This window comes from Rhea americana, unplaced genomic scaffold (assembly GCF_003343005.1).
Source record: "Rhea americana isolate MKP2758 unplaced genomic scaffold, rheAme1 scaffold_54, whole genome shotgun sequence".
NCBI lineage: Eukaryota > Metazoa > Chordata > Aves > Rheiformes > Rheidae > Rhea > Rhea americana.
Window position 1 is genome coordinate 4,279,950 of NW_028186690.1, and position 72,089 is coordinate 4,352,038.

Consider the following 72,089-nt stretch of genomic DNA (forward strand, 5'->3'; position numbering starts at 1 on the left):
ATGCAAAGTTACACAGCGAAGCTACATACATGTAACGTTATCAGCTCTGGACCCAAGACCAGGCCCAGGACAATATCAGCTGTGAAAATATGAAAATATAATTTGATGAGTATATAAAACTAACCTTTGAATTGTCATGGAAGATCTAGTTAGTGAAACACTCGTGGATTAGGCTGTGTGTTTCCTTATGGGGCAGAGGCAGGGGTTGCCGGTGCTGCCCCATGGTGGGAGCAGCTTCTGCACCTCTTTCTTTTCAGGCCCAAGATTGCCYGACTGTGAAAAGATTATCAGGTTATTACATTTTCTATCATTGGTAATTTAGCAGCTAATACTTGTATAACTCCTGTTTTATGAGTGAGAAAGTGGGCTAGTGACTGTTAATGACTGGTTTATCAGTGCATCCGAACCCATACTGCTCTGCATGAAGAAGGTCAGAGTCCACCAAAACGACTGTTTCAAGGACATTCAATATAGATTGTCTACTTCAAAGGTAAAGCAGCAAAAGCATTTTGACATTAGGCTCAAATGCCAACAACAGCAAGCTTCAGATTTCAAATTTGTGATATGATTTATAAGGAGTGACAGAGAGGATGAAACAGGATCCTCTCCAATGAAAAAGAACGAAGTCTTCCATTTCCCAGGCCACAAACTGAGTCTCTCTCTCTCTCTCTGATCCACTACATGCAGGGTATACATATACAATATATAGGGTAGTTGGGTCACCCAAAATGTAAAAGACCAGGATCCTGATAATACACACATGCTTAACAAAAAAATAGTCCCATAGACTTCCATAGTTGCTTAGCATGTAATTTAAGATATTATCATCCCTAAACTGTAAGACACCACAGAGATGTTAATTTGAAATGTGATGGCCAGCTCCATGTGTGTGTTCCCAGAGGTCTGAAATGCAAAGAGAAATGAATTTCCTTAAACAGATTTACTTAAATCTCCCTGAAAGGGTTAGTCTGGGGAAAAAATGCTTTGGTCGCTGGGGAAACCTAGTAGGCCTGGTCCTGGGGCCTCAGCCAGTTATATATTGGAGTTTTACCTTGAAGATTATGTCCCATGCAGACAATCTGTGCCTAGATGTATGCTGGAAGCCAAAGGAAAGGACAACACTGTGGGATAACTTGAACAAACAGAACTAAAAATTATTTAAATGCAAGAATATTGGTTCAGACTCAGAAGCCTGATAAATGCTTAGCAGGGGAACTTTGCAAGCCTGTGCCAACATGTTAATAACTGAAGGTTCATCACCATAGGGAAATTTGTGATTATTCCCCAGATAGTTCATTCAGTATTTTTCAAGGAAATGCAACATATTCCTATACCTAATTATATGTTCAAGAAATCCAAGCCAAATACAGACAAATCATGAAGTTTTAGTAGAACATAATATTTCTGCAAGCAAATATATCTCAACATTCTAGGAAAGTCATAGATTATAGAAACTGTAATCTAACTCTGCTTTTCCAAAATATTAGAGTTTGGCACAACTGTCATGGTTCTGTACATTTAAAACCAGTGATAACCTTTGCACAAACCAAAATGTGCAGTGGATCAAGGTCTTTGTGCACTGACCTCATCCTACTGCCRATAAGACGTAGAGCCACCTTTGCATTTTATATCTGAAAGATGATAACCAAAATGAGGATTTTCAGGAGTATCAGTTTGACATTCTGCATCAGTGTYGTGTTAACCACAAATCTTGAGGCCAAAATAATGTACAAGAGACTTCTAATGTAAATAGAGACTTCCTTTCTTCCTGGTCCCCCACTGTACACACACTCCCACTCTTGCTTGGGTATGAAATTCCAGCAAATAGTCTGACAACACAAACACGAACCTTTTAAATGTTTAAAATATCCTGATTACAACAGTATTAAATCTGTGTCCCTTTGCTTGGGAACTCTGGTCTTGACAGGGACTGAAATGACTCTAAACCTCATCTCTTTTGCAGTCAGAATTTCATAGCTCCTGCTGTGTGGCATCTACCACTAATCTGACATGCCAGAACAAAGAGGAAACCATTGTAAATGTATTTATTTTCTAAATCTGCATAAAATGAGTATTTCAGGGATGCACTATTCAACCTCTGACTGCAAAGTTTTGTTACCCCTAATCAGTCTTAAGAGTAGAATATTATCACTAAATGCAGAAAGAAATAGTAGCATTTTATAACATTACTCCATATAAAGGTAATAAAGTGTGGGTCTGTCTGCACGGGGAAGTTACAATAAAGTAAGTCAGGGAATAAATTTCAAGCACAATAACTGCTGTGCTCTAAGTCCCTATGTAGATGCTCTTCAACACTAAGACTTCATTTTTTTTCCAGTTTAACTTAATCCATTTTCACAGTGGACTAAAAGGCACTTCTACGGAGGAATTAGTGTCCACACAGAGAACTACTTCTTAAAGATATTCTGAGATATTTTCCAACTAGACAAGCACTAACTGCTAATATATTTAAAAATACATATTTCCCCATAGTAATAAAATAACAAACCTGAGTACTTTTTCAGAGGAAATTAGAGTTCCTCAGAGACTAAATCACCCCCATCTGCTGTTTTGCAACCCATGTTGTATGGCAGCCTCTCCTACTTAGACATGCTAAAACAGTGCATGAACAAAGAGCAACTCTGGCACATGCATACATTTCCCAAATTTACATAAAATTAGAATTTCCAGAATGCATAATGTGCCAGCCATCTCAAAGTATTGTTAGTCTGACTTGTCTTTGAACTGGGCTGGTACAGTATCGATTATATATAAAAAAGAATGTTACTTTCCCTGTAATACATGCTGTATTTCAGAAAATGTCACTAAAATTTAAAAGAAATGACAGACTCTTCATATAAAGTGGCATGCAGAGACCAGGCTTTTTTGTTGTTGTTGTTATTTTGGAGGGTAGGGTTTTTGTGGGCTTTTTTTTTTTTTTTTTGCTTAAGAATGAATTTCTTCATCAAGATTTTGGCTTTCCATGCCTGGAAATTGTGGAATGTAAGAAGCCCGACATTTTCTGAAACAGGTAGCTCAGCAATCAGCAACCTGTTTCGCTGCCCAGATGGCTTATGTACCATCCATCAGGACAGAGATCAGCCAGGGATCAGAATCATATCAGTTAGTCTGGTTAGGATATTTTAGATATAAATATCATGATGCTGTTGTGAGTGTTACTTAGTGTCAGAATTTTAGATTACTTTCCAATATCTAGAAATGTAATCTACAGTATTAATTGCTCTAGGTTTGGTCTAATGTGTGTTACTGGCATATAGCATCTTTATTGTTATTAAGACAGGTATGTGAGAAGAGGGACTTCATACAGAAAGCATTTCCCTCCACTAAGAGTACAGTAAGCTAGCTTGAACTGTACCATCTATCCATCTATTGAGGATATAATGTGAGATTTATTGAGAAAGGTTTCTCTGTATTTCAAGTTTAAGCAACGTTATCAAAACACTTTACTAGAACTTACAATGRGGGATATCAAAATCTCAACACAGTGAGAATTGTTCAAAAATATGGCTATTTTACTCATACTATTAGTAAAATTAAAATTATATTTAGAGAAAATTTGTACCAGTTATATTAAAAAGGTACCCTGATATCTTTTTAGAAATTTTTAGAACAAAGAAATGTGGAACATAAGCAAGTCTCAAAAAATATGTTTCCAAAAAGAATTTCACTATTTAATAAATCTATCTTTACTCTTATTTGTACCACAAATGCTAAGCCAACTATCTGATATTCTAAATTTATTCTGTTAAAAACGTATGAAGTTTCCACATTTTACTGGCCTCCTTTAGCTCTTTTCACTGCATAAAAATATAATGGAATTGAAATTAAAAGAAAAAAAAAACAGAATTTCCCTTTTTTGATTTCTAAATGTTATCAATAAAGCCTAAATCTGGAAAACAAACAAACAAACAAACCTTCATATGTCAAGTGTTAATTAGATGAAAGTAGGCTAACGGAGTATCTCACAGGCTCTTGTTAGTTGTTGACCCATGTTTGTGGTATTTATGTGACTATACTCAGCAACCCCAATCCAGCAGTGTTTGAGATCTAAGAGATGTTTTCACAGCCTCCATCTCTTGCCAGCTATTTTTGTAGCTTTGACTTTTTCTTCAGTTCTAAGGTAGTAATAGATCTAGTAACTTAATTAGTTTTATTGAATGGAAAATATTTGCTAGCGCATATAAAATAGGATATTTCGCTTGTGTTATGCTACTGTAGATCCACTTCTTGGTCTTTCCGTCATAAATGTCTCATTGCAGTTGAAACCTCAATGCTGAAAAAACTTGCAGAAGCATTAGACTGCTGTGTTGCTTTTGTCCTTTGCTTTTGTCCTTTAGTTTGTGAAAGGAGGGATAGAGTAACAAGCGTCTCCTTTCTGGTGTTGCTGGAGTTTACTGATCAGATTGCTACAGTTTATATATGGTCAGCAAACAAGAAACAAGATTGAATGATCAGTAGCTGAATAGCAAGGGGATCACTCTATGCTTGCAGCTGTGCAATAAGGGAACAGAAGCAAAGATCTTGAAATTCACTGAAACTGCCAAAAAGATCCACATCTAATTGTGGATGAAACCTTTTCTAGATGCCCTAAGAATAAATAGGGTATGTAATGAGCAACCATTATACATGATTTCCTCATTCATGTGGAAACCTCCATAACTTACTAATGAGATTATCACTCGAGAGTTACTAAGGTCTTTCCTCGAAACTGGATTAATCATATTTTATGGCCAATTTTATGTCCACTCTATTCTGTGTATTACTATTTCATCTGTACATATTGTATTTTTATTTTATTGTGGAGTTTAATATTTTGCTGCATTATGAAATTAAATATTCTAGAGAGGTCTTTTTAAACAGAAAATATGTCATGATAAAGCTTTCACTAATATAATTAAGAAAGACATCTTGTTCAGTCTAAAGCAGCACAATTTTTATGCAAAAACACAGCACAAATGTAACTTTATATTGTGAAATTTTGATGGTGTTTCTGCATGTAAGATACCTATCATTTGGGAATTGTGACTTACTCACTTCAAGTAGTTTTATTTGTCTTTTGACCCACTATTATTTCACAGGAAGAAAATAAGTCTGAGCACAAATACTGCACATGAAGCTGTACTTTTCCTTATCTTGGGAACACTGATATACTTTCTCACCATATCTGAGTTTGTTTTACATGGTGCCATATTAGATTTCCTTTACAGAGAGTAATACAGTACTAAACTAAACATCTAACTTGATAATAACTGGAATTACCTTCAAAGTCACACCCCATGTGTTGTATTTCAATTTTAAAGTAGGCTTTTGAAGTCCATTCGTTCCTAGGATAAATGCTCCTGAATAGAAGTGAAACCTATGTTACAGAATCTTAGCCTATTTAAACGTATTATAAACACAGCATTACAAAAGTACYTTCCGAGGCTTGCAAAGTCCAACATTTCTGGCTGAGCAGGCATGCTAAGTAATGCTGACTGCGCTATCTAAAGACGCTGTGAAGTAAACAAAGGCAAATCCCAGTAGTGGAAGAGTGATGGCAAAAAGCATTTTGAAAGGTCTCAGAAACTCACATTCCTACAGAGGAAACACCTACATTTGCCTAGGTTAAGGCAAAAAGAGATACAAAACTATATCCTGCCTCGCAGATATGTCACCCGAAAACTAAAAAGCGTCAGACTAAGACAAACAGGCCATGCAGTTACCCTTGAAGTCCTTTGGGTATATCAGGAGACATGAGAGCCAACATGATAAATTGTGTTTGTGTATACATTTTTTGATGAGAATTGCATCCGTGATGATACTGTTTCGGCTATGGGTTGCCTCTGTTCTAAATGTGAACAGTTTAGGTGCAGCAGGTATATAGAAGCATCACTTCCCAGCCCTGGCTTCCTGAGCCAGGCAGAGTGAGGAAGAGTATGACTGCTTCCCATATGGATCTGAGATGAAAAGAAACCCAGCTGACTCCATGGAGAACAAACTCATGCAAATCTGCCAAGCATTTTCAGGCCTAGGAATACTTAGAAATGTCATAGCAACACCCAGCAGTTCTCCATCGCATCAATCTGGCTCCTGCCATATATGTGTGCTCTGGTCAGGTAGGACCTGAACTGATTCCATGCTGCTCCACTAATTCTCGTCCTGCTCCACAGTATTCTACATTTATCCTGCAAGGACACTTTTAATTTGGATCCAGTACTATCAGGGCATAGGAACCATCTCAGGACAGCAATTTGCCCAGCCTAGCAAATTTTCCAGATGTGCAGTTACAGCACAGAGCTGTTTCCCAGCTGTACATGAATCAGAGAAGGTCCAGAAACATGAACCAGAACTAGGAAGCCCAGCTGAACCCAGACTATCTCCTTGCACAGACAGCAGAGTGCCTACAGGTTCTTCAGCCATATTATCTGAGTTTTAGTACAACTCAGCTGCACTAGCTGCCCATTATTTCAGATGTTGAAAGCTGTTACTACTCTAATATGCCTTTGTGTTGAGTTAATACTACTGTGTCAGTATAAGGCTCACTGGTGACTGAAGTGCCCTGTAATAGCTTCAAKGAGAAAAGGATTCACGTGCAGAAATGCAGTCTGGTTTGCCTAGGTGATTGCAGTGAATTGGTAGCAGAAGCATTGGCCTGGAAGAAAAGAATTCATGGGATTTCACAAAATAAGAAGGCCAGYTGAAGCCTGAGATGCAGTGAAACGAGGCACTGTGGTCATGGCTGAACCTGCACGTACGTGTGGTATCCAAAGGAAATGCTGGTTTCTATTAATATTAGGAGAATGGCAGAATCAGATATCGGACACCACCACAGACTGCAGCTACCGGCTGCCTGYGGCAGCAGTGCTGGATCATCATTACCCCGTGATAACTCCTGACTGACTGCAAAATCAGTCAGTCTGTGAAGAGCTGGAAGTATGAATACTCACGGTGTCAAAACCCTCTTGAAGTCTGAGAGCTGCTCCTCTCACCCACCACAACTGACCCTTCCCTGCTATTTCAGCCCCTACAGGGCTTCAGCTTTAAAAGATTGATGTTCTCTAGCTAAGAAAAAAAATGCAGAATGCTTTCTACCTCTCCAGTGTGGGTGAAAATCTCTTCTTTTGTGTCAAGATGGGCAGGAGCTGGGTGTGTGGCATCTGCCCTCATTCCCAGTGTGGGCAGGGAACCTGGGTGCACTGCWGAGCACATGTGGGTCATGCCCCACATCTGGGCAGTCAGGGTAGGGAGGCCCYGGCCATGCCACTTACTGTTGATTTTAGGCATGGCTAGAGTCATTTGCTCAAAACCCACTGGATTAAACTAGCTCATTGCCATTATCATGTGTAAACATTTTTTACTCTTACTCTACAATAAATGTTAGAAGGGTAGTTGTAATCTTGACTTGAAATAAGGAGTCATCATCCTGAAAAGACTGAGGAACACTGGGCTAGAACACAAAGAGGTTATTAAGGCTTTTGAAAAATATACCACCTGAGCTTGAGTCAATAACCAAGGAAGGCAATTAATAAAGAGCAAGACTAACAATATATTTGTATTCTCTTTGTGTACAAAATGTAACTGAATAGACATAAAATCCATCCTGCCATTGTCTTTCTTTTCCTGTGGTTGCGACGGAAAGGAGATGAATGGATTTAAGAGTGGTTTCCTATACAGTGAAAGTCATGTACAGTATCCCATTAACATTACAGAATAGGGTTGGTACTGCAATGAATTATCTAGACAAAAAGCTCTATACATACTTCTCTCTCAATCATAYGGGGTATGTGAATAGATTTTCATACAAATTCACCAACTTTTCACAGAAATAAAATGTAACAGATGGCTACTCCTGTAAATTCTTCCTCTAGGAAATACAGAATTATGGAGGTTTTAAAAATATCTATTCTGCAGAAAGTAAAATAATTTCTCATTAAGGCCTTATACGCCTTTTTTCTTGAAGCCTTTGGTTTGTAATTTTACRTTACAAAAAATCTCTGATTTTATATCGGGTTGTTGGGACACAGGCTGAAGGTTGATTTTAGACCAAACTACTGCTGAAAAKGCAGCCTGCCTTTTCCCTGTACTGGAAGCTGCATGCTTCCTTCCTCTCCTTCACACTGGCACTTCCTTTTGTGCGGTGAGCTGGATTCAGTTAGCAATTTATTTATTTTTCTGGCATTGTAGGAAGACACTGATCTGAGTGACAATTTAGGTTATGTCTAAGCAGACAGGTGCAAACAAAATCAAGTTTGCTTTACTCATATTCCAAAGTAGGTTATTAGTTCAGGCATGTGTAGCTATCCTGTTTCCAAGCCAGAGGTGTATTCCAGCACAGATACAGATCTGTTTGTACATACCCTAAATGGTCCTGTCCCAAGGAAGTTTTGMAGTTATTTTAGAATAACACACAGTAGCTGTAGGGGTTTTGCCAAAACAAACACCAAATCAAACAGAACCTGGCTGATAGCTGGTCCGTACGGTGCTGTTCAAAGAGCTGGAGCTCTTGCTGCTCTGAGCCCGTGCGCTGACAGTCTGGCTGCGCAAGGACAAGCGCGTTGCAACTCGCACTTTGGCTACAGGTGACAGAGGAGAAGAGCGGCACAGTCACTCTGCACTATCACAGAGCATAACCTGAGTGCCCCCGATGGCCTCCTTACTGAACGGACAGCTAAAAGCAGATGTAAATCATGCAGCAAAAATGAAAAAAAACACAAATCAAAGGCGTTAGAAGCTGTCAAACAGTTCTAAGCAGCTTTTTATTTAATTTGTTCTGATGCATTGACAATTCCTTTTGTTTACGTTCCAAGTTTATTATTTAAAAAAATGTTGCCAAAATGCCATTAACACCCAAGGACATTTTTTTGTCAGTGAAGCAACACGTATCTTTTGCAATAACCTAAACGCAGAGAGAACTCAGGACCTAGAACAACAAAAACAACAAAAAAAAAAAATTAAAAAAAAAGAACTGCAAGTGGCCAAACTGCAGATTAAAAAAGTACCTGCTCAATGAATGCCAAGTTTTTGCCATGCAAATACTTGCTTAATCTTCCATCAAGTTCTTTTCTGTATTATTCTCACCTTCCATAAACTGCATTTTGCATGCTTTAAAGGTGATGACAAAGAAAAGAAAAATCATATTTCAGAATCTCTAGTAGGTAGGATTAATGAGTGGCTTAACCTCAGTTCCTTTGAATGGCCRTTTATTGATCCTGTCAATAACATAAAGAAGTGAATGATGGAGAATTCACTTACACACTTTGTCTGGGTCACTTCTCTGGAGTGGTGGCTAAAAAGGATTGAGACTAATAGTACCGAGACTGTGAAAGTAATATATGAAAGCTAAGAAACTTGTGTCATTTAAAATAACAGGCATTCTTAGTTTCTTCTTGTACTCTTACTTTGTACAGTGTGAAACCATAGGTGCACATATGCTGTTTTAAAATATGGAATTTGAATAAATTCACATGAGAAAATTGTAGACTCATTTTACAAGGTCAAAAACTTTTTTTTTTTCCCCACTAACAACTCAGCTTGGCTATGTTTGGACATTTGAAATTCAATTTGTGTTCTTTCTGCTAAATCTAGTACATAAGCATCCTCACTAATGATTTGGAAACCACATATCTGTACTGTTTTAGCTGTTATTTATAATGTGACCATAACTATAGTATCTAGGTGGAGTGCTGAGAGCCTTGTTAAAGATTCATGCAGTGCCTAGGACACAGCTCACTGTTCTGTAGCTACATCAGTGCTGCTGGGCTGACTAATATAACATTGTTTTTCTCACCACAGTGTGACTCACAAGCACACCTCCCAGTAGCAAGATAATACTTTTATAAAATAAGCTTCTGGGCAATTCAGGATGCAGTAATAGTTTGTGACATAAAAATAAAAATTAATGATAAATTAACATTTACGCTAATATTCATCTGTAACTCTCATTCTCATTTAGCTTGACTTACTATAGGCATAGTAGCAATTACAGTGTGTAAGATCAAACTAGTTTGAAAATAATTATACAAAATGTTCTACTTATGCTGCTGTTTTATGTTTTAGTGTAAACTGTAATAATTGAAGAATTGAATAATCACCATTCATTGCATGATCTTAATTGTAATGATTTTATACTAGTCGGCTTACTGACTTGAAATGCATCTTGATTTACACAGGTGTGAAAACATAAATGGGCTCTCCTGTGCAAACATTGCAGCTGCAAATTCTGTGCTATTTCATGACCTACAGTGTCCTGTTGACTACTGTGAGACTACATCATGTGTAAGACATCACAGCTAGTATTTCCAAAAGCAGCTTCTGTGCCCATGCAAAGATGCCTAGCTCATATTCTATTTCAACTGAGCACCCAAAATCACAAGGCACTTTCACAAATGTGCCAAATGTTATGCTTCTTTCTTGACATTTCACTTGTGAGCTCCCCTATCACTTATTCCCACTGGCTAGCTTAAAGTCACATCTCTGACTGACGGCTTGCTGGAAGGCTTTGCACTGCAGCTGGTCTAAGCTGCCACCAAGGCTGTTCAAATTCACTGAAGAAATAAACCCAGTTCAGCAGAGGCTTTGCTTCCCATGCTGCTGCTTCTCTACTACCGCCTGAGCAGCCAGCCAGGAAGGAGCAAGCAGTACAAACAATACTCGGCCTGACCTAGGGGTCCTATATGACCAGATTTGGTTTTGATCCAGAAAGGAAGATTCTGCTACATTCACAGAGTTCTGCTCTCTGCGGTGCTACAAACTTCCATTGCTCCCATTGCACATGGAGACCAAGGGAAATACACATAGACCTTTCACAAGAAATATATGCTAGGAAGATGTAATTAAGTATAAAGCTGGCTTTTGAAGAGCCATAACAGTAAACAGACTTGCCAAGGTTCATGCTTGTCCACCTCCTCATCCTGGCATCCCCATCTCTGGCACACTCTCCCAGAGCACCGAATTTCAGCATCTCCCCAGCCACAACTCTCTTGTAGAGGGACTTCCACTGCAGCAGGGTGCTGAGGACATAGTGCTGCTCCATGTGCTGTGCCCTGCCAGTGAGCACATCTCCATCATGGGGGCCCATGTGACTCCAGCCTTCTGCACGTTCCCAGCTGAGCCACCACCACCATCACCACCACCACACACAGTTGGTCTCTGCACCCRCTCCTGGCTCTTAATTAGTGCCCCTATGAACTGCTGCTTTCCAAAGTAACCGGCTGGAATATATAAGTCACGTTACACTGATATAAGACCCAGTGCTTAGATTTTGCGACCTCTGAAAATCTATCCCTTAACATACTCCTTCTCACTTCTCCTTCACCAGTTGTCCCACTTGGCAGACAAGGCGTTCTAGGCAGTTGCACAATGTATTCARCCCTCATAATGGAATTAGAGCCAGAGATCATTTTCTGCTGGCTTCCTAAGGCAAAAAGGCTTATGCAATCATATTATCTGTGTCTGTTCCACCTAATACTTTTTAACCTGTTGGCCCATTTCAACCAATTTTGAAATAGGGGCAGCGGTCACTAAGAGATTATGTTTCCATAGTATTTTGAAAAACATTGATTAAACAGAAGAGAAAAATTCAAATTATCACCTCAGCTGAAGGAAAACGGATGTGGGGAGAGCAGAACTCAGCCTTGCCTGTGTAATGCAAGAGGCAGCAGGAGTACATGGGCCCTGGCAGGCTGATTAACACGCTCGTCACCCCCGCGGAGCCTGGCCACATGGAGCCTCTGCCTCAGCGAAACAGGAACAAGGAAGAACCGGTGGCATTTGAGAAGRAAAGGGAGGTACACAAGGACCCAGCATGCTCAGGATGAGCAGGGTAGGGGCAAGGTGGCAAAGGTTTGACAGGTTTACTGTAGGAAAGTGAAAGGGAAGTGTGGGCTCAAGTCCAGGCGAAAGCAGGCTTCATCAGTGCTATCGGTCATGGTGTATTTGCTTTCAGTGTTATTAATTCGATTCCCTACAGTAGCCAAACGTGGTTACTAACCTCTCTTTCCAGTGGAGCTTCATACCCACCTGGTGCCTGCAACCACTTGGGGAGAATAAGGCTCCTGCAGCAAGAGAGAGAAAGCACAGGTCTGTTACCGGCACATGGGTTATACACGCAGGCGGGACCCCGAGCCCGCGGGGGAGAGCTTCATCTGTACTGCCACAAGTTATGTCCTCAAATACGTACGTGCGGCACATGTAAAGTGAGGAGGGGGTAAGTTTAAGGCCTAAAAATTGATTTGAGGCCCTAACCAATGGATGTGCCTTTGAAMTCCCCTGAAGATGCTCGTGCGGGGGCTGCGCTGTGCACCACGGCCACGGCAGGCCGGATGGGTGCCGCAGGGCGACCGGCTGGGTGACGAGCGCTCGTCCCACGCCGCGGGCGCCCGGGCCCTGCCGCCGCCAGACAGAACAGCTGTGCAACAGCAGCACGTGGGTTTTAACGTGTTAAAACTGTATTTTTCCCCCCCTTTTTATTTTTCGAAAAGCGAGGCTCACATTAACCCTGAGACTAACTTTATTTTGGGGCTGGTTCGGAAAGATTTATCTCATGCTTAGTATAGYCCCATTTTGAGTGGCAAAAGCTGTGTCCTTAGAAGAGTTAAGCTGGTAGTAAACTACTAACTAAGAGTATTTTCCCCAATTAAAATAAAACCTGTATTTCTTTTGTAGGAATAAGAATGTCTTACATTTTTCCTCCCTAATTGTACTTTTTAAATGCCAATTCTTTCAAAAAATCTTTATAAACGAGGTGGAAGAAGAGGCAAAAAAACTGTTTTATCATAATTATACAATTGCAAAGTTATAAGAAGAAAGTGTTTCAGAACTTCCATTTGTCTAAAGTGCCTTGTGGATTCCTCCATAGTCTTTTAACCTACCATGAAAAGTAAACGCTTGTTTGAAATTAGYGTATGGATCCAAATAAAGAAAAAAAATACATTTTTGACAGAATCATTAACCACTGCCACTGATAATCAAAGGATAACACATTTTCAATCATCTTCTTTAAATCAAGATGAGCCCCATTTTAAAACACACAGTCTTTCACCTGGGACTGTAATTTGAAATTCAGTGATCTGGGCTGGGCTGGAGTTCACAATGATGATGGTCACTTTTTGTCCGGATGGCTCCGAACCTTTTCCTGGGACACACATATACTGCATCCTCAGCCGCCATCGACCTGCAATCCCTCATCCGGGACAGCAAATGAAATAGTCAGCAAGTTTTAGAGATATTTGTCCCCATTTGGTCTGCCTCTCTCGCATTTGCCCTGCTATACCCTCCCATCTACCTTTAAAATCTCTTCCTTGTTAGAATAAAAATAAATTAGCAATTGCCCTGAAAACTTTTTACAAAAGAAAAGTTATCCCATTTTTAACTCAGATGTAAGAGCCCAGTTTAGAAGTGATTTAGCCATCTTTCTTTGATGTCATTGCCTTAATACCTTTWAAAAGGCAGCTGTTACTTCTTTGACTTTAGTATTTAGGTTTGTTGTGCCAAGTGTTGTTCAAACACTGAGTTAAATGCAGTCCTACGTGCTTGCTGCATAGCAGTGAGCCAGATTCCTCTCCCACACAGGCTTTTCCCCATTTCTGCTCTCAGCATTTCCCACCTCTYGCTGTGCTGGATGTGGGTGTGAGCTGGACCTGCCTCTCCCCGGGCACAGAAATAAGCAGAGCATCTAGCAGTCTGGTGCATGCCCACGTGCTCACTGAAGGGCAGAGGCAGCCGTAGGAGGATTTGTCACTCAGATCTGGCCTACCTGAGTCCCATTCTCCAGGCACTGTGTGGGGGATAGATCATAAGCAGAGGAACTATTGCTGGCCTAAGCAGTAGGTTTAAGTCAGATAAGGATTTCTGTTTGGAAATGCGCCCACGCACAAGGGGATTGTGCTGTGATGTCTTCTGTCCATCTTCCGTCTGTCCTGTGTTCTCCTTTCTTCTTATTTCATAGTTTGAATGAGATGTGTGCAGCTCCTGGGGCATAACGGTGTCCTTGTTGTATCTGGAATTTTATTCAGTGTTTTATTTATTAGACTTTCAGCCATCCTCAGTCAACAAAGACCTGCTCCACCAGGTGTCCTAGGCAAGTAGCTTTTAAATCAGTCTTTGTCAGTGCTGTTCGATGCTGGTTTTTATTGGAAATATTTTTTGGTAATACTTCAAGGGAATTAATTGTAAGTATCAATGTGAAATTTTCATAGATTTATTGAACTACAAAATGACACAATGAAACTTACAATTTACATAACTTTTTATTTATATGAAGTCAATAAGATTTTTCAAGCAAAACCAAGAAAAAAACTTTTCTAAAGAGTATATCTTACAGGATGGGATCTGTGAAATGATTAACTTGGGATGGCATTAAATCCCTCCAGCCACCTTCAGTTCCTCAGTATCTTCAGCATTATTGAGTCAATATATGAGCTATTTCTTGTTCTGCTCCAAACACAGGCTCATTCTACTGTGATTTTGGCCAAACAAAGACCGCTTCCGTACTTCACTAGTTCAAAGTAATTCAAGTACCATGAGGCTTGCTGGTCACACTTGGCAGGGYGTTTAACCATGTTCATTGGATTTTGAGCAGCTCAGAACACATGGACCTGGGAAGAACAGGTCCATGCTGACCCAGAGTATGAGCTGACCAAACTTTCACCTGTCTGCAGTGCACCATTTAGAAATACCTGTGGTGACAGTACAGCTTCTACTGGAGCCTTTCTGTCAGAAGGGAAAAGGGACCCACAAGTTAATAAGCAGATTTGACTTTGATGCCAAACAGGAGGCAAGATATTGTGAAGACAGTAAGGGAGGTATTTGAAGGGGGATTGCAATTCTTTATGATGTGGTTAGAGAGATTCTTCCCTGAGATTTTCAGCATCTTCAGTATTGAAAGAGCTCCTTTCCTTCCAGAAGAGTAGACATTGCAGAGTCAGGAGTTAAAYTTTTCTGCTTGTGTAGTCACTTCTCCCTAGAGTCTCTGTAGCAGAGCTGTATCTGCTAGAGTGCCAGCGCCAGYGTGTCTGGTATCTGTCTGCTTTGGGCTATGATTTGCTTGTCATTAATCTAAGGGTAATAAATTAAATAATCTTGCAGGTTTTATTTGCATGTGAGTAAAACATCTGCTACATCTTTGCTTGAATATGCCTTTCTGCTAAGCAGAAGTGTGCAAAGCCATATGCACCCTACCTACCGTTGAATTGAATGGGAGTGCTTGCAGAATAAGAACATTTGAAAGGATATAGGTATTAAAGAACTGGGCACCTGGAAACAAAGTTCTCTTAATTATAGCTATGGTGCCAAACAGGAGACAAAATATTGTCAAGACTACAAGGTAAGTATTGAAGGGGAATTGCAACTTTTATTACCGATTTATTTAAGAGTAACATTAAAGTCTATTCTAAAACAGTGTGTTCTCATGCAATGAAGAGGCTGAAAATTTTTAGTCTATGCTGAATAAAAGTCTCAGGTGCTTAAAGCAAGAATTAGGTGGAGCTGAGGTACCTACCTCCAAGACCAAAATCCAGTGAGTTATGATGAGCCTATGCTGTAAGGCAGGATCAAACAGCAGTGTGCCCTGAGTTCTGGTCCCCTATTCACCCCCTGAGGAGACCAGACATAAACAGCAGTTCCCTTCTTCCCAGCAAACCCTGAGCAGGAAACCCAGATGTGCAGAGGAGTGGTGGGGCAGCTCATGCTTCCCCAGCCTAGGGAAGTTCAGAGCAGGGAGCTCATCAGTGGTAAGACTTTGCACAATATTTGCACCTCTTCCCCACTGTGTTTATCCAGCCCTGACTTCTATCTAATTCTGGATTTATTTAGACTCACCACATGCCTTTCTGTTCGAAAGAGAGATAAGAACATGTAAGTAGGTTTCTGAGATGGCATTCTGAAACAATTAGTTTTTMCAGTCCATAACACTGTGAGTACAGAGGCACTACTCAGGGCTCTGGATTCATCTTGCAGCTCGTAGGCACCTAAACCCTTCATTGGGTCAAGCCCTATGGACTGTAGACTATGGACTTGCTCACAGCTATTTTACTATCTTAAATATCCCAAGGATCAAATTAATATGAAAATTGTGAGGGCTATCATGTTAGTAAAAAATGTAGCTTTGTATCCACACAATAGAATATGATTTAGCACTGTTTTATTAAAATTAGAATTAATGAGATTACAGTTATCATTAATTTATAATCAATTTTCATTGAACCTGTAAGTTCTTGAATTTTATAGAATCAAAAGGAAAATGCATTCATTACATAGCAAGTCATGCTATTGCCCTATGCAATATCAGACAACACGTTTGAAAAATCATGATGTTTGCTTCTTACTTGGTATGTCTACACTAAAAGATGATGTACAGCTACAGGTGTAAGTTCATCCAGATCAGCTGGTCTAAAAGGTCGCAGCAGCAGTTGCTAGTGTTGAGTTTCTTGCACTTTATGTCTTGCAATATTTTATAATTTCAAGCTAATGAACAGTTTATTTAAACATTTCTTTGTACTAAATTATACATCATGTAATAAATAGAACAGTATATTACTGTACTTTCAGTTTATCATGCATGTTAGCATAAGATTGAAGGCAAATGTCTGTGCTCCAGGACATTAGAGGTTAAGTGATCAATAATGGTCACATGAATGAGCATATGTGAAATGTGGAAGTAGAAGCCCAAGGTAAGCTGGCTTTAACCACATACTGGCCACTGCATATCCAAACACTCTGCACCCACAGCAGCCTACCTATATAGGCCGTAAGGCAAACAGAAGCATTCCTTCTACCCCTCAGAACACAATTTTCGTCAATGAGCTGTCTATTACTGACACTTTCGCTATTATTTATTTATATACCAGCAGGGAAAAAATTAAAAGGCTTGTCTGGCTTTGTGCCCTCTTCTGGAGTGTGGCATGTTTTAGAGAACCATGATGTACTGAGCACAAGTTCAGCCTGYGTAGAACGAGATAATGATCCCGTTTCAATGTAGACACATGCTTTCTCTCTTTCTCTTGCTTTTCCAGCCCTCTCTCTTCTTTTCTGCTGTTATTTTAAAGTCCTTTATTAATAATTATTCCATAATTCTATAAAGATTTTGTGTAATATAAAAGGGTTATACACTAAAATTGCATCACAAAATTGAGTAAGGAATAGTAGTTCATACTTAGAGGGTCCAAGAATATTTTCYATTTATTATTAAGAGACAAATGGCTTACTAKGGATAAAGCAGTTCCTAGACCTGTTTAACACGTAATCTGACAGAAATAAAAGTCTAGCTCCTTCTTCCTGTAACATGAAATTACAATGGGTGCAGTAACATGAAATTTCGATAGGACAGTTGCTGCTATGMGTGGCAGTTTATTTCACATAGGCTTGCCTAATTCTGAGGTCAATCGAGACACTGTTTAGTGTGTCTAGCTGCCCCTGAGCCATTGGGTAGCCTAGACTGTTCAAGGAGGTAAGAAAGCAACACAAGAGGCTTCCTACCCTCATCATCTTTCAGTCACAGATCTTGGCCCGTCTGTAATAGTGACTGAAAAACATAGCTTATATCAAGCGATAAGGAGCTTCTGAGGAGCTTAACTGGGCTTTCTCCCGGACAGGTCACCACTGGTGTGTTCGTGCTCCTCCTTATGGCCCATAATTGCCCTTGGAGTAGTTCTCCCTATTAAGGGACCATGATTAGTAAGCTGGCTTCTTCACTGCCTATCCCTTGGCCAAGTTTTCATTCTCCATTCTGAGACACCTGGGAAGGATGGCAGTATGGAGCAATCTTCTGTCTTCCCCTGGAGAAGGCAGTGCCAGTAATAAAAGCGGTTGGCACACTCAGATTGTCRAGTGGAGAGGAGAAGAAATTTACACATGAAATGCAACCACTATAGAGGCTTGTATGAGCCGATATGTCCTGTGACCTCCCTGCCCTCACACATAAGAAAAGATGCAAGGCATGCTSTCATACCCTATGGTCCCTGGGAATCATAATGTCTTCCTGCAGCCGTGGATAGTAAAAACAAATTAAAGAAGCTCCTTGGTGGCTCTGGACTATGCTAGGCAACAGAGGAACTGCAGGAGCTTAATGATTTACAGATATTCATACACGAACACCGACTGACTGATGTGTTCCTTGTCTACAGCTGATATCCATGCCTTTATCTCACTGGAGATTGACCTGAGTAACTGAMCAAAAGGCAGGTCTGTGACTCCAGCAGGACACTGTCCCTCCCAGGTGGGCTATAGCATTCTGAGAAAGAGTCTGTGGTTTTGGCCCTCAGAATTTGCTCTRTTCTTGAATGACTGAATATTAAGGTCAAGGGTAAGAAATTCTCCACTATAATTCAATTAAGTAGTAATTGATAAAAGTTTCAGTTGATAAAAGTTAACATATACTTTAACTCTTACTTCTTTCATCTATACAGCTAACACTGTATTTATGTTTTCTTTTCAACCTACTCAGAACTTATTAAACTGTCATGTCTTTAGAGAAGGCTGTTCAGAAACTTTCCAATTAGCAGTTCTGTTCATTATTTCTCCTCCACTCATCTGTGAAATCTAGTTCTCATCTTTCCACCTCCTTGTCCCAATGCCACCCACACATATATGCACACACACACACACTATCTCATATGTACCATCAAATCATACATTTCTCACTCATTAAATGACTCCACTTACTTGTATCAACCTTGCTCACAACATAAAAGTCACCATTTTCCTTCAACCTCTCTAGCAATTTTCACGCAACATAGATACTGTCCTTACTCAAATATCTGAAGTTTTAGTCTGAAAATTTCCTCTGCTACCAAAGAAGAGTAGAGTACTGAATTATCCCATCAGTTCTGAACCTTAACTATATGAAGATCTCCTAGGTCAGTAAAACATCTTAAACCCCTTGTTATCCATGTATCTCTGTGGCCTGTAGTCTCAGAAAAACTGCTATTCTTGAAAGCTCAGCTGAGATCCACAAAACGATATCAGTGCCTAAAATGGGACTACATAGGAGTTAAGCACATATGTAGGTCTAAGAGAGGAATCCACAAAATTCACCTATCTTTTGAGACATCTACATATTTTTCTAGTCAAGTTCCCTGGTCCAGTATGTTTAACTCTGTAGACCAACATTGCCTGTGCTTGATCAGAAGAGGCCTGGCCTTAACATACAGTTGCAGGATTCAGTTCTTCAAAACACACACTCAGCTCAGCCTTTGGTGATGATACTCCCTTTCCTATCATAATTTCATGGTCAGAACAATTCTCCAGGCCTGTTTTTCAAGAAAGATTCAAGAGGCACAAGAATAAGGCTGGAAAAGTGATTTTACAGACTGCTGAAGAAGCTAACGCAGTGAAGAGAACATGAAGGTTCCTAATGTGTTTTTTGTATTTTACGTAGTTAGAATTTCACATAAAAAGCACAGGTTGCTCTTGGAAAAGGGAATTTATCTAAATGTCCCCTCTTAGATGAATCTTTCAGTCCGTGGTTTAAAGGGTTAAATGTTTCCTTTCTCCAGCCACAAAACTCTGGGATTGTTTTCTGCAAAATGTTCTGTCTCTGAAGGCAGCAGCATAGGTATGCTAGTGAAAAAAAGTGTTGGAGAATATGAAATCTGACCTGAAAAAGGCATTTCCCTGCAACCCAACATTAAGCACCAAACCCTCTGACAGAGAGATGGTGTAAGACCCTACCATCAGTATTTCCTATTAGATAACTTTGGCAACTCCCTTTCGATACTTTGTCTATTTTGATTTTCTAGGTTTGATATCTAGAGTGCTTAGATGTTAATTCAGGGGTGTATATATCACTCAGGCACCAAAAATCTAGTAGGTAGACAACAGACCATTACCATTCTAACCTTCCTTTGTGGATCTAGTTCATACTCTTTCCTTCTTAGCTTTTAAATTAAATAGATATTTAAAAGCCTGTAGTTTATTTTTGCAGTCCACATAGCATCAAGCCAAAAGTCACCAATGAGTGAGAAGCAGCCACTATTAGTAGACATTTTGGGCATTAATGATGTAGCTTATTCTCACTGTCTCCTAACTAGGTATTTGGATACMGACCTTCCTCCCAGTCTTCTCACCCCTTCCCCTGAATTCAGAGTTAAGTAAATTCAACAAATTAAAGATGCTGCAATATGAAAATTAATTTATTCATTACACGTACAGTTCAGACAACAGCCATGGGACATACCTTACATCATAGACCTGAAGTAACGCAAGCAAGCCTTTTCCCACAATATTATTTTCAGTCTTTATATTACATCAGAGTTGAGCCTTTCATGGCTGTRGGCTACAGAGTAATATTTCTCTCTTTTTCTGTAGTCTGAAGAAATAACTATTACTAGAAATCAAAGTAATAACTAGAAATATGTTACTGAGGTCTACTGGGCAAGCTAAATGTGAATCACTGCAAAAAGCCAACACACCATTTCTTCCATTAAATAAGTAAAAGCTGAATATTTTGCCAATGTTATAAAGGTGTTGTTTTCATACTACAAACAAAAGTAAGAGGATTTTTAAAAGCTAACTTATCAAATGATAAATAAAAAAGATAAAATGATTTGCTTTGTTATTTTAAGTACATAAGTACTTAAAAGTTCGGGCACCTGTGTTCACAGATCAGTCTAGAGTCCTGTTTCGCAATCATAAGGCATGATACGCTGACTAAATATCTTAAATATAGAACATAGAAATCCCATTCCAAATCTGAGAAATGCTAACAGTATTCCACTTGTATATAGATGAAATATGCTTATTCTCACATTCAAATATTTACCCTAAATTCCAACTCTGAATGAYGGTACATGTTAAAATGGCAGACTGATATGTTTAATGCATTGGACACAGGAAATGGAAAAAGCTAGCTGTTTGGAGCTAGCTGTTTGTAGACGCTGAAGAAACTTAAATTAGTTTCAGCTGATATTTAGTGACTGATTAAGACACATGCATTTAGAGTGCACTAATTTTCAATTAATGTATATATTAACAGATCCTTTCTGTTTATCACCTGTATTCTTTTTGCAGTCCCTGTTGCTTCTCCTGGGCTCGCCAAAAGACTTTTCAGGTCATTCTTCAAAGACTAATTTACATTCACCCCAATGACTTTTTTCCACCCATAGCATTGGGTCCATCACTTTTCTCTGAACTCTTCTCTTGCTATGCAATCAGTCGAGCTGAATCTTTGACAACTGACAACATATTTTGAGTTGAAATGTGAGAGACCACTTTCAACTTGCCTGTTGCATACAAAGAGCCACCACAGCATGTTCCCACGGCTGTAGGATAACCTGACTTCCAGGCCAAATAAGCAAATAGCAAGAGATTCCCCAAACTGTGCACTCTTTGGAGTCCTTAGGCCACCATTCCATGATGGCTGGACTACTCATCGCCGCTGGCAATAAGACCTGTGTCTCAAACATTCAAGGTTATTTAGCTATTTCAGATGCTTAATCATGTATACTAATCTGATAGAAGACTTAGATTTCTCTAAAAAATAGACATTACAGGAGTCTATGCTTTTCCTCTTTCAGGTCTAAATCTCCTGGAGAGGAAAATTCTCCTGGGATATGGGGTGCAAATCAAAGTCTATACATTTAAATRGAAAACAAAATACCTATTATTTTGAGCAGGTATCTCATTAGGACATTTACAGYTGTCTAATTCAAAGAGAAAGGTAGGAATCTCCCTATGCTTAAAGGTGCTTCGAAGTCCTGAGGAACAGAATTATCCTGAAAATAACAGTATTCTAATGGTTAAAGCACATCCTATGAGATGAAAGGCCTGGGTTTAATAAATTCTTTAGCTGAGGATATTCAGACATGGGTTTGAATCCTGCAGTTTAGTGGTTAGAGCAYTTATCTAACAGGACAAGAACCTGGGTTTTGGTCCATATGCTGAATATTCTGAATTTTGCTTTAAATAGTTACAGGATAATTAGATTGGAAAAAAGCTTTGAACTAGGGACTGAATCTAAAGATTCTTCTTTCTAGCATGATTGTTTTAACTTTGGACTATAATATGTCTTATGCACTTGTTCTCTCTAGCCCCGGGAGTCGTGTACTTGACTGCACAGTGACAGTTTCAGCAGAACAGATGTGGTGTGTTTTCTTCACCTTTGCAGCCCTCTAAGTGAGGACCTTGATCCTGTCAGAATATATTAGATACTACCTGAGAACTCCCACTGTACTGGTAAGTGAAGCAATACTTAGTTCTATACCCCAGTGAGACTTAAAGGCTGAACCACTTAGACCGGGGACCTGTCAAATGCTGAGAGTGAACTTCCAAAGTTAAGAGAATGTCATGCTATTTGAAAGAGCCTGTGCACATCACATAAAAGCTAGATTCTTCCAGCACTTGGGCTCTTCAGTTAAAGAAGGGCTTGGGGTCATTTTGGACTTGACATAGATTCTACCTCAGACCTGCTTTAAGTCTAAGCCTAAGCTTTTCATTGGATCTAATTCTGAATGGCTTTTGAATTARTTTATTTACCTCCGTGAACTTTTAGCTCCCAAATACCTAGCCTTTCACTATAATTCATATATGGATTGCTGTAAAGAGCTGCTCAGGTATCCAGCCATCAGYGCACACATCAGTAGTGGGCCATCCACACATTTGCTCACCCCACTGAACACATTCCACAACGCTCCAATGTTTTGCCCTCCTGGAGAATAGGGATGCTGAGGTCACTCCTGTGGCAGAGTCTCCTAACTTTCTGAAACTGTATCTAAGTTTTAGACTGAATTTAAACAAAATTATTTCATAGCTAAGCTAATAACCAAATAACCTGACTATTAGGTAGCTTCAGCCATGTACTGCCAAGCCTTCCACAGTCAGTGTGATACTTCACAATAGAAGTATTGAGCTGAGAAGAGGGAAACAAATATGTCTTTAAACAACTTCTTTTCTTCTAAAATTCTAGGGCTCCAGTAACATTATGTAGCCATGGTGCTTCTTTTAACATACTGCCTACAATGGCATTTGTGGTCATCATCCAGAAAATGGCTGAAGGGCTTCATAATCTGCCCATCCCCTAACAGGTTTTAGGCAAGACCATGCTCAGGAGTCAAGCTGCAGTGGAGCAGCAGAGTCCCTCGCCTGCCTGCCACGTGGGATGCCTGCTGCACAGGATCTCTGTGTGCCCGCTAGAGCAAGGACTAGGCTTTTCTACCTCACTCAAAATGCACAAGGCAGCCTTACWGAAAACCAGGGTAATGCCCCGTGTTTTCATTTGGTGTTTGATTAAGTCTTGGTCACAAGCAAAAAAATGGGCCTAATTCAGAGATGCTCAATGCAGTCATAGAACTCCTTTGTAAAATTTATTTAAAGCTTTGTAGATGTGCTGAAGCAACACTGGTGAAAACAAATATCATTCAAAGCATTCGTCTGGAATAATACTCAGTTCAGTGAAATGCTGAATCACATTATGTAATCTTATTTACAGAAACCAAAAATGTTTGTGCAAATGAATGAATGCTAAGATGCTGTGGCCTTCTACCTATTTCAGCTCTTTAGGGTGGAAACAGCAGGTCTATTCTGCTACACAATTACATTTAGAAAGTTACATGATGTTGCTGGAGTCAAAGCCTTAGATTTTTCAACTTGGGTATCACTGGAGCACTAAGTCAAAACAATAAAATAAAATTTTGAAAAAAAATAACTTATCTGCAGATTTCATATTTCTTGGAGTAATGGTTAATTACACTAGTATATCAACCGCAACRTCAGTATCAAAATACTGAGTTAGTTACAACACCATTTCTTGTGTTGTTATCTACTACACAAACACTTAGAAAAACTCCCAGAAAAATACGAAGCTTTACTGCAAAAGAAATTAATACAGGAAAATGATGTTTTTAAGTGCTAAAGAGATATGAAGCATTGCATCTTCATAGTCTGCTAAGGAGCAACAGCTGTACTTCATTTTAACTTGACGTGCTTCAGATCTCATATTCATATAGGTATTTAATGATCCAAACATAATGGTCCTATACAGAATAATTACTCATATGAAAGCTCAAGAAAGCTCATATGGAAGATATGTAATCTTTTTAAAAAGATGCTTCAATGGAAAACTTGCTTTGGTTCTTACAATGAAAAAGCCCTTTAACAGTGACAATGCTTTGGAGGGGTTGGAGACTATTGGCAATAGATCTTAAGCACAGCTGATGATCAATATTATTCCTTCTTGACAGCCTCCTTGCTTCTTCCTCCTTCCCAGTATAGCCAATACAGGGAGAACAGGTAGAGTGAAAGACAAACCATTAAATCATAGTGGTAGAGTGTTGCAGCAAATACAAGAAAGAAAAAGAAATAACAGATTTTGTAACCAATATGTTTTAAAGCTGGCGACTCACTAGGTAGTTCATGTGCTTCACTTTTCTGGTGAGAAATACCTGCAGAATCAGAAATGTGCTGTTTTTCATCCTCTGAGTCATCAAGCCAGTTCAGCATATTCCCCTCAGTTATCAAACTGTCAGATTCAGAGCCTGTCCCTTCAACTTCTTCAGTAGGATCACTAATTAAAACCTCTGGCCTTGATGAATTCTCTTGTTTGAACTCTGCTTGATGGAAGCATTGACCTATATTCCCTCCTCTTCCTTCTCTAGAGACCACTGTGTCTGAACTGGAAGGAACTTCTTTTCTTTCAGCTTCAGGAGAGAGGTTTTTATTAATATATGTCACTTCATTTGATAGACTTGAATCATATCCTGACTCAGCAGCAGCCTTGTCAATGACTGTGAATTCAAAGTCTCTGTAAGGATGCTCTCCTGCCTCAGTGGACTCTCTAGAAGCTGCCACAGAAGAGCTTTTATAATGGTAAATGGGCATAGCATTTGCACCAGAAGATGGCATTTTTGCTTCAGTGTTAGCATACAGATAGGAAAGTGTTCCAGCATAGCTTTCGTCGTTGCGCTCTTTTGCCTCCTCACTGCATAGATGCTTCTGGGCACTCAGGGGACATTTAGATACTTCTTCTGAATATAAACCCTGCCCCAAAGCTTCCTTCTTTGCTGCAGCAGAAGCCCTTACTGCTTGCTCTACAGGTAGAATATTGCCAATGTCTGGTTCTGCTTTGGCAAGTTTTTCCCTGCTATTGCATACAGACATCGTTTCTCCTTGCAGTGTTTCATGTACGCATGCATTATAAATATCTAAAACTGATTCCTTTTCAAATTCAGTGTCATATAATACACCCACTGTGTTGAGTTGACAAAGAGCATAATGTGAACCATCATTTCTCCCTTCATGTGTATCAAACGCTGTTTCCTTTTCCTCTGTGGGCCTGTCACTTAGTGCAGTCTCTTGAGGTAGCTGAGCAATTACTGCTTTTTCACTGGCAGACATTTTTTCTGGAGCACTTTCTGATGTTGTTTTAATTATATAAGCTGTACCTGCCTCTGCTTTCTCTGTAATACCATGCTCAGAGACAGAAGACTTTTCACAACTCTCTGTCTCTTGGCAGGTAAACAATTCTTTTGTGGAAGCAGTATTCAGAAACCTTGTATTACTGCTCATATCCCACCTAACCTCACTATCTGTTTGTTTCCTTATCTGTTCCACTGTGTTTGCTTCACTTTCCTTTTCTATCATTCTTCCTTGGTTTTTGTTGTCTGACTTTCCTCTGTCTTTCAACCTAGTGAATCCTCTGTGTTCCTGAGTGTCGTCAGCTCTTCCTTCATCAGCCAGAGAGGAAGCCAGAGGATCTGCTTGTGCAGGCCTGGGTGCTTGGTTATTGTCTTCAGTTGACAGAAATGTTGTGTTGAATGTTTTAGTAGCATGTTTTCTACATGACTCAAAAGGCTTGGGTGCTTCCTCCTCTCCGATTAGTGCTAAGTCTGCTACTTCAATGACTTTCTTTTCTTTTTCGGTATCAATGTTATAGTTCTTCTCTGACATTTCACCAACTACCTTTTTGTGCRTATATTGGCCTTTTGTGGAATCTATTGAGACATCAGAACGTGCAAAATTGTCTGCATGTAAATCTCCTCTCAAACGTACATGATCTTTGCTTTCAATCATCTTCATTTTTCCTTCATTTTTGTCAGCGTCTGACAACAATGAATCCAGAGCTTGGTGAGACATTTGTGGCGCCTGATGCTCTGGAGCTGGATTAGCATTGCCATCCAGTGTTTCTGTTATGCATGCACTTAATTGCATTGATTCATCAGGCTCTAAAGAAATAGTTTCTGGACTCATTTCATGGGCCTCTTCTGAGGGATCAGCAGCATCCTCACTGATGAATAACCTCTCCATCATCTTACTTCCTGAGGTGCTTTCTGTTTCACCTTTTGAAATATCTATGTAGCTCTCTCCTTGCCAGCTTGAGACAGTAGTCATAGTATCGAWAGCCTCATTCTGCTTTGTTCCAAGAAGATATTTTGCCGATAAAAGGGTTTCACTGGCACCAGTACATTCCAAAGACTGCTCAGTGCTGTTTACAGACCCAGCAGTAACTTCCTTTCCTGATGACTGACTGTTATAATCTCTTATGGAATACTTTCTGCTATCATTTACTTTTTCTCCTATCTCTTGTGAAGTATTTTCAGACGAGGAACTGATAGGCACAGGGTGCCTCAGCAAGTCACTGCTTGTTTCTGTATGGGCTAGCTTTCTCTCCAATCCTTTGGTTTCATTTGGAAAATTAACTGGTTCTGTTGTGTATAAATTCCTTTCATCTCTGGAAGAGGTACCTCTAGCTCCTGTGAAGTGCTGATTTAGCTGAAACAATAGAATAGAAAAGAATGATCAAAAAGCACTTTATAAAAATATGCCAAATGAATGAGGCAGGATTTCATTATGGGAAGTTTTGTTTTTAGTAACAAAGCTTTTATGGAAACATGTTCCAAACCATTTTCAAAATTTGCACTGTTGTATTTTTTAACATAGGTAATGAGCTTTACGGTGGTGCTGAAAAGAGTAGGAAATAAAGTAGAATTCAGAACCCTCTCTCTTTATTCATGAGTTCAGTAAGCTGCTAGTGTGTTTTATACAAATTAAATCTAAAGAGAATATTCCCTTAAAGGGAGGCTAATTCATTCTCTACACATTCGGTTCTAGGTTTGGGAAGAGGGAGGCGGCGGGGGGGGAGGGTGGTGCTTAAATGAGGGCATTGATACAGTACATCAAAGCCTGGTAACGTACAGTATTGTCCAGTAAAACAAAGACACATTTCACACTGACAAATACTGTAARGATTATCTTTGCTTCATTTCTCTCAGGGACCATTTTACAGGCTTCAAACCAGACTGTTTTTAGACAATCTGGTAAGACATGAGTTGGAAATGAGATTAGTGAAGTAAAAGGCCAGAAACTAATCACTCTCCCTCCTTGCTCTCAAATATCATATTGTATTATTCAGCTATGCCTGCTTGTCATTGCATTCTCCCTCGCTTTAGCACAGTCACAGTGATAGCACTAGCTGATCAATTAGAGGCTAGCTTCTTGGGCACCCCTTTATACATTTGCACTTGCTGTAGATACCCCCATTACAGTTTCTCTTATTAATATGTTTTCTGCAAAGCCTCTGCAAACTATTAATAGTAAAACGTCACTCAAAGAAAAGTGAGGGAGCTAATGTCTCTGCAAATTCTGTTTTAATGACCCTCTGCCAACCAGTGCTCAAGTGTATTTGAGTTCTTCGGTGATGCCAACTGTCAGGATTTAACAGTGAGATGCCTGTGTTTTTTTCCCCTCCTCATAACTGACATTTGCATGATCTCAATAATTATATGCAAATCTTACGATTTCCCCTTCTTCTCACATAAGGCTCATGTTACTTGTCAACTGCACAGCTGTCTTGTGAGCCAATGCCTGTGCGTTTCAAAGATTCGGTTTTATTTCCATCTATTATAAGCCTTCATTGTTTAATTCATTAAAGAGCGCATAGAGCAAATTAACATCTAAATTATAGCTCCCCCTTCATTTAATGTAGCGACAACCCTGGCAATTGATAAACAAACGGTTATACTTGATCCTGCTTTTCGTCGCAGGGTGGACTGAGAAAAAACAAGTGATTTTAGAGGTCCTCTTTTTTATGTTTCACCATTAAAAAAAATGGAGTTGTTGGCTTTCAGGCAGTGAAAGCTTCCTCAATAGGTAACAATTTTGAACTTTCTTCAAGTAAAAGACGAGAAAATTTTACATTTAAATAAGAGGAATTTATTCTTTCCCTCTCTATCAAGAAGAAAAAAAGAATGGTTCTCATCTTCCTCTCCTGTCTGATTCAGCGTTCACATTTTCACAGGTGATAGGTATTATAATCTATGATTATGAATCTATGCACCCAAATGATATGAGCTGAGAATAGACACTGAGAATAATAGATTGCTATGTGTCTCATTTATTGCCATTTTTGCTTTCATACTGAAAAATGCAAGCCAAACCACACACACACATGCACACACACAAATCCAAATAGATTGAATGTTCACTGACTGTGAAATTTATTGTAACAAATCTAATGCCAAATAGTGATTTAGAAAAAATGTGCWGTATAAATATATATATATTTATTTTGTTCATATAGCATATTATACAGTTATCCTTTGAAAAATTCCAAAAGGCTAACAGTACCGTAAATGTAAGATTTTTTTGCCAAATATAAAGCATTTATGTAAGAATATATCCATCCTGGAGACTAGGAAGAGAGATCTTTGAAATGTTACTCTTCTAATGCCTTCAAACTGTCACTTAGAGCCTCTGGTAAAGAAGTAAAAGAGAGAAATCATTAATTTAAGACCAGAAAAAGTTGAGGCAGTATACTGAAATCAAAGCACCTTCTATTGTTGAATCAGTTAGAGATTCAATGAAAGTACAGACCAAGGCTTTACATTTGTAAATTAGTACATCAGTCAGCTCTCTTAAAAGGGGGCATTTCACCAGCTTTGAAGCCTAAATGGATTCATATCATTTAATACTGTAGATATAATTGTATAACACTTACCAGCAACTCTAATTCTTTTTCATCATCTCCATGATCACCCTGGCTGTATTCTGCRTTTTTACCTTTTATATTTTCATTAGCTGGCTCAGTGTCTTTGCCTTCCACTTCCGAATAAACAATCTCTGGCACGTTTGTTGCTGAAGATTTAACAAAAAATATGCTTGAATATTTTCTGTGAGGTTGTTTGTTACACTATCATCTTTATAATTAACATGTGCAGTAAGGAAGAACTAATTAAACTGGGTGTCGTACCTGAAATCCTTGAATTATTCCATATGTCATCATCAGACATTTCCRATATTTCTTCTTTGCTGTTAAACAAAAAGAAAGTTCCTGTGTTATTCTGCAGAAATTATTGTTCTAATTCCTTTTAGATTCAGATATAAAGACAGCTAATTAGTTACACAAAATTTTGAATGCTATTTGAAATTCTGAAGATAACAACTTTAGTAAATGCAGCTTGTTTGAATGACCTGATATTAAGACTTAGTCAAAGAAAGAATTAGCCCAGAAAATGAAAATGTGTTGACCTTCAGATAACATTGCAAAGCTGATAGATTTTTCTCAGGCCTTTTCTGAGAAAGCAGCATAAAGGTGATTAGATGGGTCAGTGACAGGAGAGTGTAACTTTGGGGTCAGACAAAGGATCTGGAAGGATATACATGTTTGGGAGACTAGCTCTCTCTGCTGCTTATATTTTTCAAATACTTGTGTGTATATAGAGATCATAGGAAAAAGACATCTTTGTTATTTGAAATATATCAAGAGAATCTTGCTGCACATATAAGGTATAAATCCTGTTGCTAAGCTAAGCCTGGCCGGTAGGAATGAATCCTGCTTCCCTGCAGCCAGTGCAGTTTTTGCTGTTGTTTTGCTGCCTTTGAACACAAAGAACAGGTCCTGAAAGACAACCACTTCAAGGGAGATGCTGAGCGCCGACAGTCCTCAGCAATATCAGTGCAAAGCAATAGCACTTTGAATTGTGTACTTACAGGCACGTAACCTTTAGCAAAAAAGAGGAAAAAATGTAAAAAGAACGTTACTTATGTAAAATGTAAATTATTATATCTTTCATAATTCCCTCTTGATGAGTTTTTTTTTGTCAGTCTTAATTTATGCATTTTTAAACCAGCCGTCCACCTGCATTACTGCAAATTACTTTCTAATTTTCAAATATTAATCTTTTCCCCTTCTATTTTATCCTTACTTCTTTCATTTGAATTGATATAACATTAACTCTGTCACCCAAAATGCCTAATTCAGGAGGATGCTAATTTTACACATTGTTAAAAGAATCTAGACATTGACTGTCACCAACTTTTTAAAAGCCAGCCTTTATAGGCTGAATTGCCAGACAAAAGCAGACAGCAGATCCATCCAGTCCAGTATCCGATCTCTCACACTGGCCACTATCAGATACTTCAGAGCAAGATGTAAAGTTCTTGTAGCAAAAGATATGGGGTGGTAATCTGCACTACTGTATTAAGGTTCCACTTGGTTGTTACACTCTGTTCCTGAAGCACAAGATTTAACATTCTTTTCACTGCTCTTTTTCTCCACTAATTATAATAATGCTGAATATTCTTGATATCCGCGTGAATGTCTTGTCACTTCTGAACTCTGCTACATGCATAGCCTCCACATGGTTCTCACTTTCCTACTCACACCAAGTTGTACTTTCCTCTGCCAACAGTTGCTATTATCAGAATAATCTACATTTCCTTCTGAAAAGGCTAGCAGATCCAGGCCCTTATTATTAGTAGGCCTGTGGRGTTTTAAGGTAAATCATCACTGTTTATTATTAGTACATCATCATTCATTTCTTGTACTATCCAAATGTTTATTCTGCTGCCTAGTTTTGTTCTGCCCCTTTGCACCCACCTGCTTCCATAAGCCTAGACACTGAGTAGTTTGGGGCCGTACTTGTGAGACAGAAGCAGTAAAGCACYTCCATGCTTAGAAGGGAATCTGCAAAAGCCCTGAGTTAGAGCCAAGGTTCTGAATGTATGTGGCCACCAGCAGCTTCCAGTCGAGTAGCTACAACTCGTGGGAACCAAGGCTGGATCCTTTGCTGCTGAAAGAGGCTCTCATCTGCTTGTTACAAGAATGGAGGTAAATCCACTCATTTCTTGCAAGAAGCATTCTCAGGAGGAGCAGAGCTGTTGATGCTTATATTTTATTTAATAGTTTACTGGCAGCTGGAGCTCTCATCCAAGGTGTAGTGGCATATTCAGTTTCCATCACAACTGGAGGAGGCTGAAAATCACACAGCACACATATCCAAAAAGTACACAAATTAGCAGGGTGCAGACTATTTTAGGAGAAACTGGAGGGAACATTTCGCCTACTCCTCTTGAAGCTAGATATACAAGCAGGAGCCTGAGTCTTTAATGCATTCCTCATTCCTTGAAGAAAAGAGAACCTCCTGGATTCTSTTCTCTCTGATTATTTCCTATTCGGTGATTAATTTTTATTTTTGATAAACAACTTCTTAGTGTAAAATACAGGCAGTGTCTTTGGATTTGGGGCTTCAGATATCCCCTGTCCCAGGGGAAGTGCTTCAAGCAACTGCTCTGTCCTCCTTGACCCCCAAAACCTTTCTTGAACAGTGACAAAGCTTCAAAAAAAAAAAAAAAAAAAAAAAAAAAAAAAAAAAAAAAAGACAGAAAAAATAATGTTGATATAAAAGGTAAGAAGCAATAAGTAATGCTTCTAAAGACTGTACACTGCCCACACTTCCCAGAAAATGCCTGAAGCAAGATGCCAAGTAGGATAGGAGCATCTATTCTCTAATCCTTTAAATATGCAAGGACAAAGATGCTTAGAGCTGGATCCTTATGGCCATATGCAAAGATGGGTTCCATCTTATCTAACCTTACCTTTCTAAGCATCTATGCTTAAGGCAGTTGTGTAGAATCTGTAGTTGTGGARGGAAAATAACACTTCAAAAGGGAGAACTGCTGCATCTGTTGTAGACATCACTGGTGTGATGGAATGAAATATCCTAGAAGGTGCTTCTCTTTCTCTGCACAGGACTAATTACAAAGGGAAACGGCAGTGGCTGGCTCAGAATCTCAGTTTTAGGTAGTCAAAATTATATTCAAGTGAATCCCACACTGTGAATCTAAATTCAAACTGGACTATAAGTAACGAGCTTCCATGACAAGTGGCTAGGATTTTATTTGGCATGTAATGTCTGACTCCAGCACCTCAATTTCATTTCAATTTAACAGCTATATCTATTTTCTTTAATTCACATCTACATCAGAAATATCTGTCCTTATATCATTATTCTGGTGGGAAATCTAAAATTAACCTAAATTAAGGATATTGATATTGCAGTCTTTGGGGATCTCATTGCACATAAAACAACAGCCATTTAACAGCACTGCTTTCATCTAAAAASTGATGTGAAGATGCTGAATCTACAGGTTGATACAATCACAGGATACACTAAGACATATATGTACACCTCAAACAATTAAATATTTGACACACGCTTACACAATTTTAATACCACAACTGAAAGACTGTCAAAGATGAACCATCTCTAAGATGAGCAAAAATCTGAACAGGCATGAAAGGAGGTGTAATAGACAGTGCTAGCCCAGGCACCCATTAAGTGCAGACATCTAACTTTTTTTTTCACAGTGAAGTAGTCAGTCAGGGTCACAGACAGGCCCTAAAGAACTTGTCATGGGTCATACATAATAACAGTGACAACAGGGAGAAGAAAAAGTAGCAAAGTATTTTGTCTTCTACTATAGTCACCAGCTTTAAAATCAGTTTACAACATTATAGTGTCCTTTACAACTGTAGAAGCAGAACAAAGGTAATTTAGCCCATGTTTTTCAGTATCTTATAAGACTACTTTGTAACTCTGCTTCTAGTCTTCCACAATTTATATGTAATAACTTGAATTCAGGTATCCATTTTATTTCTTGCAATATATACAAACATTTCCTAAATTCCTGAAGTAGTTTAAAGCATTCTGAGAGGGAACTCAGCCTGCCAAGCCTCCAGACTTTCTTCAGGATCCTCACTGAAATTTCCCTAGAGCCYTTAAATATTAGCCCTTTCATCAAACACTAAGAATTATAAAGCAGAAAATCTCCACTACCAAAACATTTGATCACACTGGTTTTCACAGTGTCCTTTCCTCCTTGCAGTCTATGCAAAATGTTTGTCCTGTCAGTAAGGATTTTTTTTCCCCTTTTTTCTCTGCGGAGTTCCTAGCCCAGAATTAGAATTTCTTCAGTCACATTTGTTTATCAAAAGTTTTAACTCAGCCTTTGTTTTTTAAATTAATGATCTCGTTTTGGCRGGGATCTAAATGTGCTTGTATTATGTATTGAGAGATACAAAATTTCTCTTCAGTCTTAAAATGTTTGGTTTTACTTTTAAGTGAACTTATATATTCTGATAACAATTCAAGCTCAAAAACTCCATATTCCCTTCCAACATAAACACCTGCATACCCGCAGAAGCTCAGTTGCTTTTTCTCCTTCAGACAAACGGAGTATATCTTCGTAAAGTACATCAGCAATTTAAGAATTTCTACCAGCTTCAAAAAGTATTTATGCTCATGATTCATTCTTGATGGAACTACCATTCATTTGGACTGAGCGACAAAAAGAAAACAGAAATTAAAGTAGGTTATCACTACAGCTTTGCATGTAAAAGAACAAATGAAAGGCTTGAGGACTAGTTAGGACTGAAACAACTGAAAAGTTGATGGACATTATGTGAAGGAGCTCAGAAATCCCAAAATTATGTAGAATTTGCATCCCAAATGGAGAAAAAAAATGTCAAGATTACATCCTAAAGATTTAAATCCTAAAGATAGAGCTCTGTGGAGTAGATAGAACAATGGAAAGAAGATAAATTAGCCAACAAAAAACATGCCTTTGACTTTAGAATGGGTAGGGTTAAAGTAAGACTTATCAATGGCTTTGGAGTCAGCCTTTTTTAATTAACCAGGAATTTTTTTAGAAGAAGAAGTGAGGTTTGATCAAGATTTAAGATAATCTGTTTATGACCCTCAAATCAAAGGACTCCTCTTAAACTTTTCTATCACAGTGCTAGTAATGGAGTACGGTCATATTCAGAGGAACATGATCAGCAGGTCATAACTGATAGGTATATAGATTTAGAGAATTATATTATTTCATTCAGTCTGGGAACAAAACTTGAGGTTTAAATATGTTTCAGTTAAGAGGAACAGATAATTTSCCACCCAAAATATTGAGAGACCCAATTAGAGGAAATCACACATTAGTTTTTAAAAACTTTGCTATTCAAATCTATTGAATTGGTCCTGATACTATTGTCATAATACCAGGAGAATAGGAAAAGTAGTATCTATATTTAGGAAAAAGGAGAAAAGTAGTGTTTGGGCAACTGCAGGCCCAGGTGTCTTCAGAAAGTCTTCACAGTAGATTCAGACCAAAACTTGAGAGAGAGAATAAATAGAGATAAAATGAAAATGGCAAAAATATGCCAGACTCACCTGATAATATCTTTCTTTGACAAGATTACTATATTTCCCTTGTCTAACAATCAGTTATCTAATCTATCTGGACTTCATTAAAGCATTTGCTATGCAGCCACATGGGAAATCTATTAATTAAATTGGAGAAGAGGGAGATTAGTGCAAGAGTGCTGAGGTGGGAGAGGAGCTCTCTGCCAAGTGAAGCTCTGTRAGCTGGTCTGAACGAAGCTGTGGAGCTGGGTAGACATCACGGTGGAATTCATACAGACTAATCTCATGATCAGACTTATTTAGTAATTTTATTAAAGATCAAGGCACAAAAAGTCAAAGTTAAATTAAATTTGTGGGAGATATCAAGTTGGGAGACATTACCAACACAGAAGAGGATTRAAAGAAATGGGTGGCCTGGAGGATCAGACTAATAGATACGGGATGAAATTCAAAATTATAAAGTGTCAGGTCATACATTTAGGGACTAGAAAGCATTTCTGTTGTAAAATGAGGCCTTAAAATTGAAACAGGCAGATGAACAAGAAAAATCTGAGTTTGTTTTTTTATCAGACAACATTTGCAAGTCACCTTTGTGAGCTGGACATAAAGCAAAGGCAAATAGCATTCTGCAGTAATATGTCAGACAAAGTATTCCCACTAATGAAAGATTTCCAGGAAGAATTCATGTCACAGTACCAGGCAGTGYAGAGAACTCCTCTGGAACATTTGTATTCAATGATCAAGAAAGATTAATTCAAACTGGAACAGGTGCAGAAGAAGACTACATGAAGATTGGGGGAATGGAAAATCTATCTTAGCTGAGGAGACAAAATGAGTATTTCTATTTTTAGAGTAGCTAAACAAAATCTGAGAAGGGAAATAAATGCCCACTATTAATATATGAACGGGGTAAATACTGAGAAGGAGAAAAGACATTAAACAGCAGAATTCTTCTACTATACTAACAGAAATGATTCATGAAAACATATGAGTGGAAAGTTAAAAAAAGATTTGTATGCATTAGAAAAGTAATACTGGAACTTTTTTTTTTTTTTTTTTTTTTTTTTGTGCAGATAGCAGGAGTAAGAAACAGAGGATACTTCAGCATGGAAACATTCATGGACATGCTGCTATGAATGGGAGGGATTATACAACATGTTTCCCTGGGACTGTCAGGGACAAGACTTTATAGTCTTATAGTTCAAATCCTGTCCTAATTCATAAATTCTTACATTACTAGACACCCTAAGAGGTACATTTTCATACATACGAATTTCACTATAGAAGAGCAGGCACATTGGTTTGGTCTGAAATAGATTTGGGCCTATAGCCAGAAGCTACTAATCTCTTCATAGCGGGTGGAGCTGTTATAGCTTGTTGCGGTTTTAATTCATATAAATATTTGGCAGAAGTCATCTCTGTATGTTTGTATAACTTCCAACACAATTCACATTGTTGCACGTTATGTTCACTTATGCTCTGTATTAATATCTGAAACACAAAGTATTTGTTTTACAGAATGTGGCAAAAGGCTAAAATTGTTAGAACATAAAACATGGAAAGATGAAAACGTMCCTGTAAAGCTCTTGAAATTAATGTAATATAAACAATTTTACACTACCTCATATTTAAAAGAAAATGTGGTCGTATTTTACTTAGTCTGAAATTTTGAAAGGTATAGTGAAATTAAGATATTTAAAGAATATGTTTTTCAAATATTTAGGTAAAAACATACATAAAATGGAAAAAAAGTTTCAGATATAATTTTATCCAAAAATCCAGTTAGGATTAGACTCTCACAGACCCTTTCATGCTTCTGTTTTTTATTTCAAGGGAGATTCAAAATCAAAACGATCCTCTTCTAACCTGAAGTTGAGTTGAAGCTAAAATGTCTGCATGAGAAAAGATATCAAGATTCAAGAGCTATCCAGATAGCAATTCTTTTTTAATTCCCAGTAAAACCTATACCTAACAAGAGCTTAATACCGCAGCAATCCTCAATACAACTAGTGCTTTTGGATGTAGAGCTGAAAATAGCTTGCCTTGCTGAAGAATGATGCCACTGTGATATAACAACAAATGAGGTCATTGAAAGGAAGTAGTTAAACATTTCAGTAATGTTTTACTGAGACTCAGAAGAGCAGAAAGTAAATTAGTGCAGGTAAGTGGTCAGGACTAAGATGTCACTGGAGTCAAACACAAACCCTTCAGACTGGACCCTCACAGAACTGGGGGAGGGTGGAGGGAAAGGCTGATGGTTGGTTTGGTTGGTTTTAAATCGTAAGCAGCAGATGGTAACATGTCAAAAGGAAGTACAAGAGGAAATATCTAAATTATTTTTTAAGCAATAATCAAAAAAAAATTACAAGCACATTGAAAGCAGAAAGCCTGTAAAAGGTTTGGAGGAGTTGGCATAAAAGAACATTTCAGAGAAACTAAATACTTTATTTGTCTGTGTTTTCCACATATAACTGCAAACATCAACAGTATTTTATGCAATTTTGTTCAAAACCCACTAATGTACAACAAAAATAAATTTCTAAGGAAGTAGGAAATTGGGAAAGCAGTAGGAAATACACAGTGTGTGTATAAAGTTCTAAGAAGAACTTCAGTGTTCTATTCATTGGTCTGTATGATACAGTAGAGGAAGAACTCAATCCATTTTGTATAAATATAACCCCCTAAAAAGCTGGCTTACTCTATCTATGCTAGTCTTAGAATACCAGTGGRACAAGAGAGAAAATATTAGCCAAGCTAATTCATAGAGGGAAATAGATTTTTTCTATTTCTCTATTCTAAAGGGGGGGGGGAAGCTAGTTCTATACAAAAGTAAAAAACATAAGTTTGATCTCATTATCATGATGAGAATAGTACTGAAGACACATCCCACCCACCTGCTGGGATTTAGCTCAAAACCATGTCTTGACCTCCCTTTCCTTGTACAGAACTCAACTCCTTGTACAGGGTTCAAATCCAACAAGGATCCTGGTGTGCTCTTAAGTGTGTACTCTGACTTTTCTTGTGATGAGATCTCAGTATTTAATTCTATTTTATTTTCCTCACTTAATACRTGAATCAAACATTTAACGAATAAACTCATTCCTTGCCTTCATAAAACTCAGTCCAAAACTCAAGGAGTAAGTCTCTTAGTGATTTAAATTGATGCCTGTGTTATCAGCTGTGGAAGTTAAAGACTTACAATACAACCACTCCAAGATTTCTTATCACATATGGTGCCAACAGCCTATAAATATTGGTCTCAAATCCTGGTGCTGCCAAAGAATGCACAGCAGAGCCCAAGAAGGAGAGGTTCAGCCTCGGCTTTAAGCCATCTTTGTGCTTCCTGGGGCCTAGCTTCAGTGTGCCCTCAGCGCAACTTAGAGCTGTCAGATGGCAAGGAGATGACAGGGAGGCTGAGGATTACGTGTTTGTGCCATTTTTACACTGGTGCACGAGGGCGTTTGCCTTCTTTCTGCCCTGGAGAATTTCTAACATGGGAGGCTGTGCCTGCTGAAGGTGTACCAAATACCCTCCCCACCGAGCATGGCCTGACCTGTTATTTCTGGGTGCTTGTAAAATCRAGAGGCCAACAAACATCTGCAGCAAAACCCCAGGCAGGCGGAGATCTATAGGTGCACCGAGGTTGCACCGAGGCGGTTGCACCTCCTTGCTCTGGAGACAAGCTGGTAGGCACTCAGCTTTTCAGGAGCAGACGGGTACCAGGCGCAGCGGGAGCACTGCCAAGGCGGGTTGGCGAGCAGCGGCCACCCAGCCTACCGCCCGCAGGTCTACGCGGGAAGAGGAAGACTCTTTATAAAGAAACGGAGCAAAATCGCTGCTACTGCAGGAAGCGGTGCTTGTTTTTGATTTGTTTACCTGTACATTTTGCCTAAAATAAGACSGAATGTATTTTTATGAGCAGTACGCTCTCATTTGGAATTGACACTAATGAATGCAAGGCCCTTTCCCCCTCTTGTTTGTACCATCAAATTAATTAGCTCTATTGTGACATCAGTATTTTTCTCAAGCAGTTCAAGGCTTGAGCATTTTCCTTTCTTTCTCTAAAGGGCATCTTCAGTGCCCTTTATCTACCATAAGAATCATGCATCACTTGTATTTTTCACAACTAATGCTGTTTATTATAAAAACTGATTGTGATGTGAAGATTGTTATACTGTGTGGCAAATTGCCCAAACAATTACTGTAAATGCATGAGCCATAAACTGTACTGCCAAGGACACTGGTAGGTTAGCTCCTATAAAAGAAACAATTAGAGTCTGAGGTGAAAATAATAGAGATGAGATGACAGTTATTGAAAAGGCAGAACATCCAGTTTAATGTTGTAAATATAGGTTTGTGGATTACGCTGATGGTTTTAAAGTGTTCATGGCTTATTGAATGGAATAGAATATTACATACTTTCGAATGGGACCATAATTATTATTCCTTTTTAATTGTGATGGCTGAGGCATTTGTGAGCAGTTGTTGAGAACATCCTCACATTATACTGATTCTAATTCTAAATTATCATGCTGTTCCAAGGTTTTTTTTTTTTAACTTTTTTAGCATTTTGTTGTTCAGGGTCTGTTCTGAACAAAGTATTTTCTCTTGAGGAACTTAGAGTGCTTAGAGGGTTACAGCAATAATTATTTCAGTTTCAGCCTACACACTTCACTGCTTTAAATCATCATTAGAAGTTTCATCCCTCAGCAACTCCTGCTGAGACAATCTTAAACTCCTAGAAACCATTAGATAAGAATAGCTTATCTTTATAACCATTTGTATATAAAAGTATTGATAAAAATTTGCTAGAAATTAAGGGCATACATTTTTTCTTAGGCAACGTCTAAATACAGAATAAGGGGAGGGTTATGATTGCTAAAGAATTTCAATCTTTCAAACTAGTTTTGTAGCATAGGAAGATTAGGCTGTATAAAAAAGATGTTACACATTGTGCAAGAAGATGTGTTCTGATGGTCTATGGAAAATATGAAGACAATATAAAAAATGTGATTTTGCCAGAAGAGAAAACTAAGGGTCCTTCTGCCCTTTTCAGATGGGATGTAAAGATAAAACCAAGTGAAACAAAATTCAGCTATGAAATCCTATGGAGTTTACCCTAAACAATTGGACAAAGAATTACAGCTGTCCAGAAGGAGGTGCGAGGCACGTAAGTCAAAATGGGGGAGAGTCTGTCTACGGTTTGAGAGGCGAGGACAAGGTGTGCAGCAGAACAAAGACAGCAGCAACCAGCAAAAASGCAGGCAGTGTCAACACTGTAGCACGTGTAAACTCTAAAGTACAAAATCCATTAGTGGGCGGGGGGGAATCAGTAAAGTGGCTCTGAAAGAAAGTTGCAAGGAAACTAAGTACTCAGCCGTACTGCTTTTCAGGGAAATGTTCTAAGTCATTTTCAGGCTTTTACATACTGTTAAGAGAAGCTGATATTAATGCATGTGCTTGAGGTAGGGGTGTCACAGCTGTGTTGCAAACCGATTGCACGTAGCCAAAGTTCACGTGAGGTGTTGGGGAACACAGCTCGAGAGGGGCTGTGCTCTGAGGCTGGGGCAGCTGCCTCAGCCCTCACGCTGAATCAACTGTATCTTTGGTATGGCAGAAACCAACAGCTGCAAAAATTAAAGACAGAGCAAGAAAAGGTAGAGAATGCTTTACGTGCAGGTTGGAGTATTGATAGCTATGCTGACAAAAATGCAGAAGGTGGATTGCAGCTCAGCTAATATGATTCTGGTCCTTTATTCTGCACTCCTAACACAAGCGCCTTAAATTCTACTTCTCAGATGACTTTACCTAAAAACACAGTCAATTCCTATCTGAGAGTATTTTGACTTCAAAAAATCACTCACTGTGAAGGTGTACTGTGTATGTCTGAACCATGAAGCTGCTACTGCGTGTCACGTATGTCAATGTCACTGCCTTCTGTTTACAAGTTTAATTTTCTAAGGAGGTATTTAAAAAATAGATTCCTTGGAAGCACAACAGAATAAGAATTTAATTTCAGCACTGCTGAAATTAATGCTGAACAGTGTAAATTACATTGTTAGATTCTAAATTAATTGAGACCATACAAGAAGATTCAGAAATTAAAGCAAAAACTGCAAAGAAAATCTGCTTGAGGGACAATGACAGCTATAAATAAATAGTAGAAGACTAGAAAATACTRAATAATATTTTAAAACATTATGACATTACAAGTGATCCTATTAGAATGAAGCCATATGTAAAATCAGAAAGGTTATTACAAATCTAGACAAGATTGATTTTCTTATATGACCTTCAACTACCAGCAGGCATTGAGAAGGCTCAATCCAGTTCTTAGTAAATAGGTGTCACCAAACAAACACGACTGACGCTAATTAGCTCCCTTGATGATAGCCAGGACACAGAGGATAGAGGCAGGGAGACAGAATGACCCCCTTGAGCTGTAGTGAGGGTATCTGCACACTGGTAAGGCAATGGAAGTTTGCACTGCAGTTATTACCTTGAAACTATGCCTTGAACAGAGGACTGCATCATCATGAGAGTCATTTTAGCATCCTTCACATGACTTTTGCACAAAAGTAGTGTCATAAAGAAGCTCTGTCTAAATTTTGAACACTGAGAACAAGAATATGACAATTATATTAATCTCTGGTATTTCCTCACTTTGAGGAAATACCCCTTTGTTTTGGTGGGCTCATCTAAGAAAAGGAGCTGAAACCAGAAAAGGACAAAAAGGTAGGCCTGCAAAAGAACAGTAAAAGACCGTCAGGAGCTTCTAAACAGGGAGAAATTGGAAAGGAAGYTTGGAATGTGAAGTAGAAAAAGATGCTAGGAATAAGAAGTATATAGTATGATGATTAATAGTATCGAGGGGGACAATTGATCAAGAGAGCAGCTGAGAGGAATTTTGAGTGTTTTTTTCTGAAAAGATAATTCCCAGTAGAGTTCAGGCAATGTTTGCAATAAACCTATTTTTATTAAGATTATTGGGCTGGTGCTATCCAGGGGATTATATTTTCCAATTACTAATATTTTCATTTTTCAGTCTTAGTTTATGATTGAAGCAGGGACATAGGTGGCACAGAACAAAATGCATTGGCCTGGTTTGGGATGAGAATAATCATAGCCTCAAAGCAAACAGAGTCCCCAGAAATTAGTCTTTATTTTCCAGCTCATTATAAAAGACCTTGAATTTTAATAGCAAAACATTTGTACATTTTTTTTAATATAGATGTGTACCTGTCCATTTGAAAATTTTAGTRCTATCCAGTCTATGCCTGACCCCAGCACTGATTTGGTGCCATGCTCAGACCTTCAACATAGCCCCATCTATCCCCAAATCTCATGATTATAGTACAAAGACTGCAAAAAACTCRTGTAATTTATATCTAGAATTAAGCTACAACAACTATGCACAGGAAGATCACAACTTTTATCAGGTGCCTTTATAGCTCTGTCATGAATGTAGCACCTTATTACGGTATCTGCATAACAATATTGAAAAGAAATCAATTCTTCTGTGGTCTTGTTACACAGCTGTTTTGTGCCAAGATTGGTCACAAAATTGCTAAGTCCCTCCACATGGTCGGTTAACTACTTCAGAAACAGGATCAGGAAATTCTTGTAGGAAAGATTCCCCTGGGCAAGACTAGAAGATCTGCTGACAGCTCTATTACAGAACTGTGGCAAAATAGTAATGCAATACCTTATTACTGGGGTGCCTACCTCCAGTGTAGAGCTGTTGAGACAGAACCAGAGAAAGCTAAGTCAGGAGTCAAGTTTCATAGGGGCTAGGCTTTGACTGAGTTCGGAAGAGACCCTTCTCACACTCTTCACAGGACTCACTAGAACCGGTTACTGTTTGGCCTGGAAGGAGTACAGTCCAGTATCAAAATGATGTTATAGAAAGGAGTTGGGGGTAGAGAATTATTCTCCTGCTTCTTTCTGYCACTGTTTTAAAAGATAGAAGGAGAGAAAAGCAACTTTACATCAGCAGGCCTAATGCTTCTCCAACTTAAACCTATTTTGGAATGGTCCAAAAGAAAAAAGACCTTAGACTCTGTGACATCTGGTGTTTTTCTGGATGTTAGCTGGAAAGAAGAGAGAGTAAAGAGAGAAAAGAGAGGAAGGAAGGAAGGATGGGAGGCAGGAAGTTCCCTGCTAGCATACGAGGAGACAGATATTTCCTAGAGGCTGATGGCAGTATACTGAGGTATATATGCAGGAAGATGACAGATGTCTTAGAGACACCATAGGTAGAGAGATGGTACTCCAGTAAGATTAAGACACAATTCCCATCCCTAGGAAAGAGGACAGAAAGAGTGACCACAAAAAGCCTGACTCCATCATTTTTGAGAGAGGACAACCATAGTCTAGAACTCAGAAAACAGTTATCTTAACAAGTGTTACCACTACTAAGAATAAACTTTTTTTTTTTTCAAATGCTGTTTTACTACAACACAGCAAGAAGGCCACTGTGTGATACTTATCAATAGCACTATCTGGAAGACTGGGAAAATGGCCTAGGCGATTCATATTGATATTGGTGCAGATTTCCTTCGGCAGCTGAGGAGACTGCCAGCCTCATGGCCCTCTTCCACAATATGAAGTGATCCAGGTCTTGAAGCTCTGCTAACAGCCAAGCCGATTTCAGGCCAGCTTATTGCAAGAACAGCTATTATGCATCAAAGTAAAATTTAAAGCCTTGATCACTTGATACATCTATGTGCAAGGTGAGAAGAAACTGCCAGTTGTATCTAGTTCTAAAGGACTTCTCATGTAGCCCTACACTCAGTTGTTTAGCTAAGTGCTCTTCTATGCTCTTTAGGATTGTTATTAGTAACTAGTAATAATAAATCTTTGGCTTTAGTGTCAGAATATTATCTGTTCCACTGATCAGGAAGACAGTGGACAGTCAGAAAACCAAGTCCCTCATTATGGCTCAGCACCTAGTATTTTCTGGTGTGTCACTGAAGACCTATGGATCCAAACAGCCACTTCTAACATCCTGCTTGCACTCAGGCAAGCCCTAAGGCAGGGACTGCATTTTACTTGCAACGTATTTGTTTGGACCATTCTTCTATGTTTTGTCATTGGGAAGAAAATCCACATTTTATATTAAAAGCACAACAGACGTTTGGCTCCCTGGACTTACTTTGTAGCATCTGAAATCAATTGCTTCAATTTCAGAGCTGCACTGCTGTGGCTGGATCAAGGCTTAAAGTTCATAATCAGAATAAACAGCTCAGATGACACTGGTAGTGAATGCATTGATTAAATATGACTCTCGCGCTCTCAGTTAATGTTTCACTGACTTTAAACGTCTTTTCAGGACTAACATTTAGCCATGGTGAATGTAACCGAATAATTTTTTTCCAACTGAACATTTATGAACTGTAGTAACTGAAAAGCAGAGAGAAGACAGAAAAATGAAATGTTCATTGCTAGCCTGGTTCAATTTGCAAAACAGATATTTCACTAAACAGAAGCGTCAATGGAATACAGAAATTCCTTCAGCAGCATATTTCTAATTGTCCAAAGGTCTTTAATCACTGATCTGAAAGAATATAGAAATAAGCTCTGGTCTTGTAAATATTAACATTCAAGGATAGTTTTACACATGCAGAATCCCACAAAGTTCAGTGAGACTCTTGATGTTCATTAAGTTATTTATGGGCCTACTGCAGGATCAAGCCAGTTGCTCTATTAAATAGCTCTAAGAGTCAAYTGTAATAGTGTTACAATATGCCATTTAAATAAGCTGATGAAACTGTAGCAACTGCAGAAACCTCACAATTGTAAATCCAAGCAATACACATATAATTACAAGTACTTACTCATCATACCTTTGAGAAATTATACTCATATTACAAAGCATCTCTTTTATATGTTTTAAACAAACAAGCAAACATGCTTTATAGCAACTAACATTTCTCATATGTTGGAGCACTAATTTCTGTTCTGTCATGCTGGTGATAGCAGTTTTTCCAGCAGATCTAAACAGGCAATGAACGACAAACCAYTGTTACTAACAAAATACAGAGTAAGCACTACACTAAGACTGCCAGCATAGGTTATTTTCAGATGTTGTTATTTAAAACTTTGGAAGCTTCTTTTAATATTCCCGGTACACTATATTAATGGAGCAAGAGTAGCACAGTTCACAATCAACAAATGCAAAAGTTAGTCAGTTTTTCAGCCTTCGGGTATCTCCAGTTAGGAGCCCACAGGTACGGCTGTGTGTGTTTATCTGTTACGTGCATGTCATTCTCATCCATAAATTCCATCTGTTTCTTCAGCATTTCTCTGACCATATTCTCTGCCATTAAYTTAGACATCTATCCTTGGAGTCTTTAATGTATTTCATAATTAAATTATTAAGTGTGTCTATATTTTGAAATATCATGATTAGACAGGTAGAAAAAAAAAGCCATTAAAAGTCATTGAGCACAGTTCCTGGCCAAGGAGAACTGTTCCTCATAGAATGTTTTTTCAAGTGGTTTATCTTAGCTTATTTTAAATAACTTTGAAGAGCAAGAGTACAACAATTGCCCTAAAAGTTAACTCTACGGTCTAATAGAAGATAATACCCAATTGCAGCTCCACAGGTTGCTTTTATCCTGCTTGCCTGAATATTATGTTTTAGACAGCCTTTAAACAATTATCCTGTGTCCCTGATAGCATGCTTTTCAAGTACCTGGAGAAGTGTTACCTTGGTGCCAATGTCATCTATTTCTGCAAAGACTAGCAATGCCAGGGAGGAGGCAAGAAAAAGGCTGGGAATACTGGGTCAGGTTGATTAGCAGAAGAGTGCTGCTTTGAGCTGGCTCCCTGTGAATGGATAACTTCCCTCGCAGCTGCTCTCCTGGTAAAAACAGTCACTGTGGTCACTTCCTAATAATAGCAATAAACTTTAGTCAAATCCCATGGCTGTATGCTGATCAAGGTGTAACTTGTGACTTGAGATACCAGAAACAACCTTGAGACTAAATAGCAGAACACAAAGATGATGTATGTTTTAGCAGCTTTTCTGCTCTCTTCTTCTCTTTTTGATTATGATGTACAATAATGAAAATAACAAAGATTAAAAGGAACATAACTTAAAGACCACATATCAAATGGACTTCCAGGCAATAATGCAGTTGTTCCTCCTAGCAAAATGTATGCAATGCTATTTCCAGAGAGCTTCCTCAGAAGTTCATGATTTTCTAATTACATCATGGGCTTGTGGGAAAGGCCAAGGGGAGGGAGCCGATGTAGAACTACATTTGTCAGGGCACCTGAGGCACTTGTCTACCTCCTGCCAGTGGACGAGTGAACAYAGGGCAATCCTGCCAGGCTCTGCCTTCAACAACTTACTTCCTTTGCCTTTCATCAGAAATCGGGTGAAACCAGAGCTGAAGACAGGAAAGCAACCTTGGCTAGCTTTTCACCAGGAAAAGCACACTCAAGCACACAAGAAATGTTCTCACCAGCATTGTTTAAAGATTATTCAGTATTTTTGCTGCTGAAACTGGCATTAGTCRCCCACAGAATTGGATTTTTTTACTMCTCCTTCTCGTTTGGTATTGTACATGGAGCACCATTCATATGAGGCAATATCCTRTTTTGCGTCCTGTTTTAAACTGGCATCAACCAAGATAAGTCAATTGATGTATAAACAAAGAGAGAGAGAGAGTCCAGTAATTGAGAAATTAAGAAAAAGGTACAGGACTAGAATCAATTCAAAAGGACAACTTGAGGGCTTAGACAGGTAAGTGATAACCTTCTATAATAGTTAAGATGAAAATATTGGCCCCCACCTTCTTTGTTAGAGGGTACTAGTCCACACAGACATCCTACCATATTGAGAAACAACTATCGYGCTTATCGGCCACTTCCTTGTGTTCCCACTCACACTGCTCTCTTGACAGATGGCAAACTAGGACCAACCACAGAAAAAGGGCAAGACAACCAGCTCAATTGCATCAGACCTACACAGGAGCCTGGAGTCTCAGTCRATGACAAAATCACATGCCAGATTCTAGGACCAGGAGAAATTTTTGTTTAGAACCATTACCCACGTCCCGAAAGCAAAAGATCCACAAAAGAAAGAGTGGAGTGGATTGAGAGAATTCAATTGTATTCGTTCTGAACGTACTTGCTACTATCTATTATGGACATTTGCCTGACATACAGTGTGATAAAACCAAAAATAACCACAATCAGTGGTATCAGGTCATAATTTTCRCATCAGCTATGGCTTATGCAGTGCCATGAATGCATATGTATACATATACACATATACATATACATATATATACATATATATGACATGGAAAACAGTGGAAAACAGGGTTGCTTTCTGTCAGAAGGTATCTCTTTTAAGTAGCAGCCTATGGATTTTTAGGAGTTGATTTTTTTCCCAAAAATATGTGTATGTGTAAGTTAAATGCACAATTTCAGGAGACTAAAAGAAAAAGCAATTCATTCAAACATTACTGTTTTCAGATTGTATTTTATGCCTGTGAATCCTTAAAAATTTTTCAAAAATGCAAAAATGTATGTTAAAATTTATGCTGAAATTAATTTTAGCTTGGAAAAATGCAGTTAGAGACAAATACTTGTATGAAAGTTTGACAGACTACTTGGTCATGTCTAGACATAAAARCACAAGCAAATGAAATGCAGAGAGAATGGGTGAGATTTTAACTCATGTGGTTTTGATCATGCAAATCTAGATGAGCTTCAACATTAATTATTCCATGCAGCTTTGCTTTTCCTTATCAATTTCTGCAAGTGCAACTTTTGAAGGTTGATCCCTTTTTTAATTTATATTTTAATAATGATGTCAAAAACCTCCTCATTGCCCTCATTCACACAACTCTGTCCTGGCTCAGGCTCTCATGGGTAACATGATACAGTCACATTGTGCTTCCTCCAAAATTCCATATTTTTCCTTTCATTTCACTAGTGCAACAAATATTAATGACATTGAAGAGGCCATATAAGTATGACCTACAGTGGATCAGACTATTTGTTTAAACAATAAAATTCTTTAACAGTCCTATTTTTCAACTGAAGAGGTAAACTGTATATTTAGGGGGAAAAAATTAAACATCTCAGAGCCAAGATTTTGAAGAATGTTGTAAGAACTGTGTTTCTAAACTTGAGTATAGGAGTCAAAAAAGTGCCCTTTAAATATACTTGCATTAACATTGTTTTAACAAAATCTTTAATTAAAAATCTCCAGCTTGTGGACCTGGATGGCAGTATCCCCTCCCTGTATATTTATTGTTTGAATCACAAGTAAAAATGTTATTACTTCTGTGTAGATATTTGCATTGCTACAGCTCTTCAGAGAACCTAGTTCTGGCCCATGACCCCATTTGCTAACTGCTGTATAAACATACAGAGCAGCAGTTCAACCACCGCAGCATATATAATCTGAGCATAAAACAAGAGGCGAGAGGTGGAYGGGCTGGTGGAGGAGAACAGGGAAACGGGTGGTACTGCTCAACATGATATGAAGTAGTCACAGCACATTGGCAGCCTCACGTTACCAGTTTGGGGGAATGGGGGTGTATTTGTTGTGGTTTTTTTTCTAGACATCAAAGCAAAGGAGTTTTAATGAGGGTCTGAAGGAGAATAATGAGGTACTTTTGCAGATGTCTGCAGGGTGTTCCTGCTCACGCAAAGGAGCAACACGTACAAAGACACTTTGAAAAACAAGTGAGCAATGGAGGCTGGTGTCTTAGCTCCTTTGAAACTAAAGGCCCTGATGCTGACCTCACTTACGCTGCTGAAAGTTGTAACTCCTATGAAGTCCGTGAAGTCCCTGCAGCACAAAATTGGTCCTATTACAACCAGCCAGAGCTGTCTTTCAGAAGCCGTGGTGGCCACTGAAAGCATATTCCAAAAATGTTTTCAGCTCACTTTTTTCGTTTACCATTAGGTCCCTTAACATTCTTCTGCTAATAAAAAGAGTCTTGAAAGTACATGTTAGTTTTTAGCAAAGATGTGTAATAGGTCTTAATGTAAACAAGATAACTTTATTTTTAATATTATCACAAATGCACATATTTGTATATATGTGTATATGTACAAATATACATGTGTTTGCACACATATATATGTATACACACACCCACAAATATACATATGTATGCATACAGACTTATACTTTTTTTTCTGTAGTCTGATACAAAGGGAAACAACTTTACACTCTGATAGGAGATAAGGTAACTTTATATTATAGGGTAGTCATGCTACTTCCTTTCCCATTTTTTAAAATACCTGTCTGTATGAATTACATGCAAGAAATTTAGCATATGCACGAGAAAGAGAGATGAAACACTTCTACGACTTGTGCTAGCACTGGATGCGGCACAGGAAAGTTCAGGGATTTAAGCTCTTAGGCGCCATTTAACCTCCGCTGCCTGACTGCATCTAAATTTGCAGGTCAGTCCCAAAAGCAGTTGGCAGCCCAGGGCTCCCTAAATTAAGACTCAGCTCTCAGCGTCCGTCTCATCCACAGGGGCTACCTGAACTCAGGCTGAAAGCACCCCGCCTCCACATGCTTGTGGTAACTGATATCAAGGTCCTTCTGCATCAAGGCCATCTTATTTACCCAGATTGGCTCGTGTGACACTACTTGAAGGACAGATGTGATATACAAAACCAGGCACAAATGTCAGGATCTAACTACCTGGCAGGTAAACGCCTCAGCCCTTGTGCTCCAMCGCACCCGGACTTTCCCCCTCCGCGCGTTTGCCCCAGAGCTGGCCCAAAGGGCACCCCGCCAGGCGAGCATCATGGACTAGCTGGGAATTTGGCCTCAAGTTAGGCCTGGGGGCTGCTTTTACGCAGGAGCGTTGATGCAGCCATTAAATCCCACTGCCTGCTCCTCCGCACAGGAATCACGTGCAATTAGAGCTGGCAGGTGCTCTCGACTACAGAAGATGGGAGAGGGGGAAGTCCTGGCTGCCTCCTTCTCGTTAGGCTTTCAGCCGCTGCCRCCGTTTTGTTTCCCCTTCCCCATCCGTTCAGTCCACGTAGAAGAGCGCAGGTTGTGGCCAATTAAAATCAGGAAAATAAAACAGTCTTACTTGGACAGCACTGTCTTACTTGGAAAGAGTGCAAGTGCTAAAAACGCAGGATAAATTCACTTCTGGGATCTAAATATTGCAATGGACGTGACAGGTAAAATGCAGATTTGATTCTACAATAATGCTACTGACTTGTAGGAAATTTACTAAGCAAAATATTGAGAACTGGATTTGCACGGGCAGCACTGCTTTATTTAAACAAAGGAAAGTTAAATACAGATTAGGAAGCCAAAAATCACTGTTCCTGAGCTTCTCTGGTTATGTGTCGTTAAGTTATAAGTAATTCACTGTCATTTTACTCTTTAATTAGCATAGCACTTGCTGACATTTAATTATTATAATAATACATATGAGATAAATCTTATATATTTTTTCTTTAAAATATCACCAGTTCTGCCATACATATCATTATTCATTTCACTGTTCATATCTCTGTTGGAGACGGATAGGGTTTTTGTCAATCTGATCACAGAAACATCCACCAGTGGCAGCAAGAAGGCATTACTCTAAGATACAGCTTGCAGAACAGCCCAACCAATTGTAGGAAAGTTTGTACCAACAAACGGGATCCAATGCAGAGTTATCAGCTTCCTGAACCACCATTACTCCTTCTGTTTTAAAGTGCATTTAGAGACTGTCAATTTGAAATGAATCATGTGAAAATCCAGATTTTTTTTACTTTTAAAATCTTGATGACATACCAAAGAATTGAATGTAAAGTGTTTAACTGTACAGCAATTTCAGTTTACAGCAAACCTTTCAATGAAGTCAGCTCACTTTACATGACAGATACCAAAATCAGTACATAGCCCATAATTTGTAAAACTCACATTACTTTTCAGATGTATTGCAGGCATGCCATATTTTGTAACGATGACGTTGATCACAACCAATCTGTCTTCAGAAAACGGTTGTCTAATATATACAAGAGCGTTACTGAAATAAAGTCTTGGACTTACTTATCATAAAAAATAAAAAANAAAAAAAAAAAAAAAAAAAAAAAAAAAAAAAAAAAAAAAAAAAAAAAGGAGAAGAAGAAAACAGCATGAGAAGTCTTAGTTCCAGCAAATACAACTAGGAAATCAGAATTAGCCAGTTATATTGTGAATTAACAAAAGATAAGATGTAACCTCACCTGCTCGGTGTTGTCTTTAAGCAGCCTTTAAGATGTCTATCAGTACTCTCTGTGTGTACTTTATTATCCACCGTAGGCACAGTTTCTTTCTTAAGACAAATAAGTGTGTAATTTTTGTCATCATTGTTTGCCCAAAATGTGCCAACTGATGTCTCGTACCGTATGCAGAACTGCACACTAGCTCCATGTCGCTGGAAAGGAGGCACAACAGAAATCTTAAAGCAGAACTGGTCGGTCTCACTGCCACATGAGTTAGGCATGAACTCTGCTAAGATATCGTAATAACTCAGCCAGTCATTCAGTGTCATTCGAACATACACCATTTTTTCAAAAGATATATTGAGAACTCGTATAATGCCGTTCATACAGGTAACCCCAGGCGGGAACACAACTGACTCCAACAGCACTTTTTGCTCACGCACTTTTTGCAAAAGTTCTTCTTGTGAAGCAGGTAGCGTAAACCGTTGAGATAAAAAAAATTCCTCCTTAGGGAAAACTTCATCTTCCTTGTCATCCTTTTGTGTTGCATGTGGAAATTCCCAGGTATCAAACTCTTTAACAGACACAAGATCAAACCCAAATGCATCGGCAAATGAAACTTTCCTTGCAATGGTACCAGGGGACTCTGCCTCCTCTTCCTCTGAAGAAGCAGAACTCCGCCTTCGGGGCAGTGGAGAGAAACGAGGTTTAAGGGTAGTTTTAACATCTTCGTCTTCTGAAGAGAAATCGTTTACAGTAGGGACTTCTAATAAGTTATCCCTACTAACCCGACTAGGTCCTTCAAAAGACTCCATTGGGCTCTCCGATATGAACTGAGAGAGAGCTGTACAGCTAGTAGCAGCTGATATTTGAGACACTGTGGTTTAAAACATGGATTAATGTTACAGTTGACATTGCAAAAGGGAGTCAGGCCTATTAATAGATTCTATGGTGTGTTAGCTATGTTGGTCTGGTCTCCAATCTGATAGTATTAAGTGTAATAGTTTCAATGATATGTTTCATATATTGTATTCCCTATTTTATATAGCTTTATGTGCAAAGAAATAAATATTTAAAATCTAACTTCTTTGAACTGTTAGACTGCCCAAATGAAGCTATTTTTAGAACATCAACTTACATTGCAAAACAAATTCATCACATTGCACAAATGAGGAGATACTAATCTCCTATTAAGACATATACTTTATCAGCTAAATAGTTTCTATGTTGTAAATGATTCCTGTGTTCATTTTCAAGGTCATTATTTATAGTGTTTTCAGATATAAAAGTGCAATTTCACATTCTGCCCTAACTTTATATCATGCTAACTCACCGGGCCAGATCCTAGGGCTATGCCAACTTATTCAAGCTAAGGATAAGCCATCGCAACTTAAYGAACCAGCAATGAAATAAAACACTGAAGTGAGTACATTAGAGATGAACTTGTAATGCACCTCTGTAAATATGACAATTTGCCACTAATTATACTACGAATTCATCTATTGCTTGTCTGCATTTAGTATTATTCAGATAAATGGAGAGAAAAGCAAGGCATAGAATTAACTTGTGTAGCTAACCCTGGAACACAAACCCTGTGCCACACAGCTGTAAACAAGGGGAAGAAACTTACTGCATGGTTCGAAGGGTTTTCAACCTCTGAGCATAGCTTCCCATGATGTGAAATGAAACTGTGGCATCTCAATCARCTTAATCACTTGGCATTTGGCTTTTTACTTTGATGGTATCCCACGTGTAGAAAGATGCAGCATTCATGGGACCAAGACCATGAACTTAAAATGTCACATTTTTCCTTCATATTACCTATCCTCTTCTGTTTCCACTATGTCTCTCTCAAAGGCTAAGCCTAGAAGCTAATGATGCAGTATAAGCTAATAAATATAGCAGGACTTGCTTTGAATTAGCCAGATCAGAAACTGATGGCATTACTGGTATCATCACAAATCTCAAGGCAGGCTAGAAACCTAACTCTTGATTCAAACTTTCAAATGGTTCAGGTCTTGCAGTCCGAGCTGAATCCTTTCTTTTGTTGTTACTATGCCACTAGTGTTTTTTTTTAAAGCTGACGTGGGTGTTTCTATTATTAGACAACATGGTAAACTAAGTCTTCCCCATGAACTCCCTTTTCTGATGAGGCAGCCTCCCGTACCACGATGACATCTCCAAGTCTTTCCACTTCTCCACTTTAACCTCTCAAAAGCTGCCCCATCCATTATTATAAAAATATCCATGCTTTCCAATTCTACCATCCTTTGAAGTAAAAGCATACAAGGAGAGTGGTGTAAGCTGGTAGTGTTATCCAGCCGTAAGCTGACAGGTTACTGATAGGTAACCTCAGCTGATAGGTAGAGGTAGTGTCATTTGTTTTCTGCATCTTGCAAGAAGGCACCAAAAATACCTAAATCAGGCAACAGAATAAGTATTTTCCTTTCTGACTGGTACCGGTAATAGGTAATTTGAGAACATCTTCATGGGACAACTTCCTTAAGCGGTTATTTTCTAAAGACTCATCTTCCTTACTAGTTTTGGATGCTCTAAATTCAAATATCGAATCAAGACAAATGTTTTCTATGCATTTTAGGCAACAGTGGAAATGAGGTAGAATAGGAAGAATGCACTGAAAAAAGTACAGCTCTATGCGGAGTAGCTGCTCTTGTGAACAGTAAAGTAAATGTTCCCGGAGAGAACATCACAGAGGTAGCAGGCTTGGGACTTAATTAAACACACAGCAGAACATCAAAAGCATAGCCAAGTAGCCTTTTAATTAAAAAAATACTTGCATCTGGATCTGTTTTTTTTGGTGTATCTATTATCAGGCCTGGCTGACTGATCTTCTTTGGCCTTATCTGGAAGGAGAGAGAATATACCTGTGTCAACCGAAAAACAGTTATTTCTTAAGCATAGACTAGAGATGAGCAGTATAAAATCTGGTTCCACTTGGCTTCCTAATAGTGTATTTCCTAGTGCCCTAGAAAACTGCACTACTTCAGCTGAGAGTATGAGATATATTACTTACTCCACTGCTATTCCATAAATCTATTAGGATAAGCAGTAAAAAACTTGTAGTTTTTTATCTTGTAGTTGTATCCTTGTAGTGATGGTCAAAAGTGGTGAACAAGAGGCAGAAGAAAGGTTTTAAAGGTTATATCCTTCAGAAAAAAACATTGTTGGCATAGCAGGGGGGTTGAAATAGTAATGCCTTCTTAAAGTATGTGGAGGTAAGCAAAAAAGCATAGTATTTCACTTAACAAAATATTTTCTCTAAATACCACATAATTTAAGTTAAGTATCAGTAATAAGGGCTGAGGACAAAGGCTGCCCTCCGTTGTTTTCTGCTTTCACTTACAGATTGTATGTAATTTCACAAAGTTTTACAAAACTTGGTCCTATGACTGCAAACCAGTCATTATTAATTTTTTGTGACCCAGAGTAGCAACCAGCTCACTCTCTAAAACTATGTTAGTTTCACAGCACCAGGAGTAATAATTGCAGTCTTTGTACTTTAAAAAAAACAGTATTATTGTAAGGGGATATTCTGCTTATAATGGAGTTGATGACAAAACTCTCTTTAACTTAAATTGATGACAGTAAAACACTGACAGAAGAAAAGACAATTTTGCACAGTCAAAATTCAGAACAGAGATTGCATTATTATACCAAATTTTCAAAATATATCATGTATTGACAAATCACAATGAAAAATAATTTAGCTGATACCAAAGCTATCTCATTTTTTTATTACAGTGTTTCTCTTTGATTTTTCATTTCAGATGAAAATGGACRTTGAACAAGTGAAGGTGATTCTCAGTGCAGTGTTAACACTTTGCAGATTTCAAGTAGTGACAAGACTTTTACAAAGAATAAGCATAAAACACGACTTTTGCTTTAGGTTTTGTAGAAGGAACCTAAATTTGGGGAAAGAGGGAAGAGATTTTTACCCTTTCATCTTTAAAGATCTTTAAAGGGCTCAGAGGAAAAAAAGTTAGTTCCAGAAATGGCCTGAAGAGAGAAGGAGAAAGCAAGGTACCTAGAAGTATGGGGTAAATATTTTGCTTGAGAGCACACTCAAAAAAAATAAAATATATATATATATATATATATCTCTATCTTGGAGATCAGGGCTTTCAGCCCTTCAAGATGTTGCTCTTCTTGTTTACCTTTTAAGTTTCATTCCTTGTAGAATCTACTTTTACTGATAGTATCCTTTCTGAAGAGATTATTCATCTGTTCAAGCAAGGAGCCCTTCCCTACACATTTTCTCTTCTTGCTCAGGATTCAAGTTCAACTTTTGTGCTTGGACTTACAGGCACGTAAAACCTTTACTACATTTAAATTTCTGAACTCTTCAATTTGATTCCATTTATTAACCATTTCCCTCAGCTTCTGAAAGCACACCCTTAAAATTGAAAGCCTTAATAATATTCTTTTGCTTATTGATTTAATTTGGCTATTGTAGTCCCCCAGTAAAAGTCTAGTCTCTATGCCTAGTCCCTATATAAAATCCTCTCTATTTACAAAGTCAAGACTAAATTAGTGGAATATGTGGTTCATTCTGCACATCTTTGTTGGAGACATAGAGGAATGAATATATAGTCCTTGTCATAAGGACAACAAAAAATCCAACTATGACAAATCAGTATTTGGAATCTAAATAAATTTTCCGTTTTATTGTTATTATCATTGCAGAAAATCTTTTAGACGCTTTCTGCCTTATAATTGCAGCAACAGAAATGGGATAAAATATAATAAATAGCCAGATCACACACTTCAGAGCTAATCTCAACAGTGGTCTGGGAAGTGTTCAACTGCAAATAAGAGAGAGAGAGAGAAAGAACTGTGTTCATAACCATCAGAAGGACATGAATAACCACAGATGTAATGGAAAGATGATGACAGCTTTGGGATGTACCAGACAAATAATTCCTAGTAGGAACAGGGCAGGTGAATATCAAAAGAAGACATTCTGAGGCCTCAGATACTGGAGAAACATTTGCTAGCTCATCTTGGCATCGCTAGGATTTTTGAACAACCCAAGGCTTCTTGATTACTATACTAGGTATACCCATTCGCATAATTAGTGGAAAAGTTGTCTATTAAATCTTGCAAGCAATTCTGCCCTGATACATGCTGGATGACGAACAGCCTACCAAAGTGAATGTTACATCACGAGTCTTTTGCTTCCTGATGTAAAAACACTGCGGGGACCAACCAAAAGGTAGGCTAGTAGATTTGAAAGACCCATAATCCATCATGAGAAAAATCCTGAAACTGCCCAGTCAAGATGATCATCAGCTAGGATGTGAAGTCCAGTATTAGAGGGCAATGGATTAGCTTAATAGGACTTCTAGTGCCTCCATCTCTGCCTCCATTTCTCTGTGTGTGTGCTGAAGCTAGCATGAGAAAGAAATGAACAGGGTTTCTTTAAGAGTCCCACAGAGCCTGAAAAACAGCCTCAAAACATTGAACCCTCATGGCTGTTGTTGATGCTGTGAAGAATTGATCTCATTGGCAATCCATTCTCAAGCATAAAAAACGACCCAAAAGAAGCCAATACGGTAATCAAAGAGGATTTTTCCTTTGAAGAGCAAATTTCTCTTTTGAAACTTCTACCATTTAATTTTGTTTTACTTTACAACATACGAAACCATAGTTAAATAGCTTCTTTGACTAATCAGATGAGATGATCATCTTATTCTTAGTAGTATCAGACCTTAGAACTCTGAAGGCAATGTCACAGCGCACGCTTTGAGGGTCCCAGGGTACAGTGCTCACTTGCTTTGAGTGGTACTCATTCCCTCAAGTAGTTCCTTGGGMTAGCAGGACTGGCCACACACATACTCAACTTGAAAACTTGTTGCACAATTGGGATCAGAGAATTAAGAAAAAAAATAGGGGAGCAATTTGTTTTATTTGTGCTTTAATCCAATTTCACCAAAAATAGATACCCTGCAGCTACAAAATTTGATAACAAGTTTTATTTCACACAGTACTCGCCTTTAGGACACAAAACAAATGTTTATTGTACTAAATACAACATGTTTGACTAAGTGTAGAGCACAGGAACCAACATGTTGATTTCAATTTGTTCTACATATCAGTGAAGGGTCTAATCCTTTCACAACGCTATCTAACCATAACCATTTTTTCATTAATCATTATGTTTCAGTGGGAAATACTGAAGGGTGTTTTCTCAGATTATAAAGAAGTGAAAGGCTAACGTCATGGTTTGTTTATCTTCATACTTAACGTAGTATAATTATTTTGTATTTTCTTCATTCAGCTAGAACTTGCACGTTGACTTTTGTAAACATAGGCAGTCCAGTTTTCGTTGTTAAGGATGTTGACTTAACAGCATAAAATAGAAATCTGGGTACATTACAGGAGCACATTTAGAGTCTAGCTTTCATTTCACCTGCAGTTTATATTCAACGGACCGATTATTCAACTGAGTTCTTACAGTAAAATATCAGGACGCTTAAAATAAAGGCTAGACTTTATGCTGCTATAATGACYGAAGACATTTCTGAAAACAGTGAAGAAATTTCAGAAATCTGCGTGTTTGGAGGAGGTGGAGGAGGACAAGGAAAACTGGTTCACAAGATTCCGCCTAGAAGTTCCAGCTCTTCTTTATGCATCAAAAACAGTCTTTCTGTAACTGTGGATGAAGAAAGATTTTTGGAAAAACCACCTCTATCTTACATAGCCTTAATTGCAAAGGCAATYCTCTCCTCCCCTACAAATAAACTGAATTTAGCTGCCATTTACAAATACATTGAAGATAATTTTCCTTTCTACAGGAACAAAGGTCGAGGTTGGAGAAATAGCATAAGGCACAATCTTTCGCTAAATGATTGTTTCATCAAAGTGGGAAGATGTGAGGATGGCAAAGGAAATTACTGGAGTATCCACCCATCAAATTTAAATGCCTTTGTTCACGGGGACTTCAGGCAACATAGAAAGTCACGAAAGCGAGGGCATCAAAAAGAGCTAGAGCCTTGCCTTGCTATGAATTATTTCGTGCCTTGGGGATACTATCCTTCCTACCCAGCACCAAATTCTCTTTATCAAACACATTATTTGTTGGATCCTTTGTGGAAAATGCTGTATGTTGACAGACTGCAGTTTGTGAATGAATACCAAAAATGGAACGTAAATTACAATTTAATCATGGGGAAGTTTTCACCTCTGCTACAGTCTGATGAACCACAGAGAATTCCTGTGGACTGGTTTTACGGATCTCCTACTACTTCAGCTATGCAGCAGAATATTTTTCTAAATATTCAACAGACATTCCCTAATTCACTTTTTTCCTCTTCTCAGAAGCAGCAGTGAACTTAAGCATTCAGATACATCTGTAAGTACTAGAAAGAACGTCTCCTGCATTGAAGTGCCATAACTTTGCAAGAAAAACTGCTTGGGACTTATCTAGATACAGTATTTTAATATATATATGGTATGGTTTTCTATGTTTGTGTACGCTTAAAGACAGCAAGAGACAGTACTTATTTATGTAAGTCAGTGATTAGCAATAATTGTTACCTAAAAGTATTAGCTTTGAATGATAACAGTGAAAACTGATTTTAATAATTCTGCTTGTCAGTTGCGGCATGTAGATTATTTGGTATAAGGGTAAATCCATTATGACTGATTGCCCAAAGAAATTCTTTTAAAATTGCCCTGTATTAATCACATTACTGTTCTATTAGATTCAGATTAATACACCTATATATCTATATACTCAAACATGTACACCCATATATTTACATTTATATTATATAGAGTAGAAAGCATTAATACAGATTTCTATTGTCAGCAACGAATGTCTTTGAAATGTTACTTATCACCTACAAATTGTTGGAAATATTATGTGAGTTAGTCTACTACTCATTGTATTTTACACTGTGGTTAGGACCTGCTTGACACTATTAATTCTAATGTATTGAACTAATCCAAAAACCACAATATATTCATATATCTTTAATAATCAAATGTATTTTTTCTTCTGTTTGAATAAACATTCAGATGACTATTTCAAATGAAATATGATTATAAGATTTTGTTTTAATATACCTTTAAAGTTCAAATCTCATTCTTAAATGTACAGGCACATACTAATTCATGTACTTAAATGATTGGTTAGTGACAGCAGGACTAGTTACAAGTTTATCCATTTGTTGAGAATAATCTGTTTAAGAAATTTTCACTTTTCAGGTAATGTCACCTATACACTTCATGGTAAAATATAGTATTATTGCTTTAAGTTTATATCTATGCTTTAAGTTTACAGTCACGTGTATTTACATAGGTGTTTACACAGTCATAGAATATATGACGTTACTAGGTACTCATTTAAATAGATTTGTTAAATGTGTATGTCTATCCAGTAACCTGCAAAAAAGAACATTAAATTGAGCTTCATATTTTAATACTCAAAAAATAATTTTATGCTAATGGCTGTTTGAGAAACACACTGAAAGAAATTATCTTATGTTACATGCAAGCTCCCTACATTGACTGAGTGTTTAGAATTTTCTTGATGGCTATCTTTATTTTCAGTTGCTTAACATTTTGCTGTACTTATCTAAAGCATTTGCCTTCTGTTGATTTTGTCTTTTTCCTTATTTATTTATTTATTCTTAATTTCATCTAAAATATTTCAAAATTTTGAGAACTATATGAGGCTGAGGATGGAAATAAACTTTCTCATGTCCACATATTATGGGAGCAGCACCTGAAGTTTATTTGCTGAAGGCTTTTTAAATCAGGAAAGCACAGCAAACATTCCCATAAAAACACCCAGCTCTTGCCAAGTTATAAACTTTTAGAGAAATGTACTTTGGAATATTTGCTCACTGAAAATGTAGATTTGAGTAGTAAGAGCTCTAAGGGTTCTGCTGTGCCTAATTCACCAAGAGCCTGTGTGCCTGGACAAAACTTGAGATTTGGACAAAGCCCAAGGAAGGTGGGATCTAGGGGCTGCCTGGGTGGGGAGACTGGACTAAGCAATGGAAGGTGCTAACCAGGCTCAGGACAAGGAGCCTGGGCGCRCCGGGCGAGGAGGCAGGAGCTATGAGAGGTCCAAGGAATGCAAACTGTAAATGACAGGCAATTATTACCAGATTAGAATGAAACCTATGGATAAGGATASACAGGGACAGATTTGAGTTGCAGCAGGTGAAAAAAGTCTCTGTCTGCAATAGCTTATGAACCAGAGTGCCTGGGGTGGAATTTAATGCTCACCATTCTTCAGTTGTCAGCAAATTACTTTAAAATTACATAGGACAACAAGTTACTACCATTCTCACTTGCTCTATTAGCTTGCTTTGCAACAGCTTGTGAAGTGCACCTGAGAATATTCCTAGAAGGATGCACTGCCATTTGACTTTGTTTTCCACACTAAAGAAAAGCTGGAGGAGTAGAAGAAGCATATWATAAAGCACTTCTGCTTATATGACCTATTGCTTATCAGGATATTCTTTAAACCTGGAGTTGCCAAATTTAGTTTGGTGCAGAAAGAGAATTGCACTTTASCACACCAGTCACGTTGCAGATGTGGCACATACTGAACCATGCACACACTTCCAGATCTATTTTCACAGTTTCCTGTGAAAATGTGGTATCAGGAACTCACAWGCAAGAGAAGACATTCTTCTCAGATGCTCAGATTTTATTTGAAGATTGCTTCGAAATAGCTTTCATACCACTAGTGGTACACATACCATAGTCTGGGAACTCCCAACTTAAATATTTCCAGTCTGATTATGTGGCTGTCAATATGCTTTCTTATGTTTTTTTTTTTCAACGTGCTTTAACTTTTTCTTTGTACAGCACCTGCATTTCTCACTGAAGGAGGACTCCACTCATGTAATGAGCAACTATTTTTTTCTCATCATCATCATTCAATATGAATCTGTGGCTTATTTACCATACATAGTCTAAAACCTGCTATGAATACAGAAGTATTCATTCACTATTTTATTATAATCCTTCAAAATCATAATGCGACTTACTTGCAATATGCTGAGAGATGAGTAACATTTTGAAACATAGGCTCAGAAAGACTGAAATCAAATACATACACTCATTTTTGCCATCACATTTGTGAAATCATTATGTACCATTTTATATGCTTAAAGTCCAGCTCCTAATGCCCTGTTTTTTAGGTCTGAATGTTCAGAATATTTGCAATGATCCTATAGTCCAAAGCAACAAGCAAATCAGTGACCAGTTGTGAAAAGTTTGATTTCAGTAATTCGCCTAGCAATACTGCAGCAGCTGAAAGAGTAGAATTTATTTCTTCAAAGTAGACTTTAACTGCTTCAACAYAGACAATCCGTTTTCTTCCTATAATCCCCAGCCCAGTTCACTACATACCTTCCAACTTCTGCTACAAAATCCAACATTTCTTCATTATGTAATTCTAATTCATCTACAGAATAGGTTTACTTTACATATTAAAGAAGAGAAAAATTAATGCTTTCATATAATTAAAGGCAATATTAGAATGCCTTCAACTGAGGTAAGGGCCAGTTTAGGAATGCACAATTTAGATAAGATGTCTTTCTTTTTTTTCCAAGCTTCTGAAAGCCTGACATTGCAATCTTAATAATATTTTTCATCATAGCTGAAGGGGTATGGTTAGTATGTCATTTTGTGATGAAAATGTCAAAGTACTAATTTGCAAACAACTTGAAGTGGAAATTTTAAAGAAATAAGAAACAWTTGAAGTTATGCATTTTACCTTAATTCCAAAACCCCAAATCCATCTAGCATACAAAAATACATAATGTCCTGATTTTGAAATATCCTCCTACAATTAGAGAGGACATTAGATTTCTGATACAGCAAATTACCATTTAATGAGAAGGCAGAAAGGTTCCTGAAAATTGAACGGGTGAATTATACACTCATACAGGAATATCGAGACAGTATATGTGATGTAGAAGACTCTTAGAAGTGAAAGTAACAGTTACAAATGCTGAATTACAGAAAACATGACATTAATACAGTATCCAAAACTTGCATATTGACAACTTTAACATTTCCCAGCTAAAATGCATTGCTAGGGTTGGTAAAAATGTCAGGAAGACACAGTTTCAGCATTTTGACCATTGTCGCCTCTGTTGTGCCCATAAATGAGACAGAGGTCATCTTTTTACAGCAGATCTACTTTGGGAGTACACAGATGAAACGCCAGTGCATGCCATAAATAGCTGCAATGGAGGTCACGTATACTCTCATAAATAAATCATGCCAATTGCTCTCTTCTTTTTTGTACTAAAGAAAATGACTTCTGCATAATGAAATCATGTTTGAAATCATGCATTTGCTATAGCTTTCAATAAACTGTATCTTCATGATAAGTAAAAAGAAAACCAGGCCTGAACATAGGRACCTTTTATTAACAACACTTTTTAAATAATCATTTAAAGACAGGTAATAACATTCCTCTTGCAGTTGACCTTTACCAGTTTATACAAATATTTATTTTAAAAGTTGAGTAAAATATCTAAGCTCATAAAGCCCATAAAGTCAGTATACAGTTTAATTTCTCATACATTTGCTGCCCTGCACAATTGCTGACTCTGAGACATGACTTCTTTCATATTGAAAAAAAACCACCACCCTGAAGCGCAAATGAAAGCTGTGTAGAAAAAAAGAAGCCATTAACTTGTATGGCCATTCAAACCTATGCACAGTAATTTATGCTCACCCAACATCTATCCAGTTCTTGTGCTCTCTGCAGCAATGTATGGAAGAGAACTCTCCCTTTTGGAGGAGGAGCAGAGCATAAATGCCTCTTCCAGCTGTGGTGAGGCTTGTACATGTGGATCCATGAGGATATGTCAGGTTTGGCCTGTAGTGACACCATGAGGGAAGAAAAAAGGAAACACTCAAAGCCTCTGCGAGAGTTAGCATAATCTAAAATGGAAGCATGATTATGAAAATGAAAACACCCCAACCACAACCACAGGAAGACCTTGCAGGATGCAGTTATGGTTGATTGATTTAAATGTGCCCTCCTGTACCTAAACTTCTGAATCCTTTTGAAGTGTAATTTTAACCAGGACCTTCCCAGATCTGTATTATCTGGCCTCTGTGAGTGTCACAACTACCCAACAGCTGTAATATCCCAAATACATACTGTGTGCCAAACTGCAAAAATTTCGTTCCATCTGTGCTATTGAGGGTATTGGTATGGGACATGGGAGACATACGTAAAAAGACACATTTTTGTACCATGCACCAATTTTGATCCTTTCTGCCAGCACAGACTACTGACCAGGTACATCCAAGCACAGGAGAAGTCTCATGGAAGGGGCATCTCAAACAGCTGAAAGCGACCCCAGTATCTCATGTATCGTGTTGCCCCAGTATTACTTTGGCATACAGTATGTGTCTGCAAGAAGCTGGAGGCCAGACTCACTAGTGATCTTTAATAGGCTGTGTTTAGGATGGGTTAAGACAGAAAGTTGAATATAAATCCACGAATAGCACCCTACCTGTTCCCAGTACAACTGAGGATCTAGCCAGGTGTGTTAATTATTTCATCCCATCTTTGCTCCCCTGCCAGGATTTACTCTGTGTTTGTGTTCACTTTGCTGTCTCCCAGGTTCAGTCTAAATTTCTCACTTCGAGTTTTCTTGTGATCCTACTGTGTTGCCATTTAGATATGACCCAGCCAACACCATCAAAATGAAACTTTGGATCCCAGTATTTCCAGAACTTCAGTGATAAGTCAAAGCTTATGTAAACATACTGGAACAAGATTTTCAACAATTACTGTGATATATAATGTATTTTCTAACCATGTAGAAAGAGGACATTGGGCCTGACTCTAATCCTACCAACAACCTTGGAAACAAGGATAAATTTCATCAGAAGCAACAGAGCATAAAATTGGTAAAGCTTAGGCTCGTGGACTTTATTTCTCTCATAAGCCCATACTGTACTAACTTTCTGGTGTCTCTGTCAGATTCCTCAGCACAGTATGTAACAGACTTGAATCAGTATGGTAGCTTGGCAAACAAAGTCTCAGTTAAAGGACTTGCTCCTGGGAAGTGTTGCTAAATTTTGTCTCCAGACAGGATGGACAGCTCTTCAAAAAACCCTTTGGAGCTTTCAAAAATTTCAGTGGTGTTTTTAACTGTTTTAACATCCATTTTAGTATTGTGTTTTCAGCACATATCGCTTATCTACTTGGGCCTTTGAAGACAGGGCCTGACTTATTTTACACTTGTGAAGCATTAGTCTGGTATGTGTAGGGCTGAGAATGAACATCTCCAGCAAAACCAAGACAAAGTGCCATGCCTGCTGGATTTCTAAAGGTCTGCCTCTCTGCTAGTAGAGGTATGGGGACATCCTCACCACCAGCAAAAACATCAGATGTGTTTAAACTTGTGGGTGAAAAATAGCCTGAGAACAGAGCCTTGAACTGAGGCTGGGATATCAGCAGCAAATAACTAAAAGAAAGAGCTTTGTTCCATCCTAGAGGAAGAGACATTTGGTTTTTTAACTAATGAACTGCAACAGAAGAGTTTACTAACTTTTAATAGTAAGAAAAAGAGACATAAATCTGCCTGCTTGGCATGCCATGCTTGCATGCTATCCAAATGTGTGTTAAATAAAACTTTAGTAAAAATATAACCCTTCATAAATCCAGAATCAAAATATATATATATATATATATATATATATATATCAGCTATGAGAGATGGACTTGATTTTGCAGCTTGGAGGAGGGAAGGGAAAAGAAGGCCACCTGCACTTTAACAGATGCTACAGTTCTTGACTGTCTTGTAGGGCTATGAAATTGAAGATTGCTTGGCGAGATTCCTGTCCCGCCTGCAGTGCAAGTCCAGCTCTATCTGTGCAGGAGAACAGAAATAGCATAGTATGATAAAAAGTGAATTTCATCCTAAATAAGCTGAATTAACAAGTAATTTAAGTGGCTTGCTGTTGTGGAAGCCAATTCCAAAGCAAACCTACATCAGAATGGAAATGATCAGAGCAATTCAAATTCTCTGTTCTTCTAGCATTGATGTTGACAGATACATATGCTTTTCTGTACTGTACGCAAGTCAGACTTAACCATATGTGCTCAAAGCAGATTAACAATAGAATATTTAGCTCAACTTTTTAAAACAAGCATCTTAAAAATCAAAATCTATGATCTATAACTAGAATGCTGTTTCAAAAACCAACAAATTATAAAAAGCCTGGACACCAATTCAAATAAAGCAATATCTCTATAGCATAGGATCAGTAGCTGGGATATACAGCTCTACTACAGGGAAAAAGATATTATCTTTCTTTGGTCCTCTTTCATAATAATTCTGAAGCTGTGAATCACAATCTAGTCTATTCAAGGCTTTCAGAATTATTTACTAATTCTAATATACAAGCAACATTCTAGGGCTCTCAGTATGACAGTAATACATATAAATACTAAGTAAAGTAAAAGTATCCAAATAAGCAACTAAAGCAGCCATTAAATACAATCCAAATGGCATATATTTCAGTCTCCTAGCCTTGCAAAAATTAAATTAATTTCCTTTCCTGCTTTCAGCTTCCTAAGAATTATCTCATGGTTAAAGTTATGGGTAAAACCAGTAAGGAAAATTATGAAAAAAAAGAAAAAGTGGTAAAGTAAAACCATTCTAAGCAGGGACTATTCTAAATCCAAAGATTGCAGAAGAGGGTTGAGAAAAGCACGCAGATACTTTGAAACAGATTTTATCTGGTAATAGCTTATAAAAAAATCTTGAAAGCATTTTCACAGAAAACATACACATACTTCATGATCTAGAAGTGTTTACAGTTTTAAGAAAGCAGCATTTCCCATCAACCAAACTATCAGTATATTTTCAGCATTTAAAACAGCTTAGTCAAATTTTTGTCTAACAGAGAAATGCTCACAGACATTCGAGGTACATATAGATATACGTATGTCTGTGTGTATGTGTGAGCATACATATGAGCACTCAGGATGTTGGCATTCTTAGGTGGCTGATAATTTTGCAACAAGTTGAATAACTGCCTATAAGAAGYTCTGCTAGTATAAAAACCAAATCAATGATACTCCAGTAATAATAGCCAGTGTGTTTGCTGCCTTCACTGCTCCTCATGTTCATGAAAAAAAAAACTTGGCACGTGGAGATAATTATCCCATTATGTTAGTAGTACCATCTCAAAGCTGAGATTAAAAACTGTAATTCTGTTTAATCCCTGTAGCCTGTGACACAACCACAGAAKTGAGGTAATGTGAAGACAACCTGCAAAGCAGAAGTAAGAATAATGTCATAAAAGATGCTCCATCAGTTAAAAACTCCACATGTACATCTCATTGCGGCAGACTCAGAAATTATTGTATAAAACATCAAGCACTGAGTTCACAGAACAGTCCTGAAATGCGATGTAACAAATTAAATGGCATACAGTAAGAGTCATAATCAATCAGGACAAAACTCATGTCATGCTTGAAAGCCTTACTAGAATTCATGTAGCAATGCTTCAGTTCGTAGATCTTTTGTTAATTGAGATACAACAATACATACCAAAATTTAGTAAGAAATGGCAGATGTGCTACTAACTGATAATTACTCTGCAAATCTGAATCAAATAATAGCTTTCTAACAATTAGAGTAATCATAGTAATTTTAAGGGAGGAGAGAACAAGGATGATATCAAGTTTGTGATATTATAAAAAAACTGGGATTAATACTTGGATAATCTCCATCATTAATCAAGAAATAACTCTGTCTTGCAAGTGGATTTCTTGAGAGCAGTTAATAACTGCCATCATGCTTTCCTGAGCCTGCAATCCAAATATAGACAGAAGAATGACTGATATTAGTTGTCTGAAAGTGACAATTCCCTTCTGAATATCACCAGAACATGTGATCTGTATAGTATGAAGTTTTGAAGTTAAAAGATCTTATAAAGAAATAATTCAGCAGCTAACTTGATAACTACTGTGCATCAGAAGCATAAAGACTAGGTAAAGTCTGCATAAAGAAGCATAAAGGTAAGTCTGATGTATCTTAAAGCTGAGAAAATAGTACTATTTTGGGGTGCATGTTTACTTAAATTCAAAATCAAAATTTGGTTTTTAACAATTTTTAAGCACTTAACCACATTCTTTCTATCTCCAGAAGACTTGAACTTTGATTTAGAAGAACACGCACTACCCAATGGATCACGAGATGTTCCCTAGGCATGCCAATTCTCCTGCTGAAGCTTTTCCTCTTTGCACTGCAAGAGGGCAATGAGTGTATGTACATTTGGGGCATCCTTTATACAAACTACCACCAAACATTTAAAATAATTAGCCAAGGAAAACTGTATGAATGCCAGAATCAAAGTCTTATTTCTACATGATCAGAGGAAATCTATTTATCTATTTACTAGAACAAGAACAAATGAATGAAATGCTGTTGTGAAAAAAATGCTTACTAAACTTCTGCAATTAACAATGTAATCTGTCAGCAAACAAAAGCAAAGATAAGTTTCCAAGATCTAATATGCCAGGCAAATGAATTACTCCCTGSATTGGCAGTTTGATGTATATATGCAAAAAGCAACTGGAAAGATTAATTTTGCTAACTGTACTTCAATAGTATTCTCTCACTTGACAGATCAAATAAAAAATATGGCCTAACATGGCTAATGGATGTTGCTGTTAATTTACATTGTGATTTAAATGATAGATTACAGTGGATAAATATTAAAAGAAGAAACAAAATATTTATTCTACCAGAAAACAGAACTTTGCTTTTTAAAGGCAAATTATTTTTTTTCTGAAAGCTATTCCATCAGTAGTTCTGAAAAGCAACATCTCTTTATCTCCAGGATGGCAAATTTCTGTATGGTATCCTAACAAAATACTTAAGACTTGTCTACTAGGAATTGTCTCTTCCAGGCAAAGACCATATACAAATTAATTACAAAAAGAACATTGCATGTGTTTTTACTGAAGAGTATATACCAGTGATGACACACAGTCTGGCCCTCTGTGGCTCTATGAGTGACGACATTGAATATGCCTTTATGAATTTCTATGTTCTGTGACTYACAAGGTGACAGACTAAATGATGGGTTTGCTGTACCTGCTATGTAGAACCGTATACTTTCTTAACTGTGTGGGAGAGAGGTGTTCAATACATTCAATAAACACAGCTTTTCACWAAAATATATGATCTGACACTCTCTATTTTCCTAAAAGTGCCAACACCATCATTTTGCATAAAAGAAGTGTTGAAAAGGTTTTAGTCTTGGATCAGCRCAGATCAGCTCACAGATGCTTATTGTCCCAGCCTCCCAGAAACAGCTCAAAATCTGKCCAGAATCTTAAAATGGCACAGAATGACACCAACTGCTCCTCTAAAATGGAGAAGTCAAAAGGAAACACATTATGAGAGAAAGAGAAGCAAGGACAGCACRTCTAATGAAGCTCAATCGCAAAAGAAACGCTCCCAGTTTGTGGAATGGGGACTAATGAAGGTTGAGGTCAATGTGATTTCTAGGGATACCAAAGCGAAGAGATGCAGAAGAGGAGAGCAACATGGAAGTACCATGCTCTCCAACAGAGTTTACCTGTACATTAGGTCATTGGTTGCCTTCGCATTTTCCTGGCCATTTCTGGMTTTTACCCATGCCATTCCTGGTTGCAGTGCACCTTTTCTCTGCCAGCTACGTGACCATAAAGAGGCTCTGGAAAGGGAAAGGTTCTTCCTCTCTCCTCTTTCCTATTTGTCCTTTGAATTGTTATCTTTGAGAAATTCTCTTCCTCTTTGACTTGGACTCAGAAGCGTGCATGAGCTTCTATTGCTTTTGCTTTTTTAATATTGTAATTTAATATGCAGTTGTTACTCAGGTCCACAGCATGGTCACTCTAAGGGGAATTGACAGAATAAAGAATAGGACTTCTGACAAACAGATCGGATGGGGCTACCACTCAGAGCATGCTTCTGGGATGGGGACACTTGTTTAGTGGGGAGGAGAGAGGAAAGGGGACAAAGAAAGAGAGGTCATGAGAGATTATCTGATCCAGAAGGAATGAGCTTGCTCACTTGCTGGCTTATCACAGACTCCAGCTGCCCTTCAGAATATTTGGTTCAGTCAGGAGGACAGGAGAAAAAGGCAGCTACAACCTGGTACAAGGCAGAGGGTTCTYACTATTCTCACCAAGTTTCCTCATTACTTTGGGTTCATCATGGTATTGGTGTAAGTCAGGCAACTTGGGACAGTACTCAGAAAAAGTATTAGCTCACAAAATGGTGATCTGTAGCTCTAAAGGGAAAGCTAAATAGTATTAGATAGTATTGTGTCAGACCTATGAACTTTAATTAAAGCATCTGCAATGATGCTCTTCAGKCCTCTCAGAAGTGACTTTCAGCTCAAAATGAGACATTTGGGGAGGCAGAAGGCTGACTGGCAATGGGTTTGTAGGCAGAGTGCTAGGTCAATCTTTATGAGGTCTTGGTTGGGTTTGGGTGAATCAGATGTATCCTGGCTGCCAAGCACTATACCGCCTGAGATCTGTCTTCTTGACAGAGGCAAGTGACTGAGACAAGAGWTACAGAGCTTTTGTGCATTGACAGCATCTGAAACAAAATACTGGCTGATACTGGTACTCTATGTCAACAATCCAACTGCTCAAACATGACAAATCCTTAACTTTCTTTCAAGACATCTTCATATCMTTTGTTTCAATACAGCTCTGTATGACCCAGCAGTTAAGACTTTGCATTGGCACTTTCCTAGCAATATCCTCCAAAATATTTGGACTACTGCCTCTGAACTCCATGACTTCCTTGTCTCTACTTTCAYGAAGAAAGCAAAGAGCTGTGGGACACCCACAGAGCTCTGGTTTGAAGAACAAATATAGACATGAGATACAGATATGAACCAGCACTTATTAAGATGTAACTTGTAACTATCTTGATGATGGAGCTGTAAAGATTGTTCAAGTAGAGTCCAATTGGTCAGGATAGGAGAGTAGTTTGTAGTAATACATAGTATTTTGAGGCGACACCTAACCTCAACAACATTACTGCTACCAACTTACTGTTGGTAATGGAATGTTGGTACAGATGGAATTTCTGATGACTTGAATAGAGTAAAAGCACCAGAGGAACGTACCAACTACATCATACTCTACAATTCTACCATATGGACACATTTAAACAGATGCAATCCATATTGCACAGCATAAAGTACCCATGCAGTCAGCCTTCCTTTCYCCTGGACTTTTCATAATGTCAGTCTCTCTGTCCCGTCAAATCTCAGTTACTTGGTTAGATCTGTCAATAAGATCTATCAGTATTGCAAGTTGCAATGATACCTTTCTCTGGTGATATGGTTATTACACTTGGTAAATAACTTAAACTCCCTTCTCACTAAAAGTTCAGTAAAGGGGGCTATTGAAGTGTGATTCTCATCTACAGATGAGAAGCAGTGTCCCATTAACACTATGAAGCCATGCAGCTTTTTTTTTTATTTATTGTAAGAATTAGCTTGTAAAAATGCTTATCAGTCTTATATTAAAGACTAATGTTGTGAGAGAATTTGACAAGAGCATTATCAACATGCTTACTGAGAGCTGTGTATCTTCCTCTAAAATGTAGCATGTCTTAAAATGCTTTCCTGATGCTTCTGTTTGTCAACGTGTTAAGTACATGCTGATTTAGACATACATTTTCTATACACTCACCTCTCATTTTTGTCATTTGCATGTCTAATCTATGTGCAATGTACTATTAATTTACCCCGTAGTGTTCCCATGGAATATAATTTGTATGCACATAAAATATCAATGTAATATCTAGAGATGAAATCYGATGGAAACAGTTTACTGTGAAATCCAGTCTTTGTTCCCTCATTTTTCCACTTCATTGACTGTTGGTTTTTTAAACTGCTCCTAGAGCTCTCTGGTGTAACCCTTCATTATGCTGTATTTTTATACTTCTTTATTTGGAAAATAAAGCTAAAAAGCATTTTTATACAACTTGATTTCCCATAACTGTTGGGATGATGTTAAGACACTTCTTCAGGAGAGAAAATGCTAATCAATTTTATTTCACAAACACATTGAAATTCCACATAAATTGGTGCCAGAGTGCAACTGGGGATGCAGAGGGGAGGGAAGAGAAATATATATCAGCTCTGACTTTAATACAAAGGATGTGAGATACATTTTATTTGAATCAAATACTATTTAGCAAGTTAAGCATCTGGAGCACATCTGATAACTTGGGTAAAATGTATTGATTTCTCTATTGATTTTTTTAATATACCTTCTCTATGAGCGAGCTATAACTGAAAGTAGCAAGTGACTCAGCTAATGCCAACTCTAAGCAGTCTGGAGATGTTCAGATATGCAGGATGGGCCATCACTGAATTCCAGACTCCTTGGGTCATCACTTTTCACTTGAAGTAAATACATGATATTGGCTTCTTTCTCATTTGTTTTGCAATGTTTACATTTTTTTCAATATGAATCATTTTATGCATTTTTCTAGTAATATGAATAAGTGGCCTTATTCATAAGCTAGCACAAGGACCAAGAAAGTATATAGTCTTTATACAACTACACATTTACTTCAACTTTGACATAAGGCATATAGAACATTTTTATTTAGTCCCCAAACTGATTCATATGCTGAAATAATATACAGGATCATATATAACACCAGTGAATTTCTGAACAGATTATTTCCAGAAATAATTCTGAAATAAAATGTTTGTCACTCTCTCTGGGCAGTTCTGTATAGCCAAGGATAGAGATTCTTGCACTCGTGRAAACCTAGAAGTTTTGCAATTGCTTTCAATAAGGCTAGAATTTCCTCAGCCCAAATAAAAATTCCCATTGAATTCAGTGCAAGTTTTAGTTTACTCTCTACCGCCAGACTTAAGACTTACAGTCTGTTTTCTTAAATTTAGATCATACCCTGAAAATAYGGCTCAGAAGCAATTGAATTCTCCTTTCCAAAAAAAAGGCTTACAAATCTGTAGGAGTGGCAGTCCAGTTACACTTAACGTTCAAAGTGTTTACACACTGAACAACATTTGAATCCTGTCTTCAGCTTTAACTTTCATCTCTAAAGGTCCAAGAATAGGCTCTGTAATGAAGCATACTCAGGGCCTCCATAGACCTTTAACAGTCACCACATGGGTCTCTGCATACCCTAACTGCAAAGAGCAGGTTGATACAGCTCCTTGGACACCAATTGCCATGAAGGAAGGGGAAGATTTAGAACAAAAAAGTAAATGGCTGCACTATGAGAAGCTTTTGCTACTCGTTGTGGCAATGTAATAAAATTAGCGGTCAATCTTCTTTCTGTGGCAAGCATTGTTTGCTCCTAGCTTCTCTGCTGGACTTAATTCAGACATTSTTTACTGCAATAAGGAATTCTCTTGGCGCAGAGAGAAATAGTCCAATTTATGCCATTTTTAAAAAGCTCTCCA

At 38.1% G+C, this 72,089-nt stretch overlaps 1 protein-coding gene across 1 annotated transcript; it reads right to left on the minus strand.

The window, feature by feature from the left end:
- Positions 1 to 24,153: 24,153 nt before the first annotated feature.
- Positions 24,154 to 51,418, minus strand: PPP1R3A (protein phosphatase 1 regulatory subunit 3A). The gene is made up of 4 exons (XM_085318510.1): positions 50,625 to 51,418; positions 29,174 to 29,232; positions 28,922 to 29,058; positions 24,154 to 26,697 (listed from the first exon to the last, which is right to left on the minus strand). The coding sequence occupies exons 1-4, from the start codon at positions 51,416 to 51,418 to the stop codon at positions 24,154 to 24,156; spliced, it is 3,534 nt and encodes a 1,177-aa protein (XP_085174636.1).
- Between the last annotated feature and the right edge of the window lie 20,671 nt (positions 51,419 to 72,089).